At 39.0% G+C, this 72,089-nt stretch overlaps 1 long non-coding RNA gene, 1 other non-coding gene and 1 pseudogene across 2 annotated transcripts; 2 read left to right on the top strand and 1 right to left on the bottom strand.

The window, feature by feature from the left end:
- Positions 1 to 2,362: 2,362 nt before the first annotated feature.
- On the top strand, positions 2,363 to 2,469 carry LOC117278774 (small nucleolar RNA R71). Its single transcript, XR_004509126.1, has one exon. It is a non-coding gene; the product is annotated as a small nucleolar RNA R71 (small nucleolar RNA).
- Positions 2,470 to 22,902: 20,433 nt separating this feature from the next.
- Positions 22,903 to 25,928, top strand: LOC138893303 (uncharacterized). The gene is made up of 2 exons (XR_011408485.1): positions 22,903 to 23,962; positions 25,642 to 25,928. It is a non-coding gene; the product is annotated as an uncharacterized lncRNA (long non-coding RNA).
- Positions 25,929 to 43,633: 17,705 nt separating this feature from the next.
- LOC104104410 (GPI-anchored protein LLG1-like) lies at positions 43,634 to 46,731 on the bottom strand (annotated as a pseudogene).
- Positions 46,732 to 72,089: the final 25,358 nt, after the last annotated feature.

Here is a 72,089-nt window from a genome sequence, read left to right as displayed (position 1 = left end):
GCAAAGTTAGCCAAAGGTGAAGAATTAACCTACCCCTCTTTGGTGTTGTGATGTGAATAAGGATGATGGTGAGCTAAGTTAAGCAAAGGGTTTTAATTTTATCTGCTGCCTAAGGTATGTTTAACATCCTTTTGGTTGTGTTTAAGGTTAATTACATGTTGGTTGTGGTGTTGCAGTGAAAGATTACAAGATAGTACTTGAAAGGGGAAGAGATGTAGTTACATTTTGATGGATTGGTTTAATCGGACCTTAATCCCTTAAGAAAGTTGTCCAAGAGATAATTTGAATTCTAATAATAATACCTCACAAACAAGGTAGATGAATTTCCAAGACTATCTCGACCTTATCCTTACACTCAGCTTGGAGCTACTCCTATCAAAATGAAAAGCAGCAAGCGAAAAGTGAACTTGAAGAAGCGAGCTCTAAGTTCAGCTTCCATTCCTCAAACTGTTAAAAAACATTATTATTTTTAGTAATATAAAGAGGGTTCCAACATATTAATATATAGTGAAGTGTTCCCCCAGATTCAGAACTTCCATCGTCAGGAAAAGTCTGATCTTTTTCTAAATTTGTTTTTGTATTTTGATTGAAGAAACTACTCTAAACTAGACTACTTCTAGCTACTGGTTAAAAAACATATAATGAGAATTTTGTTTTTATACCATTATACTCAGAAAGTAATTTTCCCACCCCACTTGTGTTATGCATTAGTCCTCGATGCATGATCATAGAGAAAAATATTAAAACAAGGATGAGAAATACTCCCTGAGACCCTCTAGGGCCTAGCTAGCAACATGATCCTCAATATTTAGGGTCGGGATGACCCTACACTTAAGCCCAAACATGCTCTCCATCATCAACTCTCATCTTCAACTTCCCTTCCCTCACATCAATAATCGCTCCACCAGTAGCTAATAATGGTCGCCCCAAAATAATGGGCACTTCCTCATCTGCCTCATAATCAAGAACAATAAAATTAGCAAGAAGAATAAACTTTCCCACTCTCACTAGCACATCCTCAATAATTCCTTCCGGCATTCACTAGTGACCTATCTGCCAACTGTAAGGTGATTGTAGTAGGTCTAAGGGCCCCCAATCCTAGTTGCTTGAACAAAGATGATGGCATCATATTTATACTAGCCCCTAAATCACATAGGGCTCTACCACTTTTTTGTTTCCCAAAAGACAGGGGAATTGTGAAACTACCAGGATCCTTCATCTTAGGAGAAAGTTTACTCTGAACTCTAGCACTACACTCTTCAATAAGTGCAATTGTTTCAAACTCAGTATGTCTTCGCTTGTTTGCCACAATATCTTTTAGATACTTTGCATACTTAGGCACTTCCTGCAAAATTTTCACCAAAGGCAAATTCACATGCACTTGGCTCAGAATATCTAAGAATTCTTGTACTTAGCATCATCCTTTTGCTTCTACAGTCTTTGTGGAAATGGAGGTGGTGGCCTTGTCACAATTACTGGCTTTGATCTTTCGCTCTCTTTCTCATTCTCTTCAACTGGCTTGGGAACTAATTCTCCTTCACGACTAGTCGTATACTTCTTTTTCTTTGGAACTTCTCCTAATAATCTTCCATTTCTCAAGGTAACCACATTGACTTGAGCTTTAGGATTAGGCTCAGTATCACTAGGAAGAGACCCAACTGGCATATTATTTTGAGAACTAGCAAGTTGCCCCATTTTTTGCCCTAGATTTCGAATAGGAGTAGCTTGATTTTGATTATCAGCCATAATTTTCCTTAGCATCTCCTCAATATTACCCATCGGATTTACTGATTGAACAACCTGTGGTGGTTGAAAATTCTGGTGTTGGCCTTATGGTCTGAGTTGATTTTGAGCTCCTTAATTTCTACCATATGAGAAATTTGGGTGGTTCCTCCAATTAGGATTATAAGTATTGTCAAATTGATTCTGATTTATTTGTCCTCTATTTGCATTCCCCATAAAGTAAACAGATTCTGGATTCACTGGACAGACATCACTGGTATGGCCCTCGCCGCAGACTTCGCATAACACCTGCACTTGTTGTACTGGTTGAACCTGTTGCATTGGTTGGAATTGTTGTTGGTTCTGAACCGTATTCATCTTTCTGTTTTGATTTGCTAAAGATGCTACCTGTGCAAATAATGATGATACAACATCCAATTCAAGTACCCCAGCAACTTTCTGGACTGTGTGTCTACTTGCTTCCCCTTGCTAATCTGGGTTGATTTTGGAAAACTTGTTCAGCGGTGCATAAACCTCATCAAAGCTCTTTTCTAATACTTGACCACCAGTTGCTGCGTCTACCACTATTTTTTTTAGGGTGAATACCTTCAATAAAAGTGTGAGTCAGTACTTCGTGGTTTGGTTATGGTGTGGACAGTCTCTTAGTAGCCCCTTGAATCGCTCCCAGGCTGCATAAAGTGATCCACCTTCTCTCTGTTTGAATGCAACTATCTCATTTCTTATCCTTGCGATTTTACCAGAAGGAAAGAACCTAGCCAAGAATTTGCGAGACAAATCATTCCATGATGCTATAGAGTAAGCTGGCTCAGATTTCAACCATCTCTTGGCCTCTCCCAACAGAGAAAAGGGAACAATGTGAGCCTAACATAATCAGATGTTACCCCGTTAGTGAAATAAGTATCACTAATCTCCAGAAAATTCAGAATATATTGTTGGGGGTCATCATGTGGCAGTCCCATAAACTGTCCATTTGCATGAAGTAACTAGATCATACTCTACTTAAGCTTGAAATGCCCAGTGATCCTAGGCTTAACTATACTAGAGGTGACATTAGAAATTCCGGGCATAGCCACCTCTTGTACCGCCAATGGGTGTTCATCTACCATTTAAACTAGAGGTTGAATGAGTGCTTGTAGACTATTTGCTTCCCGAGCTTCTCTCAACCTTCTACGAAATGCCCTCTTAGGTTCTGGGTCAAAATCCTGTAGTCTATCCTGGCTTCTAACCCGTTGCATTCAAGCAAAGTACCTGTGATCAAACACCCAACCAAAAAAAAGATTAAAAACTTAACTTGATGAGTAGTAAAGCTTAATACAGTAAAGCAATTAATATCTAAGTCCCCAGCAACGGCGCAAAAAACCTTGTTACCCTAAATCGCACACGCAAGTATATGGTTAACTAAGTAATAAAGAGTGAGTATTGTATCGTTACCACGAGGACTTGTGATCAATTATCAACTAAATCAAGCAATTTCTAATTTATCGAGTCAGGAAAAATTTCAAGGTGATTTTTATTTAATTAATTCTACTAACTACGGTTACGATACTTGTTGACTCTCGGACAATTGATACAGACACAGTTACATAACGATAATCGGAGGATAACAACCTTGAGTCACTCCGATCAGATCCATAAGGCCCTTCAGAGTCATATCTTGCATTACACTTATATGTATGTATAAATTTTACTCTACCGAACCACGCTATAGTAGGACGGGTTTGGCACCTATTGTGCAACCAATAATCAGTTGGGTATTACCGAGCCCTTTGTGGTCGGGTATAATCGAGTCCTCTTTGAGGCCGAGTATGTTATGAGATATTACCGAGTCCTTTTATAGTCCGAGTATGACCGAGTCCTCTTCGAGGTCCGGGTATGTTATGATATGACATGCTTTGCCCCAAAAAGTGGCTTGATACTATATTATATGGCCTCATCGAGTGGCTTGCTTTTTACAGACATGCATATATATCCATGACTGTGACAGTGTATGCCCTCAGAGGCGTGTTCTGAGTTTTAGGTTGACTTTTGTACACTTCTTTCATATTTCATCTTCTATTTACGTGCTTTACCTACCTTACATATTCAGTTCATCTTTCGTACTTACGACCCCTTGCTGGGGTTCTGTGTTTTATGCCCGAGTTACATATAACGATTCAGATGATACTTCACAATAGGTGGCTCAACTCAACTGAAGGTTGTCACGCTCCTTTCTTCTGGAGTTGTCTAGTGAGTTGGTAGGTGTGATGGTTGCATATATGTACATAGTTGGGTATGGGGGGCCTTCTCTTGACCTTATGATGTTTATATACTCCTTAGAGGCTTGTAGACAGATGTTATGTAAAATGATGGTCATGGCATCCTTTTAGGCCCATATGCCTCATGTATATAAGCTTGTATATCATTTTGGGTTGTCATTTGTCGAGTTTTCTTTCATATTTTATCATATTATCTCATGGCAGCCTTTTCGGCCCATTTACGCATGATAGTATGGTTATGGATGCAGGTTATGTTGTTTCTCGGTGAGGTAGGCCTGAGTGCCCGTCGTGCTCCTCCGGTTTGGGGTGTGACAAAAATGGCACCCAACGGTACCGTTAGGCAAGCCAACGGTAAACTATCAGCACAACAATCGCTCATAACACTTTTTAAAATCAGGAATTACAATAATAGAGGGGAAACCATGATAAAATACTTTATTCTTACTAAGTCACGAAATATGAACAAAAAATACAATGAAATGATATAAATTTCAGGCACAACCATGAACATCTACTAAAAATTCCCAAAACTATGTGCACAAGTGCATGGGCATCTAGTAGAATATACAAAACTACTACAACTACTATCTGGAATGGAAATGGACAGAATAAAATAAACATAGGGGGAAGGAGACTCCGGGTGCTGCGGGTCAGAGCACGGAAATCAGCTCACACTAAGTGTCCAACTGATGTGATTACGCGCCTGAGGGACCACCTGATGTACCTGTCCCAGTACATACCCAGTTAGTGAAGAAGTATAGTATGAGTACGTAATCAATGTGTACTCAATAAGTATCTAGATTAACCTCGAAGAAGTTGTGGTGAGGGGTCGACGTCGAGACTTACTAGTGGTCCAATAACAAAGTATATAAAAGTAGACAAGTATGAAGCATAACTAGTAGCAGCAAAACAGGTAAATATGCATAACATTCTCAACATAATAGTAATTAGTGTTACACAATACCGTCGAGGTCGTACGGCCCGATCTATAGATGCATCTCATAATATTGTCAAGGCGAACCTGCCCCCATAAGGATATCCACAACACTACCGAGGTGAATGGTCTAATCCCATAGAAATAGAGAAACTTTCATCGGGCCACTAGCCCCACTCGCGAAGATACGTGTGAGTCAAGAAAAAATGAAACTACCGATCACATAAACACAACATGAGGATGGGAATGCAGAGAAAGCATTATTGTTACTGATAATATAATATCCCGCCAAAACATAAAGTAAATAGGATCGGTTAAATACGTAAATTCTAGTATCAAGCTTAGTTATGAATTCAAGTAATCACACAGGCAAGATTAATTCAAGTATAAAAGTTAAGGCATGATGTAGGTCTAATTCTGCTCGGACATAACCAAGAATCTAGCTTATGCGCGGACACTTGTCACCTCATACCTACGTAGAACCCATACATGTAGCACATAACAAATAGAGTGCCTACGGAGAATATTTCCTCTTATAAGATTAGGCAAGATACTTACCTTGCTTTCAAGTCCACCTGGTTCCAACACTTCACTAACACCTCAAATCGACGCAGAGCAACTCGAAACTAGTCAAAGGGACGTGCAAATCAATCAATATATGCTCAAGAACTCGTAATTTAACTGTTAGAATCAATTCTCAACCCCAGTTGGAAAGTCAACAAAAGTCACCACCAGGCCCACGCGCCCAGATTCCAGAAATTTTCGAAGATAAATATTACTCATGACATCATGAACCCCAATATATTATTAATAACCAATTCCATAACCGATTTTGCGGTCAAGTCTCATTTTCTCCAAATGCTAGGTTTTTAACAAAATTCCATAATTCTATTAATTTCCATGTTAAAATACATACCTAATCCATGTATTTTACTCAGAATAAGTAGCAATCACTTTCCTAGTGATACTTGATGAAATGGCCCTCCAAAAAGCTCCCAAATCGCCAAAGCCAAGAAACAATATGATAAAAAGCCTAAGTCCTGAAATGAAACTTATATTCTACCCAGTTCCTTCCTCTTCGCGATCGTGGAAGTACCACCGCGATCGCGAAAGCCAAAACTGCCACCACTGGAATTTCCTTCTATGCTATTGAGAGTGTGCTCAAGCGATCTATAGATCCATCAACTACTCTACAGCAGCGTAAACGAAACTAACAAAAGACAAAGAAAAAATAAATCACACGACAACCCAATCCTATGCGAATGCGAAGGCCAAAATACCAACCCCCAGAACTTAATACAACATGATTGTGTAAAGCTTTACGTGATCACGAAAAACAAGCTCCTAGCCCAGGCCAGCCCCTGCTACCCATCTTGTTCGCGACCCTCTCCACGTGAATGCGAAGCTCAGGCAACCTCCCTTCTAAAATCGCGACCCTTTATCTATGAGCACGAAGAACAACTCGCCCCCAACACCACATAACACTACATGATCGCGTAGCACCTCCGCGATCGTGATTCACACTAGATAACATCAAAATCTGCCAACTTCAACCTTGCTTTGGGTTGTCCAAAACTCACCCGAGCCACTCGGGACATTGTCTGATCATACCAACAAGTCCATAAACATAATTCGGACCTACTCGAGGTCTCAGGATACACTAATTAACATTGAAACAAAGATTCGCACCACAAAAAAACTAATCAAGTTCTAAACTTGAAATTTCTTCCAACTAACTACGAACACGACGAATCATATCTAGACAACTCGGAATGACACTAAATTTGACACACATGTCCAATATGAAAAAACAAACCTACCTCCACACTCGGAATGTCAAATGGGGTTTGATAACACCAAATTCCACCCCAAGTCAAACTTAAAAAACTATAAAAACATCAAAATGCCAACTTCCAACAAGAAGCACCGAAACACTCTCGGTCCACCCAAAACTCCATATGTACATACGTCTAAGTCCAAAATCTCCATACAAACTTATTGGAACCTTCAAATTCCGATTTCGAGTTCGTTTACTCAAAGTGTTGATTAAGTCAAACTTGGTTACCTTAGGCCACTATTATGGAACTAAGTGTTCCGAATTCAACCCGATCTCTTCCAAAATCAATCCAACCGCCGTAAGTCATAAAACAGAAAAGGTACATATGGGAAGTCTCAAATAGGGAAACGAGGTTCTATAAAGCAAAAAGACCGGTCGGGTCATTACATTCTCCACCTCTTAAATAAATGTTCTTCCTCGAATGAGTTTAGAATCATACTTGAAGTGCCAAATAAGTGTGCATATCTACTACGCATGTCCTCCTCGGTATCCCCAGTCACCTCCTAGACTAGCTGACCACTTCACTGAACCTTCATAGCTGCAATCTCCTTAGATCTCAACCTGTGAACCTTCCATACAACAATGGCAATTGATTGCTCCTCATAAGTCAAGTTCTTATCCATCTAAAATGTGTTATAATCCAACACATGTGACCTATTTTCATGGTATCTCAAGAGCATAGACACGTGAAATACCGAATGAACTCCCGATAGGCTAGGAGGTAAAAGAAAGCATGTATGCAACCTCACCAACTCGCTCCAAAACCTCAAACGAACTGATGAACCTGAGACTCATCTTGCCTCTCCTCTCGAATCTCATGATATTCTTCATTGACGAGACATTCAATAGTACCTTCTCGCCCACCATAAATGACAAATCACGTGCTTTCTGATATGTGTAATTGTTCTACTTGGACTGTGTTGTTCCAAGCCGTTCCTGAATCAACTTTACCTTATCCAAGGCATCTTTACCAAATAAATATCATATAACCTAGCCTCATCGAGATCAAACCAACCGATGGGGGAACAACATTGTCGACCATACCAGGCCTCAAAGGGAGCCATATCGATGCTGGAATGATAGTTGTTGTTATAAGCATGCTCAGCCAACTGTAAGAATCAGTCCCACTACCCTCCGAAGTCAATCATACATGCTTTGAGCATATCCTCCTGATCTAAATTGTCCACTCCGACTGCCCGTCGATCTGCGGATAAAAGGCCATGCTGAGCTCTACCCAGGTACACAACTCACTCTGTACTGCTCTCCAGAAATGCGAAGTGAACTGATTGCATCGATCTAGAATAATGGAAATAGGCATGCCATGCAACTGGATGATATCCTGGATATAAATTTGGGCCAACCTCTGCGAAGTATATGTAGTCATCACCTGAATAAAGTGCACATACTTGGTCAGTCTATAGATAATGACACAAACGTTTGTGGTAGACCAACCATGAAATCCATGGTGATGCGCTCCTAAATCTACTCCGGTATTACCATATGTTGAAGTAAGCCACCTGGCCTCTGGTGCCCATACTTAACCTACTGTCAATTCAAACATCTCGACACATACTCAACTATGTCCATCTTCATCCGCGACCACCAGTAATTCTAGCTCAAGCCACGATATATCTTCGTGGCACGTGGATGAATGGAATAACATGAACAGTGTGCCTCCTCTAGAATCGACTCCTTTAGGCCATCAACATTAAGAACACATAAGTGACCTTGGAGTCACAGAACACCATCATCTCCAATAGTTACCTACTTGGCATCACCTCATAGTACCGTCTCTATAAGGACCATCAAGTGCGAATCATCACACTGACGAGCCTTAATCCACTCGAATTAAGGAAACTGAGCCACAACACATGTAAGAACTCGGCTGGGCTCCGAAATATCTAACCTCATAAGTCGGTTAGCTAAGGACTGAATGTCCCAAGCCAATGGCCTCTCCTCTGCTGGAATGAACGCCAAACTACCCATACTCATGGCCTTTCTTCTCAAGGCATCCGCGACCATATTCGCCATGCTCAGATGATAAAGAATGGTGATGTCATAGTCCTTTAGTATCTCAAGCCATTTGTGTTACCTCAGATTAAGATCCTTTTGCTTAAATAGATGATGCAAGCTATAGTGATCGGTGTAAACCTCACATGACACTCCATAAAGATAATACCTCCATATCTTGAGAGTACGAACTATCGCAACCAACTCCAAATCATGCACAGGGTAATTCTTCTAGGCTTCAACTAACGAGAAACATATGTAATAACTCTCCTCTCTGGCATCAATATACAACCCAACCCAACGCGTAAAGCGTCACAATGCATGGCATACATCCTTGAACCAAGAAGGCAAAACCAACACTAGTGTTGTGGTCAATACAGTCTTGAGCTTCTAAAAGCTCGCCTCGCAATCATCGGACCACTTAAACTAAACACCCTTCTAGGTCAATCTAGTCAATGGAGTTGCAATAGATGAGAAGCCCTCCATAAACCGATGATAATAACCTGCTATCCCCAAGAAACTCCTGATCTCGGTCGCTATGGTAGGACGAGGCTAACTTTGGAGTGCCTTGATCTTCATGGGATCCACCTTAATACCCTCTCCTGATACAACATGCCCTAAGAAGGCCATAAAATCTAATCAAAACTCGCACTTAGAGAACTTACCATATAGCTTTTGTTCCCTCAAATTCTAAAGCACTACCCTCAAATGATGCTCGCGCTCCTCCATGCTACACAAGTAGATCAATATGTCATCAATGAAGACAATGACAAATGAGTCATGATATGGCCTGAACACCTGATTCATCAAATCCGTAAATATTGTCGGAATTCTATTCAAGTCGAAGGACATAAATAGAAACTCGTAGTGCCTATATCTAATCTGAAAAGTCATCTTCGAAACATCCAAAGCATGAATGCTCATCTGATGATACCCAAATCTCAAGTCAATCTTTGAGAACACCCTAACACCCTGAAGTTGATCGAATAAATCATCAATGCACGACAACATATACTTATTCTTGATGGTGACCTTATTCAGCTAGCGGTAATCAATGCACGTCCGCATACTCCCATCCTTCTTCTTCATAAATAACACCGATGCGCCCAAGGAAATATACTCGACCTGATAAATCCCTTCTCAAGCAACTCTTGAAGCTGCACCTTCAACGCTCTCAAATCTGCAAGAGCGATACGATAAGGCGAAATAGAGCTAAGTTGGGTTCCTAGTGCCAAATCAATGATGAAATTGATATCACGATTCAGTGGCGTGTCTGGTAAGTCAGCAAGAAATGCATCGAAAAAACCCTCGTACCACAGGCATTGAATCTATCGTCGGATTATCCACAATAGTATCTCAAATAAAGGCCAGATAAGCCAAACAACCCTTCTATACCATATGTCGAGCCTTCAATAATGAAATAACCAGACTGGATGCACTACTAGATGAACCTCTCCACTCTAGCCTAGTAAATTCTGCCATTTTTAAGGTAACCGTCTTGGCATGGTGGTCGAGAATGGAATGATGTGGAGACAACCAATCCATGCTCTGGATAACCTTGACATCAATCATATCGAACACTAGAAGATCTGCTCTGGTCCCTCACCAACATAAAGTCACCACACAGGACCAATAAACTCGATCCACAATAATAGAATCACCTACCGGTGTGACACATATACAGAAATACCTAAGGACTCATGTGATAGATCAATATAAGGAGAAAAAAGAGAAGATACATAGGAATAGGTAGACCCTGGATCAAATAGTACTGAAGCATGTCGACGGTAGACAAAAATAATACATGTGATCATGGCATCAGAGGCTACTGACTCTGGTCTAGCTGAAAGGCATAGAATTTAGCTAGAGCACCACTTGACTGGCCTCCGCCTCTAGGGCGACCCCTACGCACCTGCATTATGCCTCTAGCCGACCAGACGAGCAGTGCGATAGCTAGTGCAATAATCATGGGTTGATGGCCTTACTGCACTTCCTTCTCCAAAGTCTATGGCAAAACCTCTTTACTTGACAAAACTCCCCGCACTCAAAGCTACCTCTCAGTGTGGGAAACAGCCGACCCTCCAGATTTGGCCTGATAGCCTGAGTAACCATTGGAGGAACCCTGAATAGTTGGTGGACTGTAGGTTCTCTCTGGAATGACACTTAAGTAAGGTCGTGCTGGAGCACCCCGAATAGGCTATGATACTGACTACATAGGCTTGCTAAGATAGCCCCTCATGAATTGACCTTTGCCCCCAAACGGGGCACCACTGAACCCTCCAGAATGCCGAGGCTATTTATCCCTCAACGTGAACTCTCTGACTTAAATGCAGATACGCTCGATCCTCTGAGCTATCTCTACTACCTAGAGTAAAAAAGTCTGCCTGCATGTAGTACCCATGGGGTCTTATAAATGGTAGCAGCGTGCCCTGGCGCATGAGCGTTAGGGGTCTAAGCTCCCCCTCCAGCCTGAGATATGGCCGGGTCCGCTAGAAATAATCTGTCCTGAGTTATAGAGTCTGTGAACCGTAACATACGACCCATCACCTCCTGGAAGCCCAGCGCTATCATGAACTCTACCGGAGCCTGCTCGATATATGTATCTCATTCTGCTCCTCCATAATAGGATCCTCCTCCAGATCCACTATTGGTGTTAATGGGTCAACTCTAGGATGCCCTCATCCCCCAGTAGGAGCTCTGGCCCTCCCTCTGCCTCTGCCTCTATCTCTGACGATCGGGGGAGAAGGCCATTTGCCGTCGGATGATGTCATCGCGCACGTTCTCACCATCTATGAGAGAATAAGAAAACGATATATACATAGAACTACACAAATAATACCATAGGAATGTAGAAATAGAAGTTTCCTAACACCCTATAGCCTCTCGAATAAAAGTACAAACAAGTTTACACTGATCCGCAATACTCTACTAGGTCTGCTCATGACTAGTGAAATTTATGTTAACCTAGTGCTATGATACTAAGCTTTCATGACCCAATTTCTATCATAGTTCGTGATGGCATCCAATATTGTTGTTAGGCAAGCCAATGGTAAATCATCAACATAACAATCGTTCATGACACTTTTTAAAATTAAGAATTACGATAATAGAGCGGATATAGGTTTAAAAATCATGATTAAATACTCTCATCCTTACTAAATCACGAGATATGAATAAAACATAAAGCGTAATGATATAAATATCAGGTACAACCATGAACATCTACTAGAAATTCTCAAAACCTGGTGTCACAATGCATGAGCATCTAGTAGAATATACCAAACCACTACAATTATTGTCTAAAATGGAAATAGATAGAATAAAATAAACATAAGGGGAATGAGACATTGAGTGTTGCGGGTCGAAGCATGGAAACCAGCTCACTACTAAGTCTCCAGTTGATGTGACTACGCACCTGAGGACCACCTGATATACCTGTCTCAGTATCTATACAATTAGTGCAGAAGTGTAGTATGAGTACGTAAACAAGTCTAACCTCAAAGAAGTGGGGGCGATGAATGGACGTCGATACTTACTAGTGGTCAAATAATAAAGTATATAAAAGTAGTTAGATATGAAGCATCACAAATAACCACAAAATAGATAATTATGCATAACATGATTGTCAACATAATAGTAATTACGAAATCATAAAATACTATAATTGTCTCGTAGAAAACAAAGATAACTAATTGTAACGACCCGACCGGTAGTTTTGAGAATTAGCGTCATGTTCAGTGGCTTAAGGTCTCGAGTAGCTTTGTATTGTATATTATAACTTGTGTGTTTGGTCGAGTTCAATTTTTGGATGATTCGAGATTGATTTGCAAGAATGATTCTTGTTTTAGACGCTTAAGTGGTAAGAGTTGACCGGAGTTTGACTTTTGTGAAGACAACTCCAGAATAGTATTTTGATGATTCCACTAGCTCTTTATGGTGATTTTGGACTTGGCGTATGTCCGTATTTGGATTTGAAATTCCGTAGGTTGATATGATGCTTTTTGGCGAAAGTTAAAAAGTTGAATGTTTGGAAGGTTAAGGTTTGATCGGGAGTTAAATTTTTTGATATCTGGTTTGGATTGTAATTATGGGAGTTGGTATAGCTCCGTTGTGTCACTTGGGACTTGCATGCAAAATTTGAGGTCATTCCGAGTTAATTTGATATGATTCGGCGCGAGTTATAGAAGTTGAAGGTTCATTAGTTTATTAGTCTTGAATTGAGGTGTGATTCATAGTTTTTATATTGTTTGATGTGATTTGAGTCCTCGAGTAGGTCCGCGTTTTGGTATGGGACTTGGTATATTCGGACGGAGTCCAGAGGGGCTCGGGTGGGTTTCAGTGTGGTTTTAGATCATTTCGAATTGGTTGGGAGTTGTTGGTTTCTGTTGTTTGTTGACGTCCCTGTTGTTCTTCACGATCGCGAAAATGTGGAATCGATCGTGTAGTTATTTTTTGGATCAGAGTGATTTTATTCATCGCGTACGTTCGCGTATGATCTAGGCTGGGTTTTTTCGCATCCGCACCAGCTTCTTCGCATTCGCGTTGTTTTGGGCTGGACTTTGCAGTTGTTGATTTTCCTCTTCGCGGCGTAGTGTTATTTTTGGGCAGGGGAAACTGTGCATCACGAACACGAGTAGTTTTCCGTGTTCGCGAAGAGTATCCCTGACCAGTGATTATATAGTACTCTATTTTGAGGTCTCTTGTTATTTTATCACTTTTTGGGTTAGAGAGCTCGGTTTTGGGCGATTTTGGAAGGGATTTTCATTCTTTGGATTGGGGTAAGTGTTATTGACCCGGATTTGATTATATTTCATGATTTCATCTTTGTTTTGACCATTAAATTAGTGATTTGAATTGGAGAAATTGGGGTTTTTTGTAAAAACTTTCTAAAATGTAAAATGATGATTTGAATGCCGATTTGATGTCAGAATTGGATAATTTTGGTATGGTTGGACTCGTATCGGAATGGGTGTATGGATTTTGTAAGTTTTGTCGGGTTTCAGAGTGCGGGCCCGAGGTTCTTTTTTGGATTGACCTTTTAGTTTTTATTAAAAATCGAAGCTTTATTATCCGAAATTGTTTCCTATGGCTTTTATTTATGGTATTAAGTTATTTTGGCTAGATTCAAGCCGTCCGGAGGTTGTTTCACACGAGAAAGTCATTTTAAATTATTGATTTAGCTTCTTTGAGGTAAGTATCTTGACTAACTTTGTGTGGGAGAAACTACCCCTTAGGATTTGGGATTTTTTTATATTATTTGAATTATGTGAAAGGTGTGTACACAAGGTGACTTGTGCATACTTGGACTTATATGTGGATATTGAGCGGTTAAGACTCTTAGGCTTTTTTCATGTATTTATTTGAAATTGTTAGCACGTGTTATATCTTTTGTTTGTCAATTATTCTCTCACGTGCTTTATTTGAAGTTGTTAGCACGTGTCATATCTTTTACTTGTCAAGTTTACTCTTATATGCTTTATTTGAAGTTATTGAAAGACATTAACCTTTTTTACTTGAAGTTGTTGTTTAATGAGGTGGTGTTCATTGTTGAGTTACTTTCCCCGTTTATTTTGTTGTTATTGAGATTTTGTACACATCATGTTTGATCTATGGGCTATGTGTTGCAGTGATATTTGTATTGTTATTGTTAAGAGGTTGTGGCCTATGGGCACTTGTGGTACAAGTTGATATGTCGTGTTATTGTGAAGTTAGCATATGTGAATTTGTTGTGTAGATTGACGGTTGTTATGCGGAGCATAATGGTGGCATCTCATTGTTGTTGTTATACGAAGCATAAGGGTGGCATCTCACTATTGATGATTGTGTGGAGTGATACGAGTGGCTAATGATATTGTCAGGCGGAGTGATACGGGTGGCTATCAGAGTGATACAAGTGGCTATCAAAGTGATAGAGGTGGCTATTATGTTAAATATCTTGGTGGAGCGATAAGGGTGACTATTATGATGTTATCAATACGCAGAGATAAGGGTGGATATGTCAGGGATGATATGTGATGGTCTGGGGGCGTTATGTTGTTGATATTTGTGTGATGGTGTGATTTTTCATGTGTATGTCATGCACCTTACGTGACTTGTTGTGTTTCTTTCAATGAGCAAGTCGGTGTCTTTGATATTACTTGTTGACTTGGACTATACAGTACACTCTCACAAGCATACACCATAGCATGTCATTTACACCGGTTCAGGAGTAAGAAACTTGACATCTATTGATCATGTCCATGTATTATTGTATTATCTGCTTTCATTATAATACTAAGCATGTGACCATGCCGGGCTAATTGTGATATTGAGCTTGTGACCACACTGGGCGGATTGTGATATTGAGCCAAAGACCACGCCGGGTGTATTGTGATATTGAGCCTGTGACTCTGCCAGACGGATTGTGACATTGAGCATGTGACCATGCCGGGCGGATTGCAATATTAACACGTGAGTTGTCCATGCGATCGTGATTGATAATGTGGGCACGAGGTGCCATGAGCATATGATTTGTGATTTGGGACTCGAGACTTGTGCTTATGAGATGAGGTATCTCGAAGTAATTCTATTTTGAAACTTGTGTTAGAACGGTTTGAGTATTATGTTATCATTAGTTTTCCTTAATTGGTTTCACTGGTACTTAACTGTGTTCGTACTACTTTACGATTATATCACCTGTTTATTCCTTATTATCATTTTCTGCTTATTTTAATTATTAGCTTTATGCATTTTTACTGCACAGGTTATTATGACTAGTAGGTGTCTTGACTTGGACCTCGTTACTACTCCATCGAGGTTAGTCTTGATACTTACTGGGTACCGACCGTGGTGTACTCATACTACACTTTTGCATATATTTGCGTAGATCCAGGTGTTGGAGATATCGGACTTGGGCAGAGTTAGTTTATGCATCGTGAGGATTCAAGGTAGAGCTACTTGGTCGTCGCAGTCCCTTGGAGTCCTTTCCATTTTTATTGTATTGTCAGTTTGTTATCCGAGCAGTATTAAATTTTGGGCAATCGGCCAGTCCAGTCCGCACTTCAGACTACTCGTGGTGCTCCAGTTAGTCAGGGACCTCAGGGTACTCATATAGGTAAATCATTTTTTAGTGCACCACTTACACGGGGTTCTTATAAAGGTTATTCCAGTTATCCGGCACAGACTCAATACCAGCAACCACGCACGCAGAGCGGTTGTTATGAGTGTGGAGATACTAGGCACATCATGAGAGATTTTCCCAGACTCAAGATAGGTGGATTTCATTAGGCACTCAGGATTTGGGCTCCATTCTAGTTTCTACTACACCTGTACATCCAGCTAGGGGTGGAGGACAGGCGGGTAGAGGGCACCCTAGAGGGGGAGGCCCGACCTGTTGATATTCTTTCTATGGTAGGACTAAGGCCGCTACACCAGATGGTGTCGTTACATGTATGGTTGTGATTTGTCATAGAAGAGCATCAGTCTTATTTTAATTCGGTCCTATTTATCGGAGTGAGTCCTCCTATCTTGTTTCATATGTGGGTGAGTTTCGTGATTCTTGTACTCTACTTATGTTTTTACATCTGTTGAGAGATTCTATAGTGGTAGCTCGTGTTTACCATTTAGGTTTGTTCACTATTGAGAGCTATGAGACTAGAATGAACTTTTTGTTACTCATTACGGTAACTTTTGATGTTATTTCTGGCTTGGTTATGATTCGTGATTTAGGTCTTCTAATGGTATGGAAAGTCTGTTATGCGTCGAAGTTGAGTTAGTGAAAGATTTTTGTGGGTGTGATGTGTATTCTACTTGTGATTCAGAGCTGAGACTGGGATCCTCGTATTTCCGTATGGACTGATATGTTTGGATCGGGATACATGCCATGGTGGAGTTATATTAGGATGAGATCCTTATGATTAGTTCATATGTTTTGAGTCTCCCTTGTGGAATGGATTTGTAGTATGGGACTGATAGGGAGTTGTACCTATCGGACTTGTTTTACAGTTCTCTCATGTGTTTCTCTTTGCATATTCAGTCATATTCGCGTTGTGCTTATTAGGTTTAGCTTGCGAGGTATGTGCCCATGTAGCGTTGGGTGTGACTTGTTGATTTGGGTGAGTGGTTAAGAAATCTTCATATTTCTTGCATCGCTGTCAGCGTTGTCAAGGTTTGGGACAAGCTTTTGGTTGATATGAGGTTATTTGCTGGTGCTGGATTTGATTATGGGCAGCTATTATAGTCAGAGATGTTGTTATGGGAATATGGGCGATGTATTATGTCCGGTGGTTATACCTTATGGGTGTATGCATGAGCTGTGGCAGCTGGTTGAGGTTGATGCAGTGTGTTTATATGGGAATGGGGTCTTTGGGAAATGATCGGATGGTGAAAATTTTGGTTCTAAGGATTATCGGTGTGGGTGGAAGGAATAATCTTCAGTTGAGATGGTGTTGTTGGGCTTATATGGATTGGGATGATGTGGGATCACCCGCGAGTATATGTATGGTAAGTTCATTCAGTGATTTCATGGCTTCGGAACGGTTCTTGGCACGTTCGAGGATGAACGTTTGTTTAAGAGAGGGAGAATGTAATGAATCAAGCGGTCATTTTGAGAATTAGCATCCCATTTGGTGGCTTAAGGTCTCGAGTAGCTTTGTATTGTGTATTATGACTTGCGTGTGTGGCCGGGTTTGATTTTCGGATGATTCGGGATTTATTTGGAAGAACGATTCTTGCTTTAGAAGCTTAAGTGGTAAGATTTGAATGGAGTTTAACTTTTGTAAAGACGACTTTGAAATAATGTTTTGATGATTTCAATAGCTCCGTATGATTTTGGACTTAGGCATACGTCCGGATTTTGATTTTGAGGTCCGTATGTTGATATGATGCTTTTTTGGGAAAGTTAAAGGTTTGGAAGGTTGAGAGATTTGACCAGGAATTGACTATGTTGATATCGGGCTCGGATTGTAATTCCATGAGTTGTTATAGCTCTGTTGTGTCATTTGGGGCTTGCATGCAAAATTTGAGGCTATTCCAAGTTGATTTGATATGATTCGGCGCAAGTTGTAGAAGTTGAAGGTTCATTAGCTCATTAGGCTTGAATTGAGGTGCGATTCGTAATTTTGGTGTGGTTTGATGTGATTTGAGGCCTCGAGTAGGTCCGTTTTATTTTATGGGACTTGTTGGTAGGTTCGGATGGGGTGCCGAGGGGCTCGAGTGATTTTTTGGGTGGTTCCGGATCATTTCGGATTGGTTGGCAGTTGCTGGTTTCTGTTGTTTGTTGATGTCCCTGTTGTTATTCGCGATCGCGAAAACGAGGGCGCAGTTGCATAGTTATTTTTTGGAGCTGGGTGATTTTATTGATTACGTTTTCTTTACATAGATCGCGTTCGCGTAGGGTCTGGGCTGGTCTTCTTCATGTTCGCACCAGGTTCTTTGCGTTCACATTATTTTGGGCTGGACTTGGCAGTCGCTGGTTTTACTCTTCCCGGTCGCGTTTATGCTTCTGCGTTCACGTAGTTCTAGAATTTTTGGTCATTGCATTCACGGGTCTTTTGACGCGAACGCGTAGTGTTAATTTTGGGCTGTGGAAATTGTGCATCTCAAACGTGAATGGTTTTCCACGTTCGCGGAGTGTATACTTGACTAGTGATTATTTAGTATTCTATTTCGTGGGCTTTTGTTATTTTTTTACTTTTTGGGTTAGAGAGCTCGGTTTCAGGCGATTTTGGAGGGGATTTTCATGATTTGGATTGGGGTAAGTATTCTTGACCCGGATTTGATTATATTTCATGATTCCATATTTGTTTTTATCATTAAATTAGTGATTTGAACCGGAGAAATTGGGAACTTTTGTAAAAACTTTCTAAAATATAAAATGATGATTTGAAGGTCGATTTGATGTCAGAATTGGATAATTTTGGTATGGTTGGACTCATATTTTAAATTTTGTATGTTTTGTCAGGTTTCAGCGTGCGGGCCCAAGTTTGACTTTTTAATTTTCATTAAAGATCAAATCTTTATTGTTCGGAATTGTTTTCTATGATTTGTATTTATGATATTAAGTTATTTTATCTAGATTCGAGCCGTTCAGAGGTTGTTTCACACGAGAAGGTCATTTTAGAGTATTAATTTAGCTTCTTTGAGGTAAGTATCTTTCCTAACTTTGTGTGGGAGAAACTACCCCTTAGGATTTGGGATTTATTATATTATTTGAATTATGTGAAAAACGTGTACGCGAGGTGATAAGTGCGTACTCGAACTTATATGTGGATATTGACCGGTTTAGACTCTTAGGTTTCTTTCATGTATTTATTTGAAGTTGTTAGCACATGTTATATCTTTTATTTGTCAAGTTTGCTCTCACATGCTTTATTTGAAGTTGTTAGCACATGTCATATCTTTTACTTGTCAAATTTACTCTGATATGCTTTATTTGAAGTTGTTACCTCTTTTATCATTATGTGACTTCCTTTATTGTTGAGTTATTCTTTATTGAAATTGTTGTTATATAATATCCTTTTGTTGTCGGGTTATTCTCATGCATTTAGACGTAGTTGCTAGTTCATGCCATCTCTTTCATTGTTAGCTTATTTCATGCACTAGAATCCGGAGTTTGCCATTTTATAGGAATACCTTCATTATGGAGATTATTCTTAAGCAATTAATCAAAGTTGAATTTATTGAAAGTCATTAACCTATTTTAGTTGAAGTTGTTGTTTAATGGGGTGTTGTTTATTGTTGAGTTACTTTCCCCGTTCATTTCGTTGTTATTGAGATTTTGTACACATCGTGTTTGAGCGGTGGGCATGTGTTGTAGTGATATTGGTATTGTTGTTATTAAGAGGTTGTGGCCTATGGGCACTTGTGGTACAAGTTGATATGTTGTGTTGTTGTTATATTAGCACATGTGAATTTGTTGTGTGGATTGACTGTTGTTATGCGGAGCATATGGGTGGCATCTCACAGTTTTCGTTATGCGAAGCATAAGGGTGGCATCTCATTGTTGATGATTGTGCGGAGTGATACGGGTGGCTAATGATATTGTCAGGACGGAGTGATACGGGTGGCTATTATGTTAGATGTCCGGGCGGAATGATAAGGATGGCTATTATGATGTTATCCATTCAAAGATATAAGGGTGGCTATGTTAAGGATGGTATGTGATGGCCTGGGGGCGTTATGCTGATGATATTCGTGTGATGGTATGATTTTTCCTGTGTATGTCATGTGCCTTACATGACTTGTTGTATTGCTTTCAATGAGCTACTCGATGTCTTTGATATTACTTGTTGACTTGGACTATATAGTACACTCTAACAAGCATACACCGTAGCATGTCGTTTACACCGGTTCAGGAGTAAGAAACATGACATCTATTGATAATGTCCATGTATTCTTGTATTATCTACTTTCATTTTAATATTGAGACTGTGACCACACCAGGCGAATTATGATATTGAGCTTGTGACGACGCCGGGCATATTGTGATACTGTCACGACTCAAAATTCAACTAGTCGCGATGGCACCTAACCCAACCCGCTAGGTAAACCAATTAACAATATACCACTATATAATGATAACGATAAGTCAAAATTGAAATAACTGAATTTTATACAACTCCCCAAGGACTGGTAGTACAAATCATAAATTTCTAAGACTTAGAGATCACAAAACTGTTATGAAACAAATACATCATCAGTTTGAAATGTACATAAACAGATTTCTATAAATCTAAGCTACCATGAACAAGAGGCAGCTACAACTGGAGCACAGGTACATCTTCAATGCCAGCTCCCGCCATACACAGCAACATCGGCATCAAACATCTGCACGCAAGGTGCAGAAGTGTAGTATGAGTACAACTGACCCCATGTATTTAATTAGTAACAAACCTTACCTTAGGTTGAAAGCAGTGACGAGCTTGGACAACGGTCAGAGTCCAACACCAACAGCCAAGAACAACTCGTAACTAAATAAAGAAAACCGTACAAATAATACTCAAAGATATGACGCTCAGCTCGTTCACAGTTACGAAAAATAGGCATGCTTCTCAGATATAACAGTAAAAATCCAAATCTTTCACCGAAATCACCAAAATGTGAGTATACCAAAAAACTGTGATTTTTCTCGAAAACCTTCAACAACAGAAAAGATATTTCAATATCAGATGGAATAAGGAAAGTACATATTTATGCCTACATATCAATGTGCATGTGAAGTCATGAATGTCACAAAACCGTACAACATGAGGAAATGCATCTCTATGCCTATATGCCAAGTATGCATGTCAAGTGTAATGCACCACAGTGATAAACACATGTGCTCATGCTCTCGGAGAAGTCAACCTCACTCAGCATGCTCAATCACTCTGTCCTCCCAGTCACTCGGTCCTCCCAGTCACTCAGTCCTCCCAATCACTCAGTCCCTCCCAATCACTCAGTCCTCCCAATCACTCGGAACTTGCTCTCGGCACTCGCACTCGCACTCAGTAGGTACCTGCGCTCACTGTTGATATGTCAGACTGTGGAGGGGCGGAACCTGCCAAAAGGCTTATATAAGCCAATCATGGCATGAATCAATAAAGCATACTGCGGCGTACAGTCCGATCCCATAATTATCACTCACAATTAGGCCCTCGACCTCACTCAGTCATCATCCTCTCCAGTCTCCCGGCCTCACAAATCTCATGCCAATCAACCTAACAATGATAACATGATGTCACAACAAGTGATAACGGATAGTGAGATATGATATGAAAATGAAAGAATATGACTGTGTAATTGCAATTTAAGCAAATAACTCAACAACATAAATGACCTCAGTTGGTCCCAACAAAATAAGCATATAGCCTAAATATGGTTTCTAAAATGGATCATAGCTTAATTAATCTAGCACGTAGAAATTTCATGCATATAAACAAGATTAGATCTATATACAGTACCACAGAATCAACCAAGTCATAATTCACACGGTGTATGCCGACACGCCTGTCACCTAGTACAACGACCCGACTTGTCGTTTTAAGAATTAATGTCCCGTTCAGTGAGTTGAGGTCTCGAACAACTTTGCAATATATATTATGACCCGCGGATGTGGTCGAGTTTGATTTACTGAAGATTCAGAATTTTATTTAAAGAGCAATTCTTATTTAGAAGCTTAAATGAAAAGAGTTGACCGGAGAGTTGACTTTTGAGAAAACGACCCCGGAATGGAATTTTGATGATGTCAATAGTTTCGTATGATGATTTCGGACTTAGGCGTATGTTCGCATTTGGATTTGGAAGTCCGTAGAACAATTCAACGCATTTTGGCGAAAATTAAAAAAATAAAAGATTTTTGGAAAATCAAATCCTACCAAAGGGTGAATTTTTGATAAAGATGTCGTATTTCGATTCCGGAAATGGGAATAACTCCATTAAGCCAATTATGACTTGTGTGCAAAATTTGAAGTCATTCCTGATTGATTTGATATGTTTCGGCGCAAAACATAGAAGTTGGGAGATTCAAAAACTCAAAACTCGATTCGAGGCGCGACTCATAATTTTGATGTTGTTTGATGAGATTTGAAGCCTCCACTAAGTTCATATTGTATTATGGAACGTGTTGGTACATTTGGTTGAGGTTCCGGAGGCCTCGGGTGTATTTCTGGTGAGTTTTGAGCGAGTCCGGGCATTACCGGAACTGAGGCATGGTTCTGGTGCTTAATTTTTCGCGGACGGCAGCAAAAAATTCCGTTGAGGGCGGAAAAATTTAGCTGAGGGTGGAGGAGGGGGCGCAGACCACGTAAATTTGGTCGCGGAGGCGCTCCAGGAAGTTTTGCACACCCACTGGTCCGACTTCGGAAGACTATATCTTTTGATCTACGAAGAAAGTTGAGATGATTCAAAAATGAAAGTTGTAGCCCTTCGTGTCTAGTTTCCATAAAGGTAAATAAGTTATCATTTGGACATCTGTAGAGAAAGTTATGGCAAAATTATTAAAGCCTGGCAGTGTTGCCCCAAGAATTTCCCGGCCGAATCATTTTTTCGCGACAGCAGGACCTGGGGCGCGGCCGCGATTGGAATTTCGCGGGCTGCGTAGGGGAGTTCAGAGGGTGCACTATATAAACGGGGAAAGCAGGGGTGGGGAAACAAATAGAAATAGTGTGTGGATAGATAGAGAAACGAAAAGAGCTGGGGGAGGGGGTCTAAAAAGGAGAAGATAGAGAAAGCACGAGAGATATAGAGGGGAACGAGATAGAGGGAGCGAGAGAGGAATCAGAAACAGTAGAAACTCCTAAGAAAAATAATCGCACTCCTCTTCTTCCTCGTCAAGTCACCATCATCTTCACACCACCAAAAGCAGAGAAAACTTATCTTCTTCCCCTCTCATTCTCACCATGAAAACATAGTAGATCCATCACCAAAAACCAACCTCTTTTTCCTCCAAAAACACAGTAGAACCAAGCCTAAATTCCAGTAATTTCCCCCCTTAAAATAGCTCCAAACTCCAGCACCAAAAGCACCCCAAACTCCAGCTTCAATACACCCAAAATAGCCACGAAAACAAGCTGAAAATACCACCCCAATCACCAGCAAAACAGTTCCGAAAATCTGCCCAAAACACGTGAATACACAAATTCCGATTGAGCTCGAGTTCGCCTCCGGTGGTCGGTTCCGGTCGAGGTTGCCGGAGAATTTTCCGTTCGAAGTTACATCCATCATCTCTTGTCACGGTTCATTCCACACAGAGATCTGGAGGTTCCTTACGCCTTGTGTATTGAAGAAAACTTTCAGCTATTGAAGTAGCTCTTGCACAGAACAAAAAGAACCCTTTTGTTCGTTGCAGCTGCTCGCAAATCAACAACTCACAGCTGATTCCACCTTCTGCTGCTATCTATCTGAAAAGGAGCTCAATTGCTTCCCTTACCATCAGGTCACAACAAAAAAAGAGATGAGCTGTTTGGCTCGGATAGCAGATGAGGAAGAGAAGCTTGTGAAGAAGATAGTTATTCTATCTTTTATTTCTGAGGAAAATCTCTCGGGTATTATTGAAATAGCCAAACATGCTGGTTTTGAAATCATAGATGGCCAACCTCAGATGAAGTTCCAGAATTTAGTAGAGGACACCAATTTAACATCCACCCAAATATAACAAAGATTTGAGCGTTCCGGAAGCTAATTCAAGCAAGAAGGCGTTTGGAATATTGGCATAAGTTTAAAAAGGTAAGTGTCTTGGTTAACCTCGATTGGGGAATTACCCCTTAGTCATTGAGTCTTATGTGCCATTTCTGATATGTGAAAAATCGTGTACGTGAGGTGACGAGTACGTACTCGGACTTATACGTGCAAATTCATTAAATTAAAGTCTTAGACATTATTGTATAGTAAATAGGAAAATTGTGGAAAATTATTAAATCATCTGTCTGCCATGCCTAAATCCTTATTGTTGAATTTGTTTTTATATGATAATTTGATATGATTGTTACTTAAAATATTTATGAAATTTTGTGAGTATTGTTGGTTTAATATTTCTTGGAATTAAATTTCAATATGAATTTTCTTATACAAATAATTAATTTAAGCGAGCTTAAGAAGAAGTGTTAATATAATTATCTAAATTTATATTAATGAAGGTTTTTCTTTATACCGAGTAATTTCTATCTATATTGATTGTTTTTGGGTGCTGTATACATTGTGTGGAGCCTTGGGCTATTTGTTGTGAAATTAATTGATTTTGTTATATTTTTGAAATTTGGTTGTGGTCATTGGGCAAATTGTGATATGAATTGATTTTATTATATTGCCGTGTTAATTTTCCGTGTAAATTGTTGTGTTGTGTGAGTTATTATTTTGGAGAGATAAGGGTGGCATTTCACCGTTGATATTATGTGGGTATAAGGGTGACATTTCACTGTTGTTGTGTTTGTTGGAATATTGTCTGGGCGGAGCGATAAGGGTGGCTATATGAGCGATAAGGGTGGCAATAAGAGTGATAAGGGTGGCTATTGATATTGTCTGGGCGGAGCGATAAGAGTGGCTATAGGAGCGATAAGAGCGACAATAGGAGTGATAAGGGTGGCTATTGTCAGGGACGATATGTGATGATGTGGGGTTGTGGTGTTGATAATTTTCATGCGATGTTGTGATTTGCTTGTGTTTATTTTTATACCTTGTGCAATTTGTCTTGTTGTTGGTAAATTGATAACAATCTGATTTATGTTGAAACTGCGAGCCTGTGGCCATTGCCAGGCGGATTATAAAATGAAATGTGGGCACGAGGTGCCGTGAGTAAATAATGAGGGCACGTGAATTGTCCGTGCAGTTGTGATATGAAATGTGGGCACAAGGTACTGTGATGAAATGATAATGATAATTGGCACGTGAATTGTCCGTGCAGTTGTGATATGAAATGAGGGCACGAGGTGCCGGGGAAATATGATGATTTAATTATGGGCACGAGGTGCCGTGAAAATATGGAAATGGGTTGAGACCCATATTTTTAAGATTATGAAATGAGATGTCACATGGTGACTTTTTAATTGAAAGAATTATATTCAAAATATTTATTTGGAAGGATTTTTATTCAAAACGAATTATATGAAAGAATTATATGTGAAGGATATTTATTTGAAAAACTTGAATTAATTGGGCGTACATGTATTTATTAATTATTGAGCGATATTTATGGTATTCTTGTTGTTTTGCTGCGCATACCACTGGTTGTTTTATCCTGCCCTTATTGTTATCTGTTTCCTAGTATTTTGTATATTATATTGCACAGGTTAATAGACTAGTGAGCGTCTTGACTGTACCTCGTCTCTACTCCATTGAGATTTGTCTTGATACTTACTGGGTACCGACCGTAGTGTACTCATACTACACTTCTGCACATTTTTGTGCAGAACCAGGTATTGGAGATATCGGACTTGAGCAGAGTTAAAGCGGGATCGTAAGGATTCAAGGTAGAGCTGCTTGGCCGTCGCAGTCCCTTGGAGTCTTTTCATTCCATTGTACTGTTAATTTGTAATCAAATAGTATTGTATATTCGGTCATCGTGATCACTCCATGTATTCAGTTAGAGTTCGTGACTCAGTACTACCAGTCTTGGGAGGTTGTATATTGTAATTATTTCCGCTGTTAGTTTTAAAAAGAAATGGCTTCAAAAGGAAATTAAAATCGGCTTACCTAATCTTAGAGACTAGGTGCCATCACGACGCCTGTGGTGGGATTTTGAGTCGTGATAAGCTGGTATCAGAGCTCTAGTTTCATAGGTTCTATGAGTCAGTCACGAACGAGTCTAGTAGAGTCTTGCGGATCGGTACAGAGACGTCTGTACTTATCTTCGAGAGGATACAGAACTGTTACGAAATTTCCAATTCTTTCATTCCTGTCTTGCGGAATTTGTTGAATTTGGAATTTGAACCTTTGTATCTCCATTCTCTCACAGATGGTGAGGACACGTGCTACCAGGTTAGCTGAGCAGACATCCACACATACTGCTAGGGCTGCAAGAGGCCGGGGCCGAGGTAGAGGTCGAGGAAGGGCACGTGCTGCGACTAGAGCACCTATCAGAATAACAGTTGAGGAGCCACTAGTAGCTCCAATTGGGGACAGGTACCAGAAGCACCTGTTGTTGCCCTCGTACTTCAGGAGACTTTAGCACAGTTCCTGAGTATGTTTGGTACATTAACTCGGGCGGGATTGATCTCTGTTACACCAAACATTCCGCAGATTGGGAGAGTAGCTCAGACTCCTACCACAACTCCAGAGCAGCAGGTTCACGTTAGTCAGGTTCCGGGTGTAGTACCGATATAACCTGTTAATCCGATTCGACCTGAGGTCAGGCCAGAGGCATCAGAAAAGGAAAAAAAGAGACTTGAAAGGTTTAAGAAATATGATACACCTACTTTCAATGGCACAACTACAGAGGATGCCCAAGGATTTCTAGAAAATTATCATCGTATTCTCCGCACCATGGGTATTGTGGAAGTGAGCGGAGTTACCTTTACTACATTTCAATTGTCAGGCGCAGCGTATCGGTGGTGGAAAATCTATGAAGAAGATATACCAACCGATGCAACACCACCAACTTGGGCTCAATTTTCGGAAATGTTCGTGAAAGAGTTTGTTTCCTAGACTCTCCGAGATGCGTGGCGCGCAGAGTTCAAACGGTTGCATCAGGGCACTATGACAACGTCAAAATATGCTATCAGGTTCAGTGAGTTAGCCCGTCATGCACCTATCTTAGTTCCTACAATCAGAGAACGGGTCCGCAGATTCATTGAGGGGCTCGATTATGATATTAAAATATGCATGGCTCGAGAATTGCAAACTGATACTCCATTTCAACTAGTAGTGGAGATTGCAAGGAAGATTGAGGGTGTTTTAGTCGAGGAAAGGGAGTCTAAGGAGGCCAAAAGGTCTCGAAGATCTTGAGGGTTCAGTGGATTTTACTCTTTAGCTAGAACCCATTATAGCAGATGCTCGAGCAGTCGGTCAGCTCAGTTCGCACCTCAGATTACTCGGAGTGCTCCAGTTTACAGTGCACCACCGACACGAGATTCTTACAGTGGTTATTCCAGTTATCCGGCACAGACTCAGTACGAGCAGCCGCGACCTCAAAGGGGTTGTTATGAGTGTGGTGATATTAGGCATATCATGAGAGATTGTCCCAGATTTGGGAGGGGTGGATTTCATCAGAACACTCCAGCTACAAGCTTTATTTCAGTTGATATTCCACGTGCACAGTCAGCTAGAGGTGGAGGACAGACGGGTAGTGGGCGCCTAAGAGGTGGAGACCCGGTCCATTAATTTAATCACTATGATTTGGCTAAGGCCAATACACCAGATGGTGGCGTTACAGGTACGATCCTGAATTTTATTATAAAAGGATATTTTCCTTAATTTGATTCGGTTCTGAATATTGAGGTGAGTCCTCCTATTATGCTCCACTTATGGGTGAGCTTCGTAAATTTTGTGACTCACTTATATGTTTATCCATGTTGGGAGATTTGAAGGTGTGAGCCCGTGTCTGTCATTTATTTCTGTACACCATTGAGGGCTATAAGTCCAAAAGTAATTTTTATTATTCATTACAGTGGGTTTAATGTGTTCCGGAATAATTGATTCCAATTTTTATGAATTATATGTCATACCGGTATGAGGGTTCATTATATGTTATGAAAATTATTTATGAAATATATTGAAAAGAAGAAAGAAAGGAAATTGAAAATTTCAGTTGGCACAATGCGCAACATACTTGTGATTCGGAGTTGAGGACGAGATCCTCGCATTTTTTTTACATGATGTGAAATATTTAAATCGGGCTGCAAGCCGCGATGGAAGTTATGTAAGGACGAGGTCCTTGTGATGAAATATTTATGAGTTTAAAATTTTCCCTTTGTGAAATTTAATTCGTGTAATAGTATTAATAGGGAGTCATGCCTGTTAGGCTTGTTTGATAATTCTTGTATATTTTTCTGTTCATATTCAGCCACTTTCGTGCTGTAAACATTGAGTTTTAGCTTATGAGGTGGTGGTTAAAATGAGATTAATTGATGATACTAGAATTAATTATTAACAGCTTTTAAGACCAGAGATGTGGTGATGAGCATACATATGATGTGCTTCATGTCCTGATATCATTATGATAATGCAGTGCTTGTGATGTCGAGATTGGTGTTATTGATATATACCTTGTGGTATTTTGTTGGGTTGTGGATGTGTTGTTAGGAGTTATTTTTGGTGTTACTCTGGCAGGTGGATAGGCCCAATTACAGGGGAGACTCTGCCGAAATTTTTGGAAAATTTGGGAGTTATTAAAATTTGGAGGATTGGGACTTGCAAAGGAAGAGATAAATATGTTATGTATTTGAGAGCGAATGATCCTAAGCGAGGAAGAATGTAGCACCCCAGAGAAAGTTTTGAAATACTTCAACACTATCGAGAAAATTGATGTGTGCATAGGCACGAGTTGTTATAGCCATTTGAGACTAATACTGTACGTTGTTGTGAAAAATCAGGCATTTTGAAAATGTTGGAGTGTAAGAAAATGGCCTTAAAGTTTTCAAATATGGATAAAAGAAATAATCTCAAATGAGATGATGTTGTCACGCTTATCTCAAATGCGGTAACGTGGGAACAACTGTGAGTATATGTGTAAAAGTAAAATCATCAATTTTGTAACCTCAGAATAATTCTTAGAAACGTTCGAGGACGAACGTTTGTTTAAGAAGTGGAGAATGTAAAGACCCAACTTGTCATTTTAAGAATTAACGCCACGTTCAGTGACTTGAGGTCTTGAACAGCTTCGCAATATGTATTATGACTCGCGGGTGTGGTCGAGTTTGATTTACTGAAGATTCAGAATTTTATTTAAAGAACAATTCTTATTTAGAAGCTTAAATGAAAAGAGTTGACCGGAGAGTTGACTTTTGAGAAAACGATCCCGGAATGGAATTTTGATGATATCAATAGTTTCGTATGATGATTTCGGACTTAGGCGTATGTTCGGATTTGGATTTGGATGTCCGTATGATAATTCGACGCATTTTGACGAAAGTTGAAAAAAAATAGAAGATTTTTGGAAAAACAAACCCTACCGAAGGGTTAATTTTTTATAATGAAGTGATTTGCTTGTGTTTATTTTTATACCTTGTGCAATTTGTCTTGTTGTTGGTAAATTGATAACAATCTGATTTATGTTGAAACTGCAAGCCTATGGCCATTGCTAGGCGGATTATAAAATAAAATGTGGGCACGAGGTGCCGTGAGTAAATAATGAGGGCACGTGAATTTTCCGTGCAGTTGTGATATGAAATATGGGCACAAGGTACTGTGATGAAATGATAATGATAATTGGCACGTGAATTGTCCGTGCAGTTGTGATATGAAATGAGGGCACGAGGTGCCGGGGAAATATGATGATTTAATTATGGGCACGAGGTGCCGTAAAAATATGAAAATGGGTTGAGACCCGTATTTTTAAGATTATGAAATGAGATGTCACATGGTGACTTTTTAATTGAAAGAATTATATTCAAAATATTTATTTGGAAGGATTTTTATTCAAAACGAATTATATGAAAGAATTATATGTGAAGGATATTTATTTGAAAAACTTGAATTAATTGGGCGTACATGTATTTATTAATTATTGAGCGATATTTATGGTATTCTTGTTGTTTTGCTGCGCATACCACTGGTTGTTTTATCCTGCCCTTATTGTTATCTGTTTCCTAGTATTTTGTATATTATATTGCACATGTTAATAGACTAGTGAGTGTCTTGACTGTACCTCGTCTCTACTCCATTGAGATTTGTCTTGATACTTACTGGGTACCGACCGTGGTGTACTCATACTACACTTCTGCACATTTTTGTGCAGAGCCAGGTATTGGAGATATCGGACTTGAGCAGAGTTAAAGCGGGATCGTAAGGATTCAAGGTAGAGCTGCTTGGCCGTCGCAGTCCCTTGGAGTCTTTTCATTCCATTGTACTGTCAATTTGTAATAAAATAGTATTGTATATTCGGTCATCGTGATCACTCCATGTATTCAGTTAGAGTTCGTGACTCAGTACTATCAGTCTTGGGAGGTGGAAAATTGTAATTATTTTCGATGTTAGTTTAAAAAAAAATAGCTTCAAAAGGAAATTAAAATCGGCTTACCTAGTCTTAGAGACTAGGTGCCATCACGACGCGTGTGGTGGGATTTTGGGTCGTGATACCTAGCATGTGCGTCACCTCAACACCCAACACATAATACGTATATTCAGGGGTTCATACCCTCGGCACTAAGTTTAGAAGTGTTACTTACCTTGAGCAAGCTGAATCCAATATTGAGCAAGCCAATAATACTCTGGTAATGTCATCCCGTGGGTACCGACCTTCGAACGGTTCAAAACTAGCAAAAAGCAACTCAAGAACATCAAATAATGTCAAAGGAAGCAAACCCAATCGATAAAGGTTGAATCTTCAAAAGCCGAAAGTCAATCAAAAAGACAAACCTGGGCCAGCATCTTGGAAACTGATAAAACTCACAAAATCTGACAACTCGTTCAATTACGAGTCCAACCATACTAATTTCACTCAAATCCGACTCTAAATCGATGTTCAAAACTCAAAAATTCACTTTATGTAATTTTAGACAACCCCCCCCCCCCCCCCAAATTTCACTTTGAAATCATTAATTAAATGCCAAAACGAAGATGGATTCATCAAATATAACCAAAACAGAGTATAAAACACTTACCCCAATCCATGTGGTAAAAATCGCCTCCAAAATATGACAAAAAGAACCAAACCTCGATATATAATGAGTCTGCCCAAAACATCCGCATTTGCGGAAAAAATGCCGCACCTGTAGCCTCTCGTTTGCGAGCTAAAACGTCGCATCTGCGACCTCAGCTTAAGGATCCATGATCGCACCTTTCGCACCTACGACTCAGCAAAAGCGTATACACCACCGCAAAAGCGGACACCTAGATCACGACCATTCTCACAGAAGCATTACAGACCTCGTATAAGCACATACGCATCTGCGCTTATTCCTCTGCAGATGCGGAACTCACCAAGACGCCTCTGATTCACAGAAGCAAGAATTCCATCGCATAAGCGTGTCCGCACCTGCGGCCAATTATGCGTAGGTGCAAAGAACCAGCACCAGAACTGCCAACATAAACAAAATAATTCGAAACTCGTCCGAAACACACCCGAGCTCCTTCGGGACCCCGTCCAAACATGCCAAAAAGTCACATAACATAACACGGACCTACGCGGGTCCTCAAATCACACATAACAACACCAAAACGACGAATCGCACCTCAAATCGAATTTGATGAACTTAAGAACTTTTAACTTCCAAAACTCGTGCCGAACCATATCAAATCAACTCGGAATGAACTCAAATTTTGCACACAAGTCCCAAATGACATAACGAAGCTATTCTAATTCCCGAAACCGCAATTTGAATCCGATATCATCAAAGTCAACTCCAGGTCAAACTTATGAACATTCCAAACCTTCAAATTTCCAACTTTCGCCAATGAGTGCCGAAACCTTCTAGAATTATCCAAATGCAAATCTGGGCATACGCCTAAGTCTAAAATCAACATCTGGACCTAACGAAACCATCAAAACTCCGATCCGGGGTCAAATACTCAAAAGTCAAACTTGGTCAACTCTTCCAACTTAAAGCTTCCTAGTTGAGAATCATTCTTCCAAATCAAATTCAGAATCACCTGAAAACCAAAACCGACGATTCACACAAGTCATAATACATCATACGAAGCTACTCAAGACTTCAAATAGCTGAACGGAATGCAAATGCTCAAAAGGACCGGTCGGGTCATTACATTCTCCCCCACTTAAACATACGTTCGTCCTCGAACGTGCCTAGAGTCATTCCAAAGCCATCAAATTGCCGTGTAACCTTACCATGCACATACCCGGGGGTGATCCCACTTTACCCTATTCCATATAGGCCCGACAACACAACATAGCTGAATATCATTACTTTAACCTTAGACCGTAAGCCGAACCGAATTCCCAACACCTCGAATTCCTTGCAAGACCCGAATCTCGTATCTACACATTGGATAAGTCTAACCAAACTGTATCAAGCCATAACCATAACCCAAGATGTAATCACATGATATATCACACAACTCGTATACTCGTAGCAATAATTCCCGATCACAGTAGTTACTCAAAACAAACCCGACACCGTTAACAAACCTCATATCAATTAAAATATTGTTCTGAACCTTTCTACACTGCCAATTATGAAAGAAACATAAAGAAACTCATAACCACCAATCAGATTAATAAGTCGTGGAGCTCTCTTGCCCAATAAGAACCCAAAGCCAAATTCTAAGCCGACTTCTAAAATTATTTTTCCATACATACTATAATAAAATCCGATAGTACCCAGTCTAGGTCCAATGACCTCATCTCATCCAACACAACCATTCTATTGACATGCCACACTAATACAACCTAAAGTCACAACTGTGCAATCCGTGCACCAATAAGCAATGATTCAAATGTACTCAAACATAGAAAATGACTCAAACGAGAGAACCGTCCCACAGGCTCAACAAGTACCGCCACAGCGCAATGATATGAACCCATCACACATGGTAGGACCAAGACACGCGACTCTAACACTAAGGATCATACCCCAACATAACTCTGCCGCAATGTGACCCATCCAACCACCGGTCCATGTGAAATACCTCAAGCCAGAATGCTCAAAATCAACAACCACACGCGATTCGACATCAAGTACACGAAGTGCATGAACATAACCATGGAGAAGCGAATAACACAATATACCACAACCCGAAAAGACCACAACCAAGGTGCACTCAATCATTAAACACCCAATAACCATCTCGCTCGAATTTCGCTACAAGGCCCAAATAGAACAACATCATGTGTGCATATAACATACTAATCGCAACCCCTCGTAATATAGAATAGTAGAACATGGAACATATTAGGACACAAATAAGCTAAACTCTAACCGAATACCACACCCCTCAACACGAACAAATTCTGAGTTAACAAATCTGACCCGGTGTAGAATACACATCCTCATTGGGCCTACAAATGGACCACCAAATCAACTCCGGTCATACCCAAATGGATAATTAGCCCTCCAAAAGTCCATAATGATCTAACCATAACACGTAGCACCATCTGGTGAACTTTGGCCACATCTTCACAGTCCGCAACCCCAAGACAATCTGCTTCTAAGAACTTCCAGTCTCCAAATCCATAGAATACATGGATCGCCATAGTCGATCTCAACTCCACCACTCGAATGACTAACACATCTCTCATAGATACTCATCTGCACAAAAAATACTTCTATAATTCTTTCATGCCACATAGCAAAATCTGAATATCAGTAGTTGATCAACCAGGCGAGTACCACAATACCAATGAAGCATCCATAAGTCAAAACACAATGCGCCTTCTGAAATGTGTACCTTTCTCAGGCAATACCAAGTAGTAATATCATTCATCTAATCACCTGAAACAGTTCATGATGTCTAAGAATTCATGACCTTCCCTTCAAAACTGAACCACCACCTTGCACATAAAATTTTCAATCCCACAGGACGCACCGCATTTATCGTGCCATCATATGAAAAGCATGAGAATCTCATAATCAACTCTAAGTCTCTAGCAGAATACATACCCGATCAGTCAAATATCATCCATTTGATCCCATCCAGTAGAGAATCATAATACGCAACACGCTCCTCACGCTGGTAGGAAATATCCATCGAGAACTCTTCGAAACCCATTTGCACATAACCAAGCCACGTAGGTCTCCAAACCCAAGAGTATTGCCACAAAACACCTGTAGAGACTCACCACATCATAAGTACCCAAAGAACCGATCATACCAATACTGTGTTGATCCAACCTACTACCAAGTTGTCCTATTTCTCCGAGTTCCTTCCGAATTACCCTCAAGGTGACACTTCTCCTTTCCAGAACACCACGATCCTTACCCAAATCTCACCGCAAGAGATCCTAGCATAAAACCACGCTGCCCTTAGGCTCATAAGCCGTTGTATTCCCTCTTAAGCACCCCAAAAGTACCACAATCGAGATACCCACTCTGAAGAGACCTTATGTGAATCTAAAATTGTTTCTTTTACCTTCCTAATACTGGAATGTAGAATCCATAATGATATAGAAATACCACGATTCTCGACACCATCCAATGCAAATATCAGATTCTAGCCATATACCAACCAATTCGAAAAATCCTCAAATGCCACATATGAACCTTGAATCCATTAGAACCTGCTCGAGAGCCATCCATTCTGCTCAAATCTCAATTGTACTGCCCAAATGGGCCGAACGACTTGTGCCTTATTAGCACGACAACATCCAAAGAAGTAACTCGGCCTTAACGCAACCGAGCGAATTCCTACTCCATGCGCATTACATCAATCACGAATAGCTACTCAATCATTCCATGATTCCTGTATACCCATAAAGTGTAATACACCATGCATCCAGAAATTTCCTTGCTTAAGTCATCCTCAAAACCAGCCTCTGCAAGTCATAACTGATCCACAAGTATACCGCAGACCGAAACCAATATAACACGTAACCATGCAATTAAATCGTCGATAGTAGACTCCCTCACTTGGCTCAAAGCCATAGATCAAAACACTCGATAGCTCACAATGCCAATACTCTATTACTGCCATAATACCACAATGAGATTCAACTAAATCTTTCCTAAGCTCATGTAACACAAACCATATAATACCTTAAATTATCTGCTAAGCTCGCATTCATCCTCGTGACAGTCAAGTCGACATTCTCAAACCAATCCAAAATCAAATCACAACACATATAACCCACTAGTAGAAAAGAAAGCCTCCACACAACATCATAAGGAACACACCTCCGTAGACCACCCCGCAGGAGATAACCCATTTGCTTAGCCTCAAATTGGCATCTTTCTATACTCTTTCACAGCCACAACTACTACGCAATCACTTAATCTTCATGAGTCTAAACTTATCAACAAGATATGAAAATCTACTTCGTTTCACAAATGAAATAACACGAGAGAATCTCTCAAAAACCTTCATAACTCAAGACTGTATGACACATCCACTGAAATCGAGCATCCAATAGTCTTTTTCATATCTCAAGCAAACTCTTCCCGTCACATTCAAGTCGTCCGAACACATCCCGCAGTCATACCCTACTAATCATATAGCCATCCAACCACTCACTGAGTCACCAGTCCCACTCTAGGGACACCACTGGACGTAGAAGTCCAAAAGCACATGCTCACACAACAGAAATACCGAGCCTAAGCTGCGGTCCAAACTGGGCCTCAAGTACTCCAGACTGGCCCATCACCAAAACATAGAAAATACATCTAGCACCTCATTCATAGAATCCACAAGCCGTCGATGTACAGTTGATACCGAGCGCTCACATGCGCATACAAGTGAGTGGAAAGAATTCAAAGAGATATGCTTCAAGCTGAATCAATGCCGCACGATAAGGAAAGAAAGACGGGAAGTTTATCCTAAATGCCATGTAACCTCTCGAAGATAGTAATGGACGTCATCATACCGATCTGCAAGACTCTACTAGACACTTGCCCATGACTCGTAGAACCTATGAACCTAGAGCTCTGATACCAACTTGTCACGACCCAAAATCCAACTAGTCGTGATGGCACCTAACCAAACCCGCTAGGTAAACTAATTAACAATACACCACAATATAATGATAATGATAAGAGTCAAAAATGAAATAACTGAATTTTATACAACTCCCCAAGGACTGGTAGTACAAATCATGAGCTTCTAAGACTTAGAGTTCAAAAAACTGGTATGAAATAAATACATCATCTGTTTGAAATGTACATAAACAGATTTCTATAAATCTAAGCAACCATGAACAAGAGGTAGCTATAACCAGAACGCATGTACATCTTCAATGCCAGCTCCCGCCATACACAGTAACATCAGCACCCAAAATCTGCACGCATGGTGCATAAGTATAATATGAGTACAACCGACCCCATGTACGCAATAACTAACAAACCTTACCATAGGTTGAAAGCATTGATGAGCTTGGACAAGGGTCAGAGTCCAACACCAACATCCAAGAATAACTCGTACCAATATAATGAAAAATGTACAAATAATATTCAAAGATATGATGGTCAGCTCGTTCACACTTATGGAAAATAGTCATGCTTCTCAGATATAACAGTAAAAACCCAAATCTTCACCAAAATCACCAAAATGTGAGTATAGTAGAAAACTGTGATTTTTCCCAAATATTTTCAACAACATATAAGATGCTTCATTATAAGATGGCATGAGGAAAGTACATCTTTATGCCTACAGGTCAATGCGCATGTGAAGTCATGAATGTCACCATACCGTACAACATGAGGAAATACATCTTTATGACTACATGCCAAGTGTGCATGTCAAGTGTAATGCACCACAATGATAAACTCATGTGCTCATGCTCTCGAAGCATTCAACCTCGCTTAGCGCGCTCAATCACTCAGTCCTCCCAGTCACTCAGTCCTCCTAGTCACTCAATCCTCCCAGTCACTCAGTCATCCCGGTCACTCAGTCCTCCCAATAACTCGGCACTAGCACTCGGAACACGCATTCAATAGGTACCTGCGCTAACTTTTGGTATGTCAGACTCCAGAGGGGTGGACCCTGCCCAAACGCTAATATAAGCCAATCATGGCATGAATCAATAAAGCCTGTTGCGGCATGCAGACCGATCCCATAAATATCACTCACAATCAGGCCCTCGGCCTCACTCACTCATCATCCTCTCCAGTCTCTCGGCCTCATAAATCTCATGCCAATCAGCCCAACAATGATAACATGATGTGAAAACAAGTGATAACAGAGACTGAGATATGATATGCAAATGAATGAATATGACTGAGTATGTCATTGCAATTTAAGCAAATAACTCAACAGAAGAAATGACCTCAGTGGGTCCCAACAGAATAATCATATCCTAAATATGGTTTCTAACATGGATCACAACTCAATTACTCTAGCACGTGGAAATTTCATGGATAGAAACAAGATTAGTTCACTACACAGTACCATAAAATCATCCGAATCATAATTCACACAGTGTACGCCCACACGCCCGTCACTTAGCATGTGCGTCACCTCAACACCCAACACATAACACATATATTCAGGGGTTCATACCCTCATCACTAAGTTTAGAAGTGTTACTTACCTTGAACAAGCCGAATCCAATACCAAGCAGTCCAACAATACTCTGGAAACGCCATCCCGCGCGTACCGACCTTAGAACGGCTCAAAACTAGCCAAAATCAACTCAATAATATCAAATAATGCCAAAGGAAGCAAACCCAAACGATAAAGGTGGAATCTTCAAAAGCTCAAAGTGAACCAAAAAGTCAAACTCAGGCCCGCACCTCGGAGCCTGATAAAACTCACAAAATCCGACAACCCATTCAATTACGATTCCAACCATACTAGTTTCACTCAAATACGACTCTGAATCGATGTTCCAAACTCAAAAATTCACTTTATGAAATTTAAGACAAAACCCCCCAAAATTTCACTTTGAAATCATCAATTAAATGCCAAAATGGAGATGGATTCATGAAATATAACCAAAACCTAGTATAGATCACTTATCCCAATCCATGTGGTGAAAATCACCTCCAAAATCGCCCAAATTCAAAGTCTCTAACTCAAAATATGACAAAAAGAACCAAACCTCGATATATAATGAGTTTGCCTAGAACTTCCGCATTTGCGAACAAAATGCCGCACCTGTGGTCTCGCATTTGTGATCTAAAACGTCGCATCTGCGACCTCAACTTAAGGAACCATGATCGCACCTGCGGAACACCTTCCGCGCCTGCGACTTTGCAGAAGCGTATGCACCACCACAAAAGCGGACACCTAGCTCACGACCATTCTCGCAGAAGCGTTACATACCCCGCAGAAGCGCCTACACATCTACGCTTATTCCTCCGCAGATGCGAAACTCACCAAGACGCCTCTTATTCGTAGAAGCAAGAATTTCATCGCATAAGCACGTCCGCACCTGCGGCCAATTATGCGCAGGTGCGAAGAACCAGCACCAGAACTGCCAACATGAACAAAAATTATCTGAAACTCATCCAAAACACATCTGAGCCCTCTCGGGACCCCGTACAAACATGCCAACAAGTCACATAACATAACACGAACCTACTCGAGTCCTCAAATCACACATAACAACACCGAAACGACGAATCACACCTCAAATTGACTTAATGAACTTTTGAACTTTTAACTTCCAAAACTCATGTCGAACCATATCTAATCAACTCGGATAAACTCTAAATTTTTCACACAAGTCCCAAATGACATAACAAAGCTATTCCAATTCCCGAAACCGCAATCCGAACCTAATATCATCAAAGTCAACTCCCGGTCAAACTTATGAACATTCCAAAACTTCAAATTTCCAACTTTCGCCAATGAGTGTCGAAACCTTCTAGAATTATCCAAATGCAAATCCGGGAATACGCCCAAGTTCAAATCACCATCCGGACCTAAAGGAACCATCAAAACTTTGATCCGGGGTCAAATACTCAAAAGTCAAACTTGGTCAACTCGTCCAACATAAAGCTTCCTAGTTGAGAATCATTCTTCCAAATCAAATTCTGAATCACCTGAAAACCAAAACCGACGATTCACACAAGTCATAATATATCATACGAAGCTACTCAAGACTTCAAATAGCATAATGGAATGCAAATGCTCAAAACGACCGGTCGGGTCATTACAAATATTGAGTTGTGACCATGCCGGGCGGATTGAGATATTGGTACGTGAGTTGTCCGTGCGGTCGTGATGGAAAATGTGGGCACGAGGTTCCATGAGCATATGATTTGTGATTTGGGACTCGTGACTTGTGTTTATGAGATGGGTTACCTTAGAGTAATTCTGTTGTGAAACTTATGTTAGAACAGTTTGAGTATTCGGTTATCATTGTTTTTCCTTAATTGGTTTTATGGTATTTAACGGTGTTCGGATTACTTTACGGTTATATCACTTGTTTATTCCTTGTTGTCATTTTCTGCTTATTGTTTTCATTATTAGCTTTATACTTATTTACTGCACAAGTTATTATGACTAGTAGGTGTCTTGACTTATACCTCGTCACTACCCCATCGAGGTTAGTCTTGATACTTACTGGGTACCGACCGTGGTGTACTCATACTATATTTTTGCACACTTTTGTGCAAATCCAAGTGTTGGAGATATCGAACTCGAGCAGAGTTAGCTTCTGCATCGTGAGGATTCAAGGTAGAGCTGCTTGGTTGTCGCAGTCCCTTGGAGTCCTTTCCCTTTTTATTGTATTGTAAGTTTGTTATCCGAACAGTATTAAATTTTGATTTTTGAGATCTTTCTATCTATTCAGCTAGAGTTCGTGACTCTGTATTACCTAGTCTTGGGAGGTTGTAGTGATTATTATTGCGTAGGCTTATTTCACATTTATTTCGGTATTTATATAAATCTTTATTTTAAATTATCAATATTAAACTGGCTTAATTGTTGTAAGTAATCGGCTTACCTAGTCTTAGAGACTAGGTGTCATCACGACGCCTAAGGTGGAATTTTGGGTCGTGACACCAATATCAAATATAATGTTGAATCTCAAGTCAGGAAAACTCATATGTATAGACTCTCTATCGAATATTACGCACAAGTCTGCTGAGACGAACGACCCGATCCCATAAGAATAGTATTACCACAATACCACTGAGGTCGTACGGCCCGATCAATAGATGCATCTCATATTACTGTCGGCGAACGACATGCTCCCCATAATGATATTACATAACACTGTCGAGGCGAATAGCCAGATCCTATATGAATAGAGTAACTTTCATCGGGGCACTAGCCTCACTCGCAAAGATACGTGTGAGTCAATAAAACACAGAACTACCAATCACATAAACACAACACGGCGATAGGAATGCAGAGAAAGCATATTTGTTACTGACAATCAAATATCCCACTAAAGCTTAAAGTAAAGAGGCTCGGTCAAATACGTAAATTCTAGTCTCAAGCTCAGTTATGAATTCAAGTAATCAAACAGGCAAGATTAATTCAGGTATTACAATTAAAGCATGATGTAGGTATAATTCTGCTCGGTCATAACCAAGAATCTAGCTTATGTACGAACGCTCGTCACCTTGTATGTACGTAGCACCCAAAACACATAGCACATAACAAATAGAGTGCCTACGTAGATAATTCTCACTTATAAAATTAGGCAAGAGACTTACCTTGCTTCCAAGTCTACCCGCCTCCAATACTTCACTAACACCTCAAATCGACGCAGAGCAACTCGAAACTAGTCAAAGGGACGAGCAAACCAATCAATGTATCCTCAAAAACTCATAATTTAACAATAGAATCAATTCCCAACCTCACTCAAAAAGTCAACAAAAATCAACTCGGATTTCGAAAAATTTTGAAGATAAATATTACACATGGTATCACGAACCCAAATATATAATTTATATCCAATTCCATAATCAATTTCGTAATCAAATCTCATTATTACCAAATTCTAGATTTTTCAACAAAATCCTACAATTCTACTAATTTCCATGTTAAAATCCACACGTAATCCATGTATTTTACTCACAATAAGCAGAAATCACATACCTCGTGATACTTGATGAAAATGGCTCTTCAAAAAGCTCCCAAATCGCCCAAGCCAAAAGAAAATAGGATGAAATGAAACTTATATTCTGCCCAGGTCCTTCCTCTTCGCGATCGCGAAAGCACCACCACGACCGCGAAGGCCAAAACTGCCACCGCTGGAATTTCTTTCTACGCGATCATGAGTGTCCTCACGCGATCGCAAATAATAATAACCCAAGCCTTCGCGATCGCGAGCTAAGCCCCGGAATACAAAGGCCAAAATCCCAGCCCCCAGAACTTACTATTACGCGATTGTGAAAGGCCTCAAGCGATTGCGAAACACAAGCTTCCAACCCAGGCTAGCCCCTGTTACCCATCGCGTTCGCGACCCTCTCCATGCAAACACAAAGCTTAGTCAGCCTCCCTTCTGCGATCACGACCCTTCATCTGTGCAACCGAAGAACAACTCGCCCCCAACACTACATAATACTACGTGATTGCGTAGCACCTTCGCAGTCGCGATTCACACCAGATAGCAGCAAAATCTGCCAAGTTCAACATTGCTTTGGGTGGTCCGAAACTCACCCGAGCCATCCGGGATCCCGTCTGATCATACCAACAAGTCCATAAATATAATTCGGACCTACTCGAGGTCTCGAAGAACACAAAATAACATCAGAGCCAAGAATCGCATCTCAAACCAAACTAATCAACCTCTAAACTTCAAACTTCTTCCAACTAACTCCATCTACGATGAATCATACTTAGACAACTCAGAATGACACCAAATTCACACACAATTCCAATATGACAAAATGAAGCTACCCCACAGGATCGAAATGCCAAACAGGGTCTGATAATACCAAAGTCAACCCCAAGTTAAACATAGAAAATTGTAAAACCTTCAAAATGCCAACTTCCAACAATAAGCGTTGAAACGCTCCCATTCTACCCGAAACTCGATTCGAATATACGCCCAAGTCCAAAATCACCATACGAACCTATTGTAACCTTCAAATCTCGATTTCGAGGTTGTTTACTCAAAGTGTTGACTTAAGTCAAACTTGGCCACCTTAGGCCACTATTATGGAACTAAGTATTCTGAATTCAAACAGAATACTTCCAAAAACAAACCAACTGCACCGCAAAGTCATAAAATAGGAAAAGCACATACGAAAAGTCTTAAATAGGGGAATGGGGTTCTAGAAAGTAAAACAACTGATCGAGTCGTTGCAGTAATAATCCAGCTATAATCACTTTGAAAACACACCTTGGACATTATGGAATGATCTTGGGTTAGTATCTCCTTGAAAGGAATAGATTTTAACTCTTTGGGGTGTTAAGAATGAGAAAATCACATTTTTGGGGCCTTTTATAGGCCTAGGATAATCTGTTGCAACGGTTGAAATCTGTGGTCATGGTTGGCCTGGTCCCTCAGGCCTTCCTTCGATGCCACATTCTGGAATTTACCACGATTGAACTATGGCCACGGTCGGTCCCCACGGTTTGAACCGTTGGCCACAACTGTTTCGAGGGCCAGGGTACTACACTGTTACCCTTTAGTAAAAAAGTCATAACCTTTTGTATTAATGTAGACGATAAACGGTTTGAAATTCTGAAAATTAGAGCCAAAGAGCTTTCATTTGACATATAGCTCTTAGCTCAATTCGTCATAAGCTGGAAGATATGCTCGGTTGAAACGGATCTTGTGCAACTAAGATCGTCTTCTCCCCTTAACCATCTTCAATTGGTTCCATACCACTGCTACTCCCTTTCTAAACATCTGTAATGCCTTCCAAGAATGAGATTTAGGTGTTATACACGTTCAAAACTTTTCATATACCCCTGTGCCCAAATTAGTGCCTGAACGAGGACGAAATAAATAGCAAAAAAATTCCGGGGCATTATGCTATAGTCGAGGATTGAGTCCCCTGAATAACATAATTTTCAAACAAATTGGAAATCACTGTATAGTGAATTCATTTGATCTATCTGCCTTGCTCGACGGACTCAAATTCTTCAGCAGTAGTGACTAATGTTTGCCTAAATCTATTTTTTATACCATCATATGGGTGCCAATCTTCCTATTGCCTACTCCACGAAGCACACACACATATACTACTATCTTCGCATGTATAAATCTGCAATAGTTTTCTAATAACTTCGGCGAAGGGAATTTTCTTGTCCTCTGTTTCTTCGCGATAGGTGCGAACCAAATATTGAAGAGTTTAAAGTAGTAAGCTAATAAACTGACCTTATTACCAGGGAAAGGAAGTGAAAGAAAAGTTGTTAGGCGTAATCAGCCAGTGCAAAGTAATTGTCATCACCCTGTATTTTAAACCCATGGACTAATTCGACAACATTAATGTCTTAGAAAGGAAAACCTCTTACGGTAATGATATATATACACCTTTCTTTCTTTCTTTTTTGAAGAAATTACAATAAACCTTTTTATGGTACCCTATTCCGCTACTGAGGTTGTAGAATCTTGTAATAGCGAGATACTTGTCCATAGTACTCACCAATGAACACGCGTGAGTCATCATAAAAATTTAAAGCCCTCCCTCCAACGCCCAAGGTTTCAAACAAACAGGAAAATACGAAAAGGAAGCTAAAAATACCCCAAGCGGGATATACAAGACAAAAGGATGAATTCCAACCAGCATCTTCAATAACAAAGGGCAGATACTTTTAAACATGAATATTTAGCAAAAGACGATTCTTCTGATGTAAATAAATATGAGGGAGCCTTTCAATGCATGTTTTGTTCATTATCAATCAGTGGAGCTGTGGAAGGTGATGCAGAACTCAGTTGTACAAACAGTATTTGAAGAAAGAATACTGAAAGTGTACTAATACCTTGTGAGATCATCAGAAAACCAACAATAACACCCACATAAAAGCTGTGGCCATTATCTGAACTGGCGATAGTTTACAGTTTATCTGGCTGCTATTAGCATCATCATTGGTAGATTGTGATGGTGCTAATCTGGGGCAGTCCAGACCTTGTTTAGTACCTGTGCACATACTGGCAAAAAGACCAGGTGGGTACTTCCCGCGGAGATTGATGTAGCTGAACATGGTGGCGGAGCACTCATATGACAAATCATTCAAAAGATCAGAAAAGGGCAAGCAAACTGTACAAAAGCATCACAGCATTGTTTGGCTGGGAATTGCGGTCCTTTGCATTGGCTAGTGATGACTGTGTAGTTCTGCAACTCAAAGCTAACAGGACAAGCTGCATAGAGTATTGATGCAAACAATGCTTCAGCAATTCTTAAGGGGATTTAAGCAAACTCAGATCATCTTCTAAGTCAGTTTATAAATTGAACAGTATATTACAAAACGCAATAACTCTATACATATAAATATAACCAATACACAAATTGCAGTTAAATATTTCGGGCAGCTCAAACGAACCGTGTTTGTTATTCCACCAGTACTCATGTTAATAGCTTGTTCCCTGAAGATGCTTATCTTTATTCTTAATTCCCTTGTCCAAAGATAATTCTGGATTGTCTTCTCTCCAACCCAACCACCACAGATATCTTTTAAGAGAAAGTAAGCTAAAACAATTGTCTTCTCTATCATGACATAACCATAGTCATTCTTAGATGTTTGGACAATATTTAATTGAAGTTGAAAAAAGAGAGTATTTCAAGTTGAAGTTGGAACGAAAGAGAGTTATGTTTAGCACTTTCATCAGAACATCCTGTACCACAATTCAAATCATATCTTATAAACAAGTTACATAACTAACTTCAACCCAGATGTCATGCAGTCCTAGATGATATTTCAACCGCATAGAGATGCAACTACAATGCAATATTATCAAATGAACAGCACTTGCTCCATTTACAATGATCTGATAATGGTCATACATTTCCACGTTCAGCATCTTTGAGAATAATTTAACCAGAAAAGCAGATGGAAAAGAAAAGAAAAGTTGAACTCGACAGTCCATGGAACTGAGCTCCACCAAAGCAAATTTTGTGAATTAGAAGTAAAACAAAAGCCTATGAGCGCAATTCACCATTGCCTGAAATCATCATATCCGTATATTCTTGAGTTAAAAAGACCTCATTCCGCAATCAAACGAGATGGGGAGTTATAAAGAAATCAAAGCATTTGAAGATCGTCACTTGACTGTTCATAGCCATTCTTAAAATTAATGAAGACATCAGGATTTGCTTACAGATTTTGATATGCACGTGTAGGAAAGAAAGAGTTCTATCAAAAAATGCATTTGGTTCTTCGCAGACACTTAAAATGCGAGAATGCAATCAAGACTGGAGCACATGATAACTGCTTATAGAACTTGAAAAGAAAAAATCTAAAAGAACATTACGTGGAACCATCACATTGTCACTCTTACTCCAAAAAAAAAGCAGAAGAGGTTATGCACTTGAAGCCAAAAGACATTAACACCTTAACCAGAACAAGACACTACTCAAATTAGTGCCTGCTCCGGGGGAAATGAGTAAACTCGACATTATGTGGAAAAGATTCATATATTGTTACATTTAACATTCATGAAGTGCCAACAAAGTTTGCCCTAGCCGTTCCAAGTGTTCCTTTTTTGGGAAAAGTTTTTTTTTTTCCCTGCAGTAGTAGAAGGCATCCGAGATTGTTAAAACAAAAAGAATTTAAGTTACATGCACTGATTGACAATGTAATGTATTTCTTACACCATCAGTGCAATTTAACCTCTTATAGTTAAGATATCAATCGATGCTATCAAATAGAGTTATCGATATCTGTAATTACCTTTTAATTGACATAATTGTACAGATATATTTTGCAAGATTAATGCATAGTACTTAAACAAATTTTGATCAAGAGAACCCAGAGAGCACAAGACAGCAAATCGAGATACATCATTAAGCATTCTCCCACCTTCAATTTCAAAGGGGAAAAACCCTTTCCTTTCCCCAAACAAAAATGAAATTTTGACATAGAGGCCCCAAGAAAACGAGATCAGAAGAGAATAAAACTGAAAAATGACATACTCCCTCCGTTTCAATTTATTTGAACGTATTTCCTTTTTAGTCCGTGCCAAAAAGAATGACCGCTTCCCTATTTGGAAATAATTTACCTTTATGTAATGATTTATAACCACACAAAATATATACATCATTTTACACCACAAGTTTAAAAGTTTTATGTCTTTTCTTAAACTACTTCGTGCCCAATCAAATGGGTTCACATAAATTAAAACCGAGGGAGTATAAAGTGTAACCCAAGAGCAATTTATCGAAGTTCAATGAAATGATGTTTTCTCCTACCAAAATTTAGAGCATAGACGATGACCTCATAACTACGATCAACTAAATCGTGAAAAACATAAAATAATTAAATCAGGAAAAGAAGCTTGAAGATTACCTTTTCTAACCTGAAGGAGATTTCTCCCGGTTGAAACTCTATGAACCAAAATTCCATCTGTGGCACGAAAATCTATAATATGGCAATTAACTTTGATTGCACTGAAAACCAAAAAAAAAAAAAAAAAAAACTCTAATAGTAAAAGAAAAAGGAGCAAACCGGAGATAGAAGTTGAAGACGAAACGGCAGGCAAAAGGGAGCAAGAGAGAAGTAGAATAAAACAAGAGCAACAGTGTGTCCAGTCCATTGTTTTAAGAGGAGGGTTTCTTCTTATCTATTCAAATTTAAAATGTGACAAAAAAAAGATACTAGGAGCGATGCTGTCTTCACTGATAGTTCACAGATAGAACTGATTCTCTTTTCTTTCTTTTTTTTGATTTCTATTAATGGAGGTAAAAGTTAAAACTGAATGCTCATCTCATTAATAACTCTCATTACTAAATGCTCTTACGTTCTTTCCACCTAATGCAACACCAACGTCTGCTTCCGTGATAGAGTAGTTACTTGTGCCTCAATTTCTTTTTTGGTTTCTTCTTAAATTTTGTATTCACTCCTGTTACCTATTGTAAATATAAAATTATGTCATTGAGATAAAATAAAATTATTTAAGTTAAATTATTTTTAAGTATAACAGGAATTATACTCTTTAAAATATACTCCTCCGGTCCACAATAAGTACTTTTTTGACTGTTTTCACACATGTTAAGAAATTCACATTTTAATATTAATTAACAATGAAATTGACTATATTAACATTTACTATCTCTTCACATAAATACTTCTAACACATACTCTAACACTATTTACTCCAAAGGCAATGTAAAAAAAAAAAAAAATAATTCATTCTTGAAATCTGGAAAAATCAGATATTTTGGGACCACAAAAAAAGACCAAAAAATCACTTATTGTGGACCGGAGGGAGTACCAAAAAGAGACCATGAACCCGTTTGGATTGTCTTGTTTTAAGTGTTTTTAAGCCAAAATAGCTTTTAAGTCATTTTGTTGCGTGTTGGATAAAGTAAAAAAAGAAGTGCTTTTAAGTACTTGTTTTAAAGCTAAATTGACAACAAAATAAAAACAAAAAAACCAAAAGATAGAATTCCTAACTTATGATTTATGCTTAAAAGTTATTTAAAATAAATTTATCCAAACGAGCTCAATGTCACATAAACTAGAACTTAGAAGTATTAGTTAAAAATTGCTAAATAAATTGAAATAAACTGAACGGACATATTTTGGATAAGCACATTAGAGTCGCTACAACTAAATAAAGATAAATTAATATTACTTTCTCTATTTCAATTTATGTGGTCATAATTTGATTCAATGTAGAGTTTTAAAAAAGAAAAAAAAAATTAAAACTTAAAATCTTAAATATGACGTGAGACTTTTGAATATAAAGCATGTAGCTAAATGTAAAATAAAAATTTTAAAATTAAATTATTTATAGATCTGAAAAAGTATTATGTGTTAGAACATTAAAAAAGAAAATACAATACTAGTACTAGTAGCTAGAGTCCGGAACCAAAATAATGCATTTTTGGACTCAAGGCGCAAAAATAGGTGAAAAAAAAGTTAGTGACCAAAATACATATAGCGCCCTTTAAAAGGGCACTATATTTGAATATGAAAAGACGGTCAGGTATAGCGCCGTTTATTAAGGCGCTATACATATTCTGTGGGCCCACCAATAATTATTTTGCGCTTAACTGACATAATAATAATTCAAATGGGTATAGCGCATTTATTTAAGGCGATATACCCCAAAAAATTCGACCCCCAGGATTTGGAATTGCCTTATTTAAAGACGTTAAGGATTTTGTAAAAATCCATTGAGAAAAATTCTCAAGTCTTGTTAAATTTTTCTTCGTTAAGTTGTTTTGCATTTTGTCATAATGTCTGAAGAGCGAAGAATTAGGGTTTTATTATATTGGGGGGGGGGAGGTGAGGTTGTGGTGGCGCATAACTCAGTAAGCTATAGTTTATCTCCATAGTATCATGTTAAGTTGCCACTTACAATGGAGTATGATAGATTGGTATCGTTGTTATGTAAAACAATGAGTGTGAGCAAACGTTCAGTGAACCTTAAAGTAACTGGAAGATATCCATATTCTGTCACTCCGTAAGGGGTTTCTTGTTATGCTGAGTTTAACATCGAGGATGATGAAACTCTGAGTGATTTTTTGAAGACTCCGGATAAATACCAGAAATTTCTTTTGATAAAAATATTGAAAATGTACGTCAAGGCTGAAGACGTTCGCAATAATGAGGTTGCGCAAAGCAGGGATATCCCTCAGTCTCCGTCCGGTCAAGTAGAGGGGTGGGCGGAATCAGGTCATGTCGCTGGTCCCAAGTATCGATCTCTGCCTCTAGCCTTGTCATATATGTCTGGTCCACCCTGGAACGATCATCCCGCTAGTAATGTGTGATATGCCAGGTGGGGGGTGGGGGTACAAGCTGCGGGCGGCCAAACTGGCGATGTACTCGCTCGGTGGCATGATGCTCCACAATAGCAAGGAACATCAACGGGACGGAAGAGCTCCACATAATTCGGCCAACCAAGCAATAATCGGGCAATCCAACTATTAGCTCGTTGTTGTATGGCCTCCAAATGAACTATTAAGTAACAACAGAAAACGTTAGTATACTCAACACATATGAAGCCAGGCCAAGTAAACTTAGGTATACATTTACCTGTGCGCTCTCCAGCAAATCCAACAAATCCCTGCATAAAGGGAGATTATGTCGAGCCTCGTACTCTCGTCCATATCTCTGCCTATCAACCCACCTCCTAGCTAGAGGGAGAAACGGAGGTGGTGCACCCGGAGCTAATGGTGGTAGAGATGGCTGCAAATGCAGGAACCGCTCCCAGGCTCAAACCTAACACACAAAGTGGACGTAAAATTTAAGGTATATTTTTATTGGGTATGTTATAATGAATAGAGTATTCGAATATGTTTTCACCTGTAGCATCGACAAAAATCCAGCAACGTCACGCTGGGTGCCCATGCTCGCCTGGCACATCTGCCTGTACAAGTAGCCGAGAACAACAACACTTCAGCTGTACTGGGGTAAATCATCTAGCCGCTCAAGATGATGAAGAAATCTCAAGCTGGCTAGGTTTCCCGAAGTGTTCGGGAACAAAACCCCTCCAAACATAAGGAGTAGCAGCAACCTCGTATACCGGTGAATATGAAGCTTCAGTGTATCGTCTGTGATGTCAGAGTGCAATGCCACCAAATGCTGTCGGACAATCGTCAACTGCAGACGACTAGCCCCAAACAGTGCAGTCTCATCTGGTGACTGGAAACCGGTGAGCTGCTGCAACATCTCCTTGTAGTGCAAACCCGTATACTCTCTGATGGCATTTGACAAAGCAACAAGGTGTCCATCAACGGGCAAACCATACAGGACCTCCACGTCCTGAAGCGTGATAGTGGCCTCGCCAATGGGCAAATGGAATGTGTGCGTCTCCGGTCGCCACCACTCTATCAAGGCCGTAATCAACGATCAATCCAACTGTAGCCGGCCGATCTCCACAATCCTATAAAAGCCCGTATCCTGGAGGCGTCTGACTATACGGGGATGGAGAGGGTGGTCCGTGAGAAAGCCTCACATATCGTCTACTCTCCTGGCCCGGAACGTTTGGGCCAGTAACTGTCCCTCCCATATGTGCGACGACCTATGATCGCCCTGTAACAACAGTAGCTCCAGATTGGCAGGTCTGGGATGCAAAGGCGGAACCTACATGTCGTCTACTGTAAATTAAACAATATTAATTACATTATTTTACTTTAATATGTTAGTTTTGTTATTTTACATGTTAGTTTTATTTTTTTATATGTTTGTTTGTATTCACATATGGGTTCCGGGCTCGATATTTGAGGTCTAGTAGCACCAAGATATCCTGAATTCTTATGTTCATGATGAGAAAATTTTCTCGATTTATCACTTAACATGTCTGTTATTTTATATGTTAGTTTATTATTTATATGTTAGTTTTATATTGTATATGTTAGTTTTATTAATTTATATGTTAGTTTTATTATAATATAGTTTTGTTTATGACTCACTTATTTTTGACTATAATAAAATTAAATAATTAATTTTTATAATTATACACGATTTAATTATTAAATATTCACATATGAGTTCCGGGCTCGATATTTGAGGCCCAGTAGAACCAATGTATCCGGAAAATATTGTTGTTTTTTCATGTTATTTTCTTACGATCGCTGACTAGAATTGGACAAAGTTTGTGTTTGAATTATCAGCTATTTTGACGTATTTTTGGGTATAATAGATACTTAAATGATTAATTTCAATAACTACAAGGATATTACGCTAAAGAGCACTGCATTTTACTACGCTAAAAGAGCACTACATTACAAATACAAGCACTACATTAGGCCACAAGATATCACTAGAGGGAACTAAAGTAACAATTTATCTATTTTACTAGTCTTTAAGCAAATAAATAATCTAAATCGGATAAAAATAGCAAATAAATTTAATCACAAAACATTCACGAAAATAGATATACCACAATAAAAAGTAACTAATTAAGTTTTTTTTAATAACTAATAATAATTTCTCTATTTTTACTATTTTTTTAGCACACTAATATCATAGTCCGGATAAAAATAATAAATTAGTTAAATCGCAAAACAATCACAAAACAACATAAAACACATTAAAAATAACTAATATGCATTTTTTATACGAGTTTTAACAAAAATTAAGTCGGAATACCTCGATTTAAGATTTTTGGAAAGTTGAAGATTCAGTGATTTAGAGCCGAAACGAGCAACCCACCACGAGAGAACGCCTTAGCTAGGATGTGAGATCTAGAATCTTTACTTTTTGCGTGACATGTGGGGTCTACTCGAGATTTTTTGGTCGTTAATGGGGGGGGGGGGGGGGCGTTGTTCGTTAGTTTTTTTAAGAGGATGGGGGGAAGAGTTCTGTTTGGTGGGGAAAGGGATGACGCCTTAATAAACGGCGCTATAACTGACCGTCTTTTCATATTCAAATATAACGCCCCTTTAAAGGACGCTATATGTATTTTGGTCATTAACTTTATTTTCTACCTATTTTTGTGTCTTAGTCCAAAAATATATTATTTTGGTTCCGGATCCCTAGTAGCTACGAGTACAAAACAGAGATAAAGACAGAGAAAAGGACGGAGGTGCTCCAGCGACCTCTGGTCTACGCGGAAATACGGTTGCCTCCAGACCGCGTCATGTACAGTTTTCTCCGTCCCTAACAGTTTAATTTTTTCCAATTCTAGATTTTCTTTAGGAAAAACCTCTTTTTTCTACTAACGCATATAGTACGAAATTATTTTAACAGATCCATCATACTTGTTTTATAATTTTCCTAGTGGCATATATTTTGGTTAGATATTTTTTATATCAATAATATAATAATACTAATAAAAGAGATGTAGCTTCTTTGCTTAACTTTAATTTTTTACTTTCAAGGAAATTTCACTTTATACTCTTTTCTTAACTAAAATTTCACGTGTTCTGATTGTGCTTTTTACAGCGTGAGTTGGCTTCTATTTTCATTTCTTCTTATTAAAAAGATCAGATTTACAAGCACACGCACGAGTGGCAAACTAGCGGTCGGATATGATTCGGGTCGAAAATAGGTAATAAAAAACGGATAAATTATCCGATCCGACCTATATTTAATACAGATAAAAAATGAATTAACCGGTGGATAATATCCATATTATCCATGATTTCTTGCATATGATCACTTTTGGGAGAATTCTCAGTCTCCCTAACTTGAGGAACCCCGAATTTGAGGCTTTTCAAATGTAAAAGTTAGACCCATTGGTTATCCATTTTCTAAATGAATAATATGGTTCTTATCCATATTTGACTCGTTTTTAAAAAGTTCATTATCCAATCTATTTTTTAGTTAGAAAAAAATGGATGGTTAACTATTTTTTTTTTAACCATTTTGCAACTACTGTATTGTAGGTAACAACAAATTCAATTTTTGTACTTGACAAAGTGACGATTGATTGTTTCTTGGAAGACCACGAAAAGCCCATGTCTGTAGCATAGAAACATAACCTAAAGTGCTTCTTCTGTCATTTTGATCTCATGCAGTCACTATCAGTAAAGCTAATCAAACCTGGCTTCTCACCTATTTTATAGACTAATCTAACAACCTGAGTCCCTTGCAAGTAATACAAGATTCTTTTGGCAACAAGCATGTGCTTTCCAGTTGGGCTCTTCGTGTATCTTCTTACGAGATTCACTGCATATATGGTCTTGTAGAAGTTAGATATATCAAACTTCCTATAATTTGCTTGTAAAGTGTGCAGACGCGAATTCAAGATTCGAAGGTTGCGGGTGCCACCATATTATGCATACAGTATACAGTAGCTACAAAGACAAATTAGAAATAATGGGTCGATTCGGTTAGTTTTTGGTTAATTTGAATAGGCCTTTCATTCACAAAGCAAATAAATTCGATTTTAGTTCAAATTTTTAACGCTTAATTTAAACACATTCTAAATAAAAATGCAAAAGAAAAATAACATTTCATGAAAGAGCGCTTCCAATATAAATATTTGCTTAAAGGGTACCTTAACTATACTATATTCTTTGTTTGACTAGATTAATTTACTTGTATTGTTTTTTATTTATTTTTCCATCTTAATTGTTGAGTTATATGGCAATTATTTTCAAAGAAAAACCTTCAACATTCAACCTATGATATTCAACTCAAAACGACTATCAATCAAGCCATTTAATTTTTTTTCAAAAACCAATAGAAGATATTGCTCAAATTATATTCCAATATATAAATTAATATCGTTTCATTAAAAATAAAAAAAATTATATTCTAATTAAAATTAATTAAAATTACTATAGAAAATAATTGTTTATAAAGTAAGGTATAATGATAGAAACAAAATGAGGACTGAAAGTTAAAAAAATGAAGAAGAGAGACTTAACAAGTAATAAAAGGAGGGAAATAACCGAAAAAGAAGGAAAAGATATGAGGCCCTAGGGTTCAACTAAAAATAAAAGAAATCTTAATAAGTAGAAAAAAAGAAAAAAACCAAAGGAGCTGCTCCAACAGGGAATCGAACTTGCATTCTTGAGGCCAAGAAAAGACTTCAAAGGGAAGGCTAAACTAATGGCACACACTTCCACTTTGTGACTTTTGGGTGCCATTCTATCCATTTATATGCTTTTTCACAGAAATATTATGTACATGATAGAAATTTTAACGAAGCGAGCGGGTGCCGTGGTACCCCTAACTTGCAACGTAGATCCGCCCCTGAAAGTGTGTTGTCCGCCTTCTTGCCTTCATGATCTTTTTGCATCTTAAACCAAACTCTTATCCAACACCTATTCCAAATTTCTTGCACATACCTTTGTTGAGAAATAAATATTCCATTTACAAGATTGCATCACCTCTAAGCCAAGAAAGTATGTGTCATGCCAAGTTCAGACATCTCAAACTCATCCATCATGAATTTCTTAAATTCTTTACACACAACATCATAATTTTCAGTAAAGATGAGATCATCAACATACAAAACAGACAATAAGTATTTTTCCTTATCACCAATTTTAGCAAAAAGTGTGCGCTCAAATGGGCACTTTTGGAAAACTACTTTTAAAAAATAAGCATCAATACGACTATACCAAGCTCAAGGAGCTTGTTTTAGTCCATAAAGAGCTTTCTTTAACTTGTACACCTTATGCACATTTTCAATCTATACATAACCAGGAGATTGTTCTACAAATACCTGTTTGTCCAAGTATCCATGCAAAAATGCCGATTTGATGTCTAGTTGGAAAATAGACCAAGGATTTAGTACTGCAAATACAACATGTCTTGAAATTGGAGCAAACACTTCTATGTAGTCAATTTCATATTCTTGCTTGTATCGCTTAGTCAACACTCTCAAAAGTTGTAAGGTTAAAATCTGCAAACAATGCAATATGACTAATTGTCTCATCATTGATATTAATTCCGGTTACCTCATAGTCCATCATCCATGCAGGCCTTTTGCAAGCTCGATGAAGAGTCTAAGCTACTGCATCAGTTTCTTCTAAAGCTCTTGGTAAAGTTTCATCATTTTTGGTAGAATTTCGGCAACCGTGTGAGTAGAATTCTCTAAAGTTTCAAGCATTCTGGCTGCTTCTTCGACATATAGTAAATAGCAAAATGTACATATTATTTGGTATACTATCGTATCATATCTCATGTGATTTGTGGGAGATTATATGGTTTTTGAAGAAAATTATGCTAATTACGTATTTCTTATGTTTATGAGTAAGTTTGAAAGAAACTGAAGCAAAAGAAGATGACTTGACGAGAAATACAGGGTGACAAAATCAAGAAGAGAAAAGCTATGAACTCGTCTAAGGGTCACGCGAGCCTTTATATGATGCCCAATTTTTTCCAGCCGAATTGGTATTGGACTAAAATATCTCCTACACCTATAAATACACACGATTTTACAGAACTTTTTGACCTAGAGATAATACTTAGGGAACTCAAGGATATGAGAGATGGATTTGGCCACGAGTTTTAGAGCCCGTTTGGATTGGCTTATTTTAAGTGCTTTTAAGTCAAAATAACTTTTAAGCCATTTTGTAGTGTTTGGATAGAGTAAAAAAGTGCTTTTAAGCATTTGTTTTTAAGCTAAAATGACAAAAACAAGCCAAAAGCCAAAAGTTAGAATTCCTAACTTATGGCTTAAAAGCTATTTTGGCTTAAAAGTCACTTAAAATAAGCCCATCCAAACGGACTTTTACTCCTTTTCATCCTATTTTCTCTTGTTAGTTATGAATTTTACTATTGCACTTGTTCAGTTTAGTGCTTATTACTTGATTGGGGTGGAACCTTGCAACATAAGAGTTGACTCTTCCTTTCTTTTCTTTCTCGGTCGTCTGTCTTAATAAGTGCCTTCTTGCATCCATACACTCGAAATGCTTACTTGCTTTTAGCCTCTACTAGTGGCTCGGCTTGGTCTCGCTCCCTTCTCTAAGTGGGATCTAGCCTTTGGACTTAGTTCAGAGTACTCGGGCTGAAAAGATAGATTATCCCCTGAAATAATTATATTTTGATTTCTTTATAGGAGAGGACAAATCTCTTTTTTTCGAGTTTTTTCATCAATTAGTCAAGCAAAACTAACCGAATCTGGTTAGCACCCATATTTAAGAATAAAAGAGAAAGTCTTTCGGGTTAGTGAGGAACATGATAGTGAAACACAAAAACGCCGGGGCGCAGGCTTCCAAAGTTTCACTTCTTCTACTCTAAACTACTGTGTGCTATTTCACGCCCTAGGTCTTATTCCTTTCTTTCTCGATTCTAGTTTTATCCCTTCGATGAATTTCGGCTATGACCAATGCCCCACTAGCTAGAAATGCTGCAGAAAAAAAAGATTTGTTGCAATGTAGCTCCATATGAACCTTTTTGGCTAAGTCTTTTCTTTTTCCTGCTAGCACTTAAGGAGGATTTTCCATAGTTGGGTGTCCGCTTTAGTGTGATGGTTGGAATCCAGGAATCGTGGACTAGAGTCCGCTCTCACCTTAAAAGCTGGGAAGCTAAGGGAGGACTTGGAACGAAGCCCAATCGATTAGAATCAGTCAGTCGAACAAACAAGCAGCAAACCATAGGGTCCGCTGGAAAATACAGAGTAGGATTCATCAGTGTGGTGAATTAAGAATATTCATTGAATGAGTTGATGCTAAACCACTACTTTTCGGTGATTGAATTGTCTTGAGACAGTTTTGCATCTGACATTCGTTGGGCTTTTCTCTTTGGGCTTTTGTTTTTGCTTCTTCGAACGGGTGGAGAAAGATAAGAATGAACGAACTCGGTCTAGCACAAAAGGAGTATCAATAAGAAGATAGTTTGATTTTCTTGTTTGCAACTACTGTCCTTAACTCTTATTATCCTTGAAGCTAATAACAGATTCTTGCCTATCCCTTATTTGTCCATTAAGTCCGTTTTCCGCTAAAGGCAGCATGAAAAGCACCTAAATTGTAATACATAAGAGGAAGGATGATCGAGCTTGTCAGCAGACTTGCTTGACCTACTGAAATGCCCAGTATAGACTTCTGGCACATGTTCGGCTAGCTAAAGCGACCAAGCAAGTCAGAAATTCTTTTCGCACGTTCCACCACTTCTCCATTCATTTCCAATACTGATCGTGAAACACCATAGTTGGTTTTGGTCGTTGAAGCTTCGCCGTAGTGTAAGGAGAGGAGCTCCACCCTTACTTCAATTAAAGCTCCCCCCTTTTCTCTCTAAAGCTCCTCGCTCAACTATTTGTTTATATAGTGTGTGAAGTCTAACTAATGGAAAGTGCCTATGAATTAGTTCCAAGAAAGCGACGCCATGAATGAATGAAGAGGCTTGACTTTAGCATTGAGATTGCAATAAGACCTTCTCCCTCTTCGAAATAGGCTAATAAAAAGGGGGCACTTTTTTCATTCTACTTTTTTGAATTTTTTTGCTTTCTTGCCTTATTATATTATGGGAGTACAATATTTATGGATAGTATGTTGCATTTGTTAAAACATGTGCGGTTGGTTTACCTAACACATAGCTTCCCCAACGTAGTGCATGTATAAAGGTTTGGAACTCTTTTCTTACTTACTATTATGAGTAGCTAATCTCCTATTCCATTATTTTGATGGAATCAATTATTGTTGTAATGACCCGACCAGTCGTTTTGAATTCCAAAACTTCATTCCCTTATTTGATGCTTCTTATAGGTTGTTTTGATATTTATGACTTATAGGGATGCATGGTGTCACGACCCAATTCGCACTATAGGCCGTGATAGCACCCAATGTCACCGCTAGGCAAACCAACGGTGAACTATCTATTTAAGTGTTCATTTTAATATTGTTAAATTCATTGATTTTATTTAATAAAGAAATAAATAGTAGGTAACCGTAGTAATATAAAACATAATAAACATAAGAGTGAAGTGGTGAATTTAATAATCAAAAATCATGAATATCTACTAGAATTTTTCAAAATCCGATGTCACAAGTGCACGAGCAAACTAGTAGAATATACAAAATCTCCTATACTATTGTCTAGAGTGAGATAGACAGAAAAATAAATACAATAAGAAAGAGACTTTAGATGCTGCAGAACGGATCATTGGAAGCAACTCACCACTAAGTCTCCGGGTAGCGGGGGTACGCGCCTGACTGGCCACCAGATGCACCTGCCTCAGATCCTACATGATTAGTGCAAAAGTGTAGCGTGAGTAGATAAACAACATGTACCCAGTAAGTATCTAGTTTAACCTCGAAGAATTAGTGACGAGAGGTCGACATCAACACTTACTAGAGGTCAATAAATAAAGTATATGAATCATAAATAGGCATGAAATGCAACAATAACAGTGAAATAAGAAACAGTAAATAATGATTCTTAAACATAATATCAATTTTAGGTCTCCAACTATCACATGCCAAGTCTTTAACACATAAAAGCCACCAAGTAATTTTCAACTCTCAGATCAAGAAAGAATTATCAAGTATAATCGGACTCCGAGCAATATCACCCACAATTTATGTCAAGGTCATACGGGCCGATCCAGAATAGTGTGTACACTGCCTAGGGTCGACCGATGCGAATCATAGATGCATCAATATACTGCCGAGGCGTTCGGCCTGATTCACAGGAATAGAGAATACTCTACAAACTCCGATCAATGACTACTATGTAGGAATAATACTCAAAGAAGGCATAAATTCCGCCTAACAATCAAGTACTCTGCCAAAACTCAAAGTAATGAAGCTCAGTCTTTTACAATCCTTTATCCAATTTTGATTATAAATTCAGGTAATTAAGCTAACAAGTTGGGTGTAAATAATACAAGTAGTACATGGTAAAGTCCTAAGTCTACCTGGACATAAGCATGATTTTAGCTACGTACGAACTCTCGTCACATCGTGCGTATGTAGAACCCATAATTATTAGTAAATAATTAGTTAGAATACCTACGGGGATAATTCCCTCTTACAAGGTTAGGCAAGAGACTTACCTCATTTTCAAGTCTTCTTCCCGGTCCACAATTCACACTAATAGCCTCAAATCGATGTCGAGCACTCTAAAACTAGCCAAAGATTGTACAAACTAATCAATATATGCTCAAAAGTTTATAATTTAACTTTTAGAGTAATTACCCTACCCAATTTGAAAGATTCCTAAAATTTACCCCTGGGCCCACGTGCCCGGATTCCAGAAATTTTTGTAAATAAATGTTACCTATAACCTCACGAACACAAATATATAATTTATACTCAATTCCATAATAATTTTCGTAGTCTAATCCCATTTTTATCAAAACCTAGGGTTTTTAACAAAATCCTATAATTTTCACAATTTACATGTTAAATTTTACCCATAACAATGTATTATACTCACATTAAGTGTTAATTACTTATCTCAAAATGCTAGGGGAAAAATCCCTCTCCAAGTGCTCCAAAACCAGCTAACCCAAAGTGAAATAAGAGAAAATGTGCCTAATTCCCGATTTAAAACAAGTCTCTGTCTAGGTATTCCTCTTTTGCGATCGCGAAAATGCCCTCGCGATCGCAAAGGCAAAACTGCTCAGGCCCCTGAAATGCTTCTTCGCGATCGCGAAAAGAGCCACGCGAGTTCGATGCACTGAGCCGCCCCCTCATCGTGAACGCGACCCGCCCTTTGTGAACACGAAGGGCATCTAACTTGCCCAGCCCCCAGGCCTAGGCCTTCTACGAGAACGCGAACAATGGATCGCGAATGCAGAGGCCAGTGCCCTAAAGCTTCGCGATCGCGACCCTCGTATTGCGAAAACGTAGAACAAGAACCCCCAGCCCCCATTTCCTTCATCGCGAACGTGAGGGCATCTCTGCTTCATAGAGAAGGAAAGCAGAACCAGCAACTCAGAAGTTTTGGACTTAGCTTCACGCGATCCGAAACACACCCGAGCCACCCGGAACCCTATCCAACTGCACAAACAAGTCCATAAATATAATACGGACCTACGTAAACCCTCGGAACACGTAAAATAACATTGAAACTAATAATAGCACCCCAAAAGCAAATTAAATCAACTTATGAACTTCAAACTTTCCAACTAGCTTCGAACGCGTCGAATCTTACTTAGACAATTCGAAATGACACCAAATTTTACGTATAAGTCATAAATTACCATACGGACCTATTCCCTGACTTGGAATCCCAAAGGGACCTCGATAAAACCAAAGTATACTTCAAACCAAATCTAAAGAAGTTTAAAACCTTCCATGCACCAACTTTCAACATTAGGCGACGATACGCTCCCGGATCACCGAAAACTCGATCCAAACACACGCCCAAGTCCAAAATTATCATAAAAATCTATTAGAACCATAAAATACCAGTTCCAAGGTCGTTTACTCAAAATATTGACTCAAATCAAACTTGGCCATCTTAGGCCACTATTAATGAACCAAGTATTTCGATTTTAACCCGAACTCTTCCAAACCAACCATCCCCGCATATAAAATAGTAAAAGCATATAGATGAGTCTTAATTAGGGGAACGAGGATATAGAAAGCAAAACGATCGATGTGGTCATTATAGATGGTTTGTTTTCCGAGGGATTCGAGAGTGATTTGGAGCACTTAGTTCCTAACTAGAGGCTTAAGGTTGGAAGAGTTGACCAAAGTTAACATTATAGGTAAACAATCCTGGATTAATGATTTTAGGGTTTCAATAGATTCCACATATGATTTTGGACTTGTACGTATGTTTGATTCAGGCCTCGAATGGCCGAGGGTCGATTTGGCGTTTCTAGTCGAAAGTTAGAATTTTGAACTTAAGTAAATTTGAGATTTTTTTTTGAGACGCTATTCTTGATTTTGATGTTATTTTTAGTGTTTGAGCCTTTAGAAAAGTTTGTATAGAGCATGCAAACATATTCAGATGATTGGACGGGGTCCCGTGGGGCTCTGGTAAGTTTTAGGATAGTTTTGCAGTATTCCGGATTGAATTGGATTGCTGTCTTTCTGCTATCAGTGGTGTGAATTGCGATCATATGTTGTAGGTCGTGATCTCATAGAAGGATAGTGGGTAGGGTACATTTCTACTTCACGATTGCATAGAGAGGTTTGTGATCGTATAGCTTTGGTGGGAAGTGCATCGCGGTCGCGCAGGCAGGTGCGCGATCGCATACGTCTATCTGATGATGTATCATGATCACATGAGGGAGTTCAAAATCGTATAGAGGGCCAGGCAAGTGGTCTTCATGATAGTGTGAGGCATGTTGCGATCCTGATTAAGGATTTTTTTGCCAGGGGTATTTAACGTCCAGATTTCGGGATTTATCTTATTTTTTAATTTTTGAGACTTGGATAATGATAGGAGGAGATTTTGAAGAGGGTTTTCTATCAAATCTTGGGTAAGTAATTCTTAGTTGGATTTGATCATATATCTTAATTTTTTATGGATTTTTATACCAAGAAAATGAAATTAAAGAGTAAAATTAGGGGTTTTGCTACAACTTAAGAGAGTGAGTTTTGGGATTCTGAACACCAAATTGGACTCGAATTTGAAAACTAATTACATATTTGGAATTGTGGAGTTATGGGTCAATAGATTTTGATCTCGAACTCGCGCTTTAACCATGTGGGTCAGTGTTGACTTTTTAGATTTAATTAATGATTTAAGCTTTATTGTTTGAGATTGATTTTTATGACTTTATTTGACATAGTTAAGTATTGTTTGATTAGATTTGGATATCTGCAGGAGAATTTTAGAGGGAATGCAGTATTTGAGGGTTAAAGCTGTTTCAGAGTAAGGTAAGTCTCTTGTCTAGCCCATTTAAGAGAGAACTTTCTAAAAATTGGATATATGTGCTACATGCTACGTGATTTATGAGTGATGTATTGTAACGACCCAGCTGGTTATTTTGAGAATTTGCATTTCGTTCAGCTATTTGAAATCATGAGCAGCTTTAATGATGTATTATAACTTGTATGATTCGTTGGTTTTGGTTTTCAGGTGATTCGGGATTGATTCAGAAGAATGATTCTCAACTAGGAAGCTTTAAGTTGGAAGAGTTGACCAAGTTTGACTTTTGAGTATTTGATCTCGGATCAAAGTTTTGATGGTTCCGTTAGGTCCAGATGGTGATTTTGAACTTGGGCGTATGCCCGGATTTGCATTTGGATGTTTTTAGAAGGTTTTGGCACTATTTGGCGAAAGTTGGCAAATTGAAGGTTTGGAATGTTCATAAGTTTGTCCGGGAGTTCACATTGATGATACCAGGTTCAGATTATGGTTCATAGAATTTGAATAGCTTCACTATTTCATTTGGGACTTGTGTGCAAAATTTGAGGTCATTCCGGGTTGATTTGATATGGTTCGGCACGAGTTTTAGAAGGTGAAAGTTCAGAAGTTCCTAAAGTTTGATTTAAGATGTGATTCGTGATTTTGATATTTTTATGTGTGATTTGAGGCCTCAAGTAGGTCCGTGTTATAATTTAGAACTTGTTGGTATGTTCCGATGGAGTTTCGAGGGGCTCGGCTAAGTTTCCGACGTGGTTCAGATCATTTCGGATAGTTGTTGTATTGCTGATTGACGGTGTGTCTGCAGAGTATCACGATCACATAGCTAGGCTCACGATGGCGTAGAGGATTTCTGGAGCTAAATAATTTTGTTCTTCGCATTCGCGTCATCAAGAACGCGTTCACGTAGGTTTGTGTTGGTTAACGTTTGCGTTCGCGTATGAGGCATTGCGTTCGCATATAGCTGAGCTGGGAGCTGGGGACTTCTACATCGCGTTCACGTAAGCTACTTCACAATCACGTAGAGTAGGTGTCTGTGGTCATCGCGTTTGCGTGGATAGTATCGCGAACGCGTAGAGAATATTTGGTGGCAGTTGCATTTTTTCTTCGCGACCGCAAAGGAAATCCCGCTATCGCGATGGGTATTGTTGTTCAGTGATTATAAGTGCTCTATTTCGAAGGTTTCAGACATTTTATCATATTTTGAGCTATGGAGCTCAGATTTGGGCGATTTTGGAGGCAATTTTTACAACATGGATTTGGGGGGGGGGGGGAGGGGGTGTAAGTGTTTTCTTCTCGGTATTGATTTTATTCCGTGATTCCATCTTCGTTTTTGGCATTTGATTAATGTTTTCAAAAAAGAAATTGGGGATCTTTGTATACATTGAGTTTTGAACATCGATTCCGAGTCGTATTTGAGTGAAATTAGTATGGTTGGACTCATAATTGAATGGTTTGCCAGATTTTGTGAGTTTTGTTGGGTTCTGAGGTGCGGGATCGGGTTTGATTTTTTTGTTGACTTTGGGCTTTTGATTAAAGATTCAACTTTTATAGATTGTGTTTGTTTCCTTTGGCATTATTTGATGTTTTGAGTTACTTTTGGCTAGTTTTGAGCCATTCGGAGGTTGATACACGCGAGATAGCATTTCTAGAGTATTATTTGGCTTGCCAAGTATTGGATTTGGCTTGTTCGAGGTAAGTAATATATCTAAACTTGGACTTGAGGGTATATAACCCTAGGAACTATGTTATAATAGATGTATCGGGGTGACGCACATGGTAGGTGAATGTAAGGCCTCGTAAAGTTTTACCTAAAATTCGGATTTCGTGGTGCCGAGGTAGGCTAATGTATTTGAGGGTTGTAGAAAATATTCACAGCTCGCCGCAGTATAGACTTTTTGGGTTGAGCAGAGTGTTGGGGAGTTGAAGAAAAATAGTTGCAGAACATGGCATTTCTGCGGTCCATTATGCGACCGCAGAACTGATCTGTGGACCGCAGATCCGCCGCAGAGTGAAGTAGAGAAATGTGCCAATTTTGGAGGTAGTTTTGCGGTCAACTATGCGACTACATAATTGTTTCGCGGGCTGCACATCGATCGCAGAACCAGCATGAAGATTTTCTAAGGGAGATTCTGTGGTCCATTTTGCGGCCACACAATTGATATGCGGGCCGCGGACTGGACCATGTAAGGCCCCGATAAAATTTTCTAATAATTTAAGATTTTAAAGTGCGCCATCGGTATTTGAGGATAACGTATTCAAGTATTAAAGGATACCTATGGGATAGAGCCACATCATTTTGAAATAAAAATATATATTTAAGGTGTGTTGGAACATACTAAGGAGTTTTGTGAATGAAAAGAATTTATGTGGAACCAGTTGGATACATTAAGTGGAAAGGATATCTTAGTTCGCATAAGATCTGACTTCAAACGCATGCTTCTACCAAACTATAAAGACTTAGGAGGTGATCTACCTATAAAATTAAATCCCTTTGAGTCTAGTTTCCAACGCATCAAACCGTTTATCATTTGTATATTTTTACAGAAAGTTATGGCCATTTTACCGGACCTGTGCCATATGCACGCCCAGATGTGCGGCCGCGCATATAAGAGGGGTTCAGCCTTATGTGCGCGTCCAGATGCACGGTCACTTGCCCAGATGCACGGACACGCACGTAGGAACCCTATAAATACCCCCAAGACCGGGGAGAGTGAGTGGCTAAGTCATTTCGTTGAGCTAGGGCTTGCATATCAAGGGGAATGCGTCCTATACTTCCCTCCCATGAACCAAGGTAATGTTTTTGTAGTATTTTGAGTTGATTACTACTCCTAAACACTTATATTAACAAGAATTAATCTTGAAGATCCATAGATTTCCATTCAAATCCCCAAAATTGGTCAAGAACACTACAAGTGGGATTTTAAGAGTCTCACTACAAGAGGTATGTCTACCATCTCTAACTACTCTATGGTGATTAATTATGTATGAGATATGTGTTATGACTTATGGGATGGTAATTGGAAGCCATAAGTGCCTAACATATGTGTGTTGGTATTGTAGAGATTGTAAAATGAATTAATTGATAAGATTTATGGATTGTGAGTGAATTGTTAGGCATGCATGTGCTAACGGAAGTTGTGGATGGCCTAGAGATGATTGTGGGGTGAATCATTGGTGTGGAAGGTGAATTAATTCCATTGAAGGAGGTTGTATAAAGATATGAACATTAGATGTTTGATAAAAAGTCTAAATGACTTAAAGTATAGAAATCTTGCTAATATTGGTGCAATTGTGTTGCATTGTTGTAGATTGAAGTTGTTTAGTGTGGTGGAACGTCGTAGTATTATTAAGGGGCAAATTTCAGGTATGTTGGATAAACTACTCTCTTAGAATTGAATTCCATGATGTTTCCGCAAGTTTCAAGTATGATTGGCTCAAGTTCTTAATTCCCATGTTCCGAGTTATTCCTAATAAATTCGACTATTCCGAATGAACCTTGTGTAGAAAGATATATGTGTGTGTGTATATATATATGTTCAAAATGTGTCTCGGATGCTCTTATCACATTATGTTATCCTTCGGTAACGTGTTCAAAGTATGATATGTGTATTAAAATTTTATGACTTTGAGTCGTGTTTCAAATGAAAGTCCATTATGCTTAACTTGGAAAGAATACTCCATGCGTTCAAAACTCCTATTGCTCATATATATACTTAAGACCTTGATTTCAAATACTCATATTGTTGATAATCTATAAAGATGCTTGAAAGTCAAAGAAGTGAGTTGAAATTGTGTATTGCCCTTTTTGGGAAAAGTATTTCAAGAATAAATGGTGTGTTACTCGTCTATGATTTTAACTTGCGCTTCGATTGCCAATCATTTTACTCTATTTCTTGGAAAGAAATCTATTATGTTTAAAGTCTTCATTTCTAATGAACATAAAGTTGTGATTTCCGAAGTATTACATATGTTGATATTTATAATGACGATACATGAGAGGAAAGAAATGGAAGTATGGAATATGAAATACGGTCGTCGTGCCATGAATAAACAATCTTGTGAATGGCCAAAAGAGCCAAGGAAATATTATTGTTGTGCGTGGTTGAAAATACTAATGAAGGTTTATACAATGTGAAAGATGATGAGGTGAATGCATTTGTATTTATGTTACCTTTGTGTGCAAAAACAATTTTTTTTGGAGTATCATTAGCAAACCGAGGAAGGGTGGGTTATAAGGCCCACACCCGAAACTACACGTGCCGGTGTAGGGGTGGATTGTGATTATTCCCTTATTTGGGATGAGATTGATATTAGCTGTGAATTGGAAAGTCAACCCACACGGCATATGTGGGAAGGCGGCCTAGCCTATCGGGTGGAGATCGGACGCCATGTTGCGCACATGGTGGTACTACTCTTGGTAACACCTTTTTTTCGCATCACATGTCAAACCACATTGGCCGTGGGGAGATGACCTAGCCGATGGGGCGTGATCAGACTCCGTGCTAAAAATACGGTGGTATATCGGTGCTCATGATCTCCCAACCAAAAATATATATTATTTTCGTATTTTGAAAATTGTTATGTTTTAACTTGGCATTTGGATATCATTGATTGTTACTTGTTGCTTCCATGGTGTTTCCCCTTCTGATATTGGTGTTATATTTCGAAAGAGGACATTTAGCTTTACATACTAGTACTATGTATGTATTGGTGTTATATTTCGAAAGAGGACATTTAGCTTTACATACTAGTACTATGTATGTATTGGTGTTATACTTCCATGGTGTTTCCCCTTCTGATATTGGTGTTATATTTCGAAAGAGGACATTTAGCTTCAATGGATGTAGGTAGTTCATCAGCGGGCGGTCTTGATCCTCATTAGCAGTTACTCTCTACTCAGTAGGTTTTGGTGAGCCCTACTTTGTTCTGGGCTTTATGTCATTTGACGTTGTATTTTGTGCTTTGAGGTATAGCCAGGGCCTTGTCGCCGGTACTTCCATTCTACTCTTTTGTTGTACTTAGAGGCTCTGTAGACATAATGTGGGTGGTGCTTTATGTTGGGAATTGAACTAGAAGTGTTGGTATTTTGGCAAACATATTTTTCATCATATTTATAAACTTGTAATATTTTAGAAATCGTAAATGAATCTCCTTTGAGTAATGGAAAAAAATATGGAACACTTGACTCTTCTCTTGTCTATCACTTGTACTGATTCTTATGTTATTAATGGGCTAGGTTGGGTAGAAGGTATCTCTTAGGCTTGCTTAACCGGGGTATCTCAGTTGAGCGCCGGTCGTGCTCCCCGAGGTCGGGGCGTGACAAACTAGACTAGCCCAATTTTTGGGACCATTTCTGCGGTCCATTTTTTGGGCCGCAGACCTGATCTACAGTACACTCTGTGACCGCAGAGTTGAGTTCTGAGGGACCATTTTCTAGCTTTAAAACCCGACCCCAATTTTATAGAACAACCTTAGAGGTCATTTTAGAAGGTTCATACTGATATTTTAGAGAGAAGAAAGTGGTCTAGAGTGAGAAGAAGAATTTTTAAGCTATTTGTTCATCAATCTTTGCTCAAGTCTGGAAGAATTCACAAGGATAACTCACAAAGCCTTCATCGATGAGGTAATATTCTAGCCCTAGTCGTCAATTTCGAAATTTGGGTTGGGAATAGGTAGTGGGAAGAAGGTTTTGAGAATAAGAGTTATTATTTATGCATGCATGTACTAATAAAGGTGGTAGGAAGGCTGTGGAGTATTTGTGGGTGGCCTATTAAAGTGGGGATTGATTGTGGGGTAAAGGAATCCACCATAGGAGGACCTTGAAACCTTAATGCACACCTAGTGCTTGATAAAATGCTCAAATGATCTGGAACCCCGAGTATCTTCCTAATTATGGTTCAAATTTGTCATGTTTCTAATAGATTGAAGTCGCTAGGATTTTCAGAACATTGTAGTAATTTAAGGAAGCTCAAGCAAGGTATATTGGCTAAGCTCCTCTTGTAGAATCGATTTTCATGATGTCCTCATAAGTTGCGATTATATTTGGCTCAATTTCTTATGTCTCATGTTCCGAGTCCTTCCTAATAGAGTTGATTGTCGTAAAATAAGTATTGTGTAGAAAGATGTATGTACCTAAACTGTGTTTCAAATGTTCCTATCATATCATGAGTCCTTCCGAGAATGTAATCTAGTATGATCAATGTATCAAAGGTGTTGCAATTTAAAAACCATGTTTCAATTGCAAGCTAGTATGCCTAATCGTGGTAGAGAAACTCAATATGCTTAAGACTCTTGGTTGCTCATATGTGTACTTAGGGTCTTGATTTGAAATTCTCTTATTGATGATAATCCTTGGTAACACCTGAAAGTTATAGGGGTGAGTATGAAATATGAAATACGGCCGACGTGCCGAGAATGATATGAGTGAAAGATTATGAAATGAGTTGTAAATCCTTTGAATAATAAATGCTTTGGGAGTATCATTTAGTCATCGAGGAAGGGTAGGTCTAAATAACCTAACCCCGAACTACACGCGTAGGTGTAGGAGTGATTGAGGGGTAAATCCCCCTGTTGATGTGACGAGATTGTTTCCCCTTATATGGGATGAGATTGATGTGTTGAGATATTTCCCCTTAAATGGGATGAGATTATTGCTAGTAGGATGTGATGTGATGTCGACCCACATGGAATTGTGGTGAGAGGGCTTAGCAGATCGAGGTGAGATTGTACGACATGCCGCGCATATAGTGGTGTTGTGATTGGATGTCTTGGGGTGAGATGGCTTAGCCGATCGGGCTAAGATCGTACTTCGTGCTAAAAGCATGGTGGTATATCGATACTAAAGATCACCCAATTTAAAAATATTGAAACTTACTTGAAATTTACTTTTCTCCTAACTTAACACCTTGATACCGTTTGAGGCTCTTATTGATTTCATGTTTCCTTCTCCTTTTACTGTTACTCGTTCTATTGAGAGGGTGTTTAGTTTTACATTCTAGTACTATTCCATATATACTAACATCCCCTTTGCCGGGGGCATTGCATCTTTAATGGATGCAGGTGGTTCCACAGCAGGCGATATTGATTAGCGATAGTAGCACACCCTCTCCTCAGCTGACTTTGTGAGCCCCATTTTATTTCGGGGTCTTGTATCTCTTGTCCTATTTGTATATTGTTTTGAGGTATAGCCGGAGCCTTGTTACCGCACCATCATGTTACACTTTTGTATCTATTAGAGGCCCCGTAGACATAGTGTGGGTGATACCTTTATTTTGGGAAGTCAAATTAGAAATGTTGTGTTTGTATCATATGTTTCCACTTCTAAACTATGAATGTGTAATGTAATATTTTAGGGAATCTTGAATGAAGTTCTATCGATAATGAAATTTGGATTGTTCATGTAACCTTCTCATTGTCTAATTAATGAAATATACCTTCTCTTTATTCATGGGTGAGTATGTGTAGAAGGAATTATACAGGCTTGCTTGGCCGGGTTATCTCGGTTGAGCGCCGGTCACGCTCCCCGAGGTCGGGGCATGACAGTGACGAGCGTGTGGGCGTGCACCAGAAAATCATGATTCAATTTGACTATTAGACTATGACCGGACTTGTTTTGATGTTATATCTTGTTGAATAGTTGAGTTGTGATTCATGTTAGAAAGCATGTTTAGGTTATGTGCTTATTCGGTTGAGACCTAATAAGGTTATTTCTATTATTTTGAGATATCTGCTCTAGCTGTAATTATATACTCAGTTATGATTCTTCATTTGCATATTATATCTCAGTCTTTGTTCATCATTCATTGTTACATCACATGTTATCATTGTTTGGGCTGAGTGTTACGAGATTGTGAGCCCTTGAGACTTGAGAGATTGATGACTGAGGTGGGCTTGAGGGCCGTGTTGTGAGTGTTATTGTGGATCGTGCTGCACGCTGCAGCATGCCATGTTGGCCTTATAGGTTTTTGGTTAGCGCTTGAGAAGGATCCGCCCTTCCGAAGTCAGATATACTAGAAGTGAGCACAAGCACAGTGATATCAATACACGTGCTTTGGTGAGAGGTTTATGAGCAAGGCACCCGTACAGTGCCGAGTGATTGTGTGTGTGTGATGAAATGGGCAAATGAGGCAGAAAACTTGAGTATTTTGAGGGTGAGAGTACATGGGAATATCACCGTGAAATCATTCATTTGTCATGCATACTTAGCATGTAGGCATAGAGATGCATATTTCCTCATACTATACGATATTTTGACATTCATGATTTGATATGTACATTTGACATGTAGGCATTGAGATGTATATTCCTCGTGCTAGATGACATATGATAATTGATGACATGACATGAATATTGACATGTAGGCATAGAGATATACTTTCCTCATGCTATCTAATAATGAAATATCTTATATGTTGTTGAAAGTTTAGGAAAGATCATAGTTTTCTGATATACTCATATTTTGATGATTCCGGTGAAAGATTTGGGTTTTACTGTTATACCTGAAAAGCATGTCTATTTTTCCTTAACTGCGAACGAGCTGAGCATAATATCTTTTGAGTTATTACTTATACTGCTTTCATTATATTGTTACGAGTTATTTTTGGTTATTGGTGTTTGACACTGACCTTCTTCCGAGCTCGTTACTGCTTTCAACTCAAGGTTAGGTTTGTTACTTATTTAGTACATATGGTCAGTTGTACTCATACTACACTTCTGCACCTTGCGTGTAGATTTTGGAGTTGTTGTTGTTGTGTATGGCAGGAGCTGGCATTAAAGATGTACATGCGTTCCGATTATGGCTGCCTTTTGTTCTTGGTAGCTTTAGATTTATAAATCTATTTATGTATATTTCGAATAAATGATGTATTTATTTCGTACTAGCTTTGCAAATTCTAAACTATAGAAGCTCATGAATTGTATCACTAATCCTTGGGATTTTGTACAGAAAGTTCAATTTTTTTATTTAATGATTCTTGTTATCCTATTTGAGTTGTGTTGTCTATCATTTGGATTATCTCCCGGGTTGGGTTAGGTGCCATTACTACTAGCTGCGTTTTGGGTTGTGACACACATATATGTGAGCTGACGAGCGTATATACGTACATTAAGACTATACCATATTTGAAGGTATATTTAGGCTTCTTTATGCCTTGTTTGATTGTGTGTACTTCTTGGATTATGCTTTACTTGATTGTATTACTGATTGAGCCTATTTATTCATAATAGAATTCATGTTTAGACTTACGATATCTTATTTGGGCATGATGGGCTATTCTTGAGATTTTAAAATATTTGTTTAGTCGTAATCATACTTTGTATCATGATCACATATCCGCATTATGTCATTTTGCATTTTATTGATTATTTATTAAATATATGCATCTTAGAGATGGAGATGTTGACACAGATTGATAGAATATTAGGACATTATGAGCGGATTGATATTGATATTATTGTGGCACGATGACTTATGTCGCGCAAATATTGTGATACTAATATAGTATGGAACAATGAGGTTTTGCGCGGTGCTTGGATATGGATCTGTTCCTCCAGAGTCAGGTGGTCACCATATTACATTAGGCCATGTGAGCGCAGGTGATACGCATATTGTGTTGGACCACGTGGGACATGTTGGATCGTGTTGGAGCACATGAGATGTGCTAGATATTGGTTATGATTGATTCTTGAGCATGCATGATCATCCTAGACTCGTGTAAAAGCATTCATATAGGTACTACTTGGTACATATCATTTCTATATGCTAACACGGAAGTAGAATTATGCTTTGGTTGTCTTGTTTTGAGAATCATGCTTATCTTATCTCTTTGTGCACATTTTTGATATATATTTTGTTCTTGATTAATTTATGGGAATCGATGCTATCATGGACTGTTCAGGTTATGAAGGTGAGTATAATATTTTTGTCAAATCTCGCTCTTACTTCTTCGATATTAGACTTGATACTTACTGAGTATACATTGTTTTTGCACTCATACTATAGTTTTTCATATTTTTGTGCAAATTCTGGTATCGACCCCAACATCACTTAGGATGGCATTTAGTAGCTATACTTGGAGACTTCATAGTAAGTTGTTGTACTTGATCCGTAGCCTATGGAGTCTCCTTCTTTTTTCATGCTATTTGTCTTATTCCAGACAATACCCTTATATTATGAGACTCAGTTGTATTTTATTTTAGTAGATCATGACTTTGTACTATCGAGTTTTAGGAGATTGGTATAGTATTTTTTGTATTTGGTTGATGGTTTGAGACCTATTTATGTTTTCTCTATATCTCGATAGTGGATTGTGATTATTTGTCTTGCTTTAGTTGATTATGATTGTTGCTATCCAGCTAGGTTTGGTGCCATCATAACCATTGGTAGGATTTTGGGTCGTGACAAAGTTGGTATCTGAGCTATAGGTTTATCGGTTCTACGGGGTGTGAGCATGTCTAGTAGAGTCTTGCGAATCGGTATGAAGATGTCTATACTTATCTTCGAGATGTTATAGGATATGTAGGAGACTTCTCTTTCTTTCTTTCTCTATCGTGTGACCTTGTTTCATCTAGAAGTTTGAATCTTATTCTTCTATTCTCTCACAGATAGTAAGGACACGTTATTCCGTAGTACCTGAGCAGGAGCCGGTACCCTAGGCTAGAGCTAGGAAAGGTAGGAGCTGGGGCAGCGCTGGAGCTCAGGCCAGGGCGTGTAGAGAAGGACCCACGAGGGATGGAGCACCTGCATCTACTCGTGCTAGATCCATTTATGAGGAGCCACCCATAGCTCCAATAGTGGACCAAGTTCCAGATCAGGTTGTTCCACCGAGACCAACTCAGGTTCCTGATGGTTTCATTAATACTCCAGTGCTTCAGGAAACTATAGTCTGGATTTTGAGTTACTTCAATGATTTGGCAT

The sequence above is a fragment of the Nicotiana tomentosiformis genome, chromosome 6 (assembly GCF_000390325.3).
Source record: "Nicotiana tomentosiformis chromosome 6, ASM39032v3, whole genome shotgun sequence".
Taxonomy (NCBI): Eukaryota; Viridiplantae; Streptophyta; class Magnoliopsida; order Solanales; family Solanaceae; genus Nicotiana; species Nicotiana tomentosiformis.
The sequence above is the reverse complement of the archived record's forward strand: the minus strand, read 5'-3'. Positions and strand labels throughout refer to the sequence as shown.